The 71,760-nt window shown below is 41.7% G+C and overlaps 2 protein-coding genes and 1 long non-coding RNA gene across 7 annotated transcripts; 2 read left to right on the forward strand and 1 right to left on the reverse strand.

Moving 5' to 3' along the window:
* The first annotated feature begins 3,100 nt into the window (after window positions 1–3,100).
* POFUT2 (protein O-fucosyltransferase 2) lies at window positions 3,101–17,464 on the forward strand. 2 transcript variants are annotated; one of them, XM_079980766.1, is made up of 9 exons: window positions 3,101–3,225; window positions 8,720–8,970; window positions 9,968–10,112; window positions 11,517–11,624; window positions 12,816–12,882; window positions 13,894–14,019; window positions 15,113–15,293; window positions 16,065–16,188; window positions 16,980–17,464. In XM_079980766.1, exons 1-9 carry the CDS (start codon window positions 3,116–3,118, stop codon window positions 17,131–17,133), a joined length of 1,266 nt encoding a protein of 421 aa, XP_079836892.1. In that variant the 5' UTR covers window positions 3,101–3,115; the 3' UTR covers window positions 17,134–17,464. The 2 variants fall into 2 exon arrangements, with proteins under 2 accessions (XP_079836892.1, XP_079836891.1); XM_079980765.1 differs by lacking the exon at window positions 3,101–3,225 and adding an exon at window positions 7,443–7,612.
* On the forward strand, window positions 11,631–12,459 carry LOC307220257. Its single transcript, XR_013840793.1, has 2 exons — window positions 11,631–11,946; window positions 12,313–12,459. It is a non-coding gene; the product is annotated as an uncharacterized lncRNA (long non-coding RNA).
* Window positions 17,465–18,591: 1,127 nt separating the features above from the next.
* Window positions 18,592–60,204, reverse strand: ADARB1 (adenosine deaminase RNA specific B1). Of its 4 annotated transcripts, none has more exons than XM_079978374.1 (11): window positions 59,876–60,194; window positions 56,957–56,992; window positions 52,455–52,528; window positions 45,454–46,382; window positions 40,897–41,011; window positions 38,655–38,823; window positions 36,724–36,872; window positions 36,033–36,201; window positions 32,539–32,720; window positions 23,544–23,722; window positions 18,592–22,482 (listed from the first exon to the last, which is right to left on the reverse strand). In XM_079978374.1, the coding sequence occupies exons 3-11, from the start codon at window positions 52,480–52,482 to the stop codon at window positions 22,306–22,308; spliced, it is 2,097 nt and encodes a 698-aa protein (XP_079834500.1). In that variant the 5' UTR covers window positions 52,483–52,528; window positions 56,957–56,992; window positions 59,876–60,194; the 3' UTR covers window positions 18,592–22,305. The 4 variants fall into 4 exon arrangements, 3 of the variants coding, with proteins under 3 accessions (XP_079834500.1, XP_079834501.1, XP_079834502.1); XM_079978375.1 differs by having other exon boundaries at window positions 56,937–56,992; XM_079978376.1 differs by having other exon boundaries at window positions 36,724–36,869; window positions 59,876–60,193.
* Between the last annotated feature and the right edge of the window lie 11,556 nt (window positions 60,205–71,760).

Below are 71,760 nucleotides of genomic sequence, written 5' to 3' on the forward strand. Positions count from 1 at the left end.
GGGGACATGGACACGACTCAGAATGACAATATAGCACTCTATATTGTTATGGGTTGCTGCTGCAAAGCAGCTTTGCTTTGAGATACATTTGGGTGACTACAAGAAAAGGGTTGAATCCTATCTGATTAAAAAACACAACTTTGAATCACCATGTTCAATCCGAAAACCAAGATCTTTTACCCGTTACCATATTGTATCCTAATCTTGGCTTTCTTCTGATAGCTTTCCTCTTGGCTCATTTGTCTCCAACGACTACATTCTCTGCTTTTTAAATTTATGGTAGCAGAAGAACAATCCAGCATTCAAGGCTGGGTGATGCCGGGAGTGGGGGGAACTTCTGAGCATCAAGTTTGCAGTTATTTTGCAGGTAGTTGTGTCAGCCATAACCAGGGGCAATAAAATGAAAACCCATGAATGCAACATTCAGTTCCTTCTGCAGATTTTACCGTGTTTCTGCAGACTTGACAGTTTATTCTTCCCTCTTCTTTGGTTGTGCAAGTCTTTTCCAAAACGAGGGGTCCAATTTGCTTTTCGCCTTCTCTGGCAGAGGGGCTGTTGGAAACAAAATGGTGGGAGGAGAAGGAAGCATTATTTTGTCTTGTTTCAACACCAGATTGTGGCCCCTTCGGCTGGAGTGTTAGGCACTAAGCTTGGATCCTAGAACAATAGGCAAGTAGGATCCTAGAATGCAACAACTCATTGGCTTGCAGGAAAAGACCAATCAGGCTCCAAGAGGGAAGCAGAATCAGGCAATCAGATGGGACTCATTGTGTAAATAATGTATATAAAAGCCTGAGGTTTGGGGGGCAACTCAATCACTGTTTTACAAGCTGCAATAAAGAGCATGACATCATGATAGGACTATATTTCATGAAGGCTTTTCTTCCAGTGCCAGAAAATATGTTTCTTAAAACACCAGTGGGGTACGAGGCATTTGTAGCAAATCAGTATTCCCAGACTGACTCAGCTCAATGCACCTTCTAGACCCCTGGAGCCTCTGGGTTGAGTTGGAATGAAATCACTCCACTCCTGACGGGGAAGGAGAAGGCAGCTGGCCAGCCTGGTTGAGCTGGGAGATCACTACAGGGAAAGGTAGGAAAGGGTGACCAGTTTAGCGCAGCAGAAGAGCCCTCGGGATCTCCTCCTGCTAATCCCCTCTCGTGCTTCCCAAATGCAATCACACTGTGTTCAGCTAGCAAATGCTATGCAAGCTCTTCTGCAGATTAAACAGCCTGTTGATGGAGAAAGAGGAAAATGAATGAGACATCCTACTTTAATGTGACCAGAGAGCTGCGGCCTGCTTTCTCTTCATTTGTCCAAGGAGATACAAAGGGGCATACTGCTGAAGTTCAAAGGTGAGTCACCATTGCCTCTAAAAGCTGACCTGCAGGTGTTGTCGCCCACTAGCCATGTTCGGTGAGCCAAAAGAGGATCAATCAACTTCCTTGTTTTGCAGCCTGTTTGGGAATGAAGGAGCTCCCCATGGGCCACGAGGCAGAACTGATGGATTCCAGTCCACGTGGTGCATTGTAATTGGCACAGGCTTGCCTGGAAGGGAACCTTTGCATTTCCCAGGCACACCCACTCCTCTGCAATAAATGTGACCAACAGGCTGTTAGAGTGTGAAACTGCCCCCTGAGATATTGTCAAGGTTGGTCCTTTGGCAGCAGAGACGCCACTGCAGATTCAGACAAAACCATGTACCAGTGGCATAGCGTGGGGGGTGCAGGGGGTGCCAGCCGCACCGGGCGCAACATTTTGGGGGGCGCACTCGCAGCTCTCTGCCCCTACCTGGCTCACTCACTCTCTCTCACAGTGCTGGCTGTGCGAATCCGATCCGAGCTGCTGGGTCGCCGCCCACTGTGCGGAGCGCAGAGAGAGCGAGGGAGGGACTATCTGGGGGAGGGACAGTGCAGCAGCCGCCCAGCGCAGCGCTGAGCACGGGAGAGAACCACACCTGACCAGCCCAGGCAGCAGCAAGAAGAAGCTGGCAGCAGCGGCAGGTTAGGGGTTAGGGCGCAAATTACTTGCCTTGCCCCGGGTGCTGACAACCCACGCTACGCCGCTGCCATGTACAGTGGAACCTCGGCTGTCAAACTTTGTGACGTTTGCCCATTCATTTAGAGCCTGTATGTACAGGGGGGAAAGAAAGGGTTAAAAATGTAGACCAATAGGAAAGCTGGAGGCGGAGCCTACATGTGTATAAAAGGGCTTAGCCCGAGATTTGTTAGAGTTGTTGGTGGGCAGTTGGTTGGTCTTAGTGGGTTGGCTGGTTGGGAAAGGCAGTTGAAGAAGTGGTTGGCAGGCAGTTGGAAATACACTCTTCTTTATTAACTTGAGAACCTGGCTGAGACTGAAGTGATTTTACCAGGGAGGACCTGGTTGGTGTACGGGTCAATAGTCCCAATAGTCCCAACAAAATTGGCAGCAGCGGCGGGAGAAATAAATACGCCCGTGGTGGAATAAAAGAATACGCCCGTGGTGGGATAGATTTATATGCCCGTGGCAGGACTGATTTATACGCTCATGAAGGGGAAGTTGGATCTGGGAGTGAGGTTATTTTGGCTGAGGTATTGGACTTGTGGTTGGAGGAAGTGTCTGTGCAGGGCCAATGTGAAGACCCAGTGCAAGGCTTCAAGGCCAAAGTCCAACAGAAAGCCTAGCCAGAAAGAATAACTTGGGGGGGGGGGAATCTCTCAACTGACTCTATGACGCTGTCAGACCACAAGTGGTCACTATGCCAGTGAAAAAGTCAAGAAACCCTGTGAGGGAACCAACCTATGAAAGCTCCGAGGGAGAGGAAAATGGGAATCCGCAGGGAGAAGGGCAGAGTTTAGAGGAGATATCAGAAATTCCTTCTGAGGCAGTAGAGCCTAGACTCTCTTTAGAATTTGAAAAATGGAATTTGGAACAGGAATACAAATTTAAATTAGAGAAAAAATTAAGGCTGAATAAGAAAGAGATAAAATTAAAGCTGAACAAGAAAGAGATAAAATTAAGGCTGAACAAGAAAGGGAGCAGTACCGTCTGAGGGAAAAAGTGAAGCAATTTCAGTTAGAAATGCGGGAAATGGAATTGGCATCTGTGGAAAACCAAAATAATAATAATAGCACAAATGATCAAAGCCAGGTTAAGACAGACCTCAAGCGTTTTCCTGAATTCAAACACAAGGATAATCCGGAGGCTTTTATCGTCTCATTTGAAAGAGCATGCAAAGATTTCCAAGTAAAAGATGAGGAAAAAAATGATAATATTAAGGGCTAGAATTAGTGGAACCTTAGCTGAAATATATGTGCAAATGCCAGAAGACCAGTCTAGAAATTTTGACGTTTAAACAATTAATTTACACCCGATTTGGAACAACCTCAGAACAGTTAAGAAAGAAGTTCAGGAGTGTGACAAAAGTGTCCCAGGTTGCCAGGGAAACTGAGGTTTTAGCTAGGCCTGAGCCTGAGGAAAATTTTGAGGCACATGTGGTACAATGTTAGTTGATTAAACAGGATAGTTTCCTCTTGAGAAATGCTGGGGAAAACATCTGGGTTGATGATAAAAAGTATCTTGGGTTAAGAGACACCAGATCACAGATTACAATCTTCCATCCGGACATAATTTCCACCACTAAATTAATACCTGAGAAAACAATAAAATTAAAAGGAATTGCCAAAGAACCAGTGATCCTAAAAGTAGCTGAAGTGGATATTAACTTCCGTGATTGGTCTGGGAAGTGGCGGGTAGCCATTTCTGAGGAAGTTCCAGCAGCAGTTCTTATCGGCTGGGATCTCCTAGAGCATGTCAAGAGTGCATTTGTAGTTACTCGCTCAAAGGGGGGCCAAGAATCACCCACTACTGAGGAAACGGAAACAGTTGCCAGTGGAGGCACGGCTGGGAAACCTCTCTTGGAAGGTTTGGGCAGAGCAGAAACTGAAGCTGTTATAGTTCCTTTTAAAAACAGCCACAAAGCTAGTTTCGCTCAGGAGCAAAAAGGGGGTGTTGGGTTAAGCAGTTGTTTTGAGGCGGCTAAATCTGCCGCCCCTTTAACCCCTGAATGCCCAGAGAGAGTCTGTGAAGAAAACGGGCTGTTGTATAGGGAACTCCTTGCCACACCGTATAGAGGGGGAGGAGGAATCCGTAAACAGCTGGTAATCCCTCACACCTATAGAGAAAAGATTTTGCAACAAGCCCATAATAGCATTTTTGGTGCACACATGGGAATAACGCGCACTAAACGAAGGGTTGCGCTGAACTTCTACTGGCCAGGCATGGGGAAACAAATCAAGCTATATTGCCAGGCATGTGATATTTGCCAAAGACGAGGTACAGGGCAGGACAAGACAAAGGCCAAACGGTGTCTTTTACCTGTGATCTCTACCCCATTTCAAAGGTTGGGGCTTGACCTAGAAGGGCCATTGCCAAGAGCCACGAAACGGGGCAATAAATATATCCTGACCATTTTGCAACCCGCTATCCAGAAGCGATCCCATTAAAAAATATTGAAACTGAGACAGTAGCAGATGTGTTGATTAATTACATGAGTCGCCTGGGGTTTGCAAGTGAGTTGGTCACGGACCTAGGCACCTCATTTACATCCCGGCTCATGAAAAGATTGTGGGAAGCGTGTGGCATCACACATATAACTTCCACACCGTACCATCCAGAGACTAATGGATTGGTTGAGAAGTTTAACTGAACTTTGATCCGTATCCATTTAAACAAATAGTAAACAAATGCATTTTCAACTCCAGCTTTACCATGACTCAATTATATCGAATTAACAAAGTGTACTTGTTTGGTGGGATTACTCCTTATTTACTGTTGTGTTCTTCAAACTGTAAGTATGGCGATTCTTACAATGTGGAAATTCCCGTGTGCAAAATGTACATGAAGAAGTTAACAGGAGCCTTCAGCAACACCCTGTCCACCAGGAGGGCTTGCCAGGCCTCTGATGGTCTGTGTATCTGTCAAGTTTCTACTGCTATGGGGAAAGAATCACAAACATGCAGTGCCACATCACCTTGTATTTTTCACAGGGCTGCTATGCCAACTGCTATGTGGGTCTCTCCTTCTCCTATCTATCCTTAAAGAGCAGGTGGAGAACAGATTTCACAGGACTGTGTGCCTCAGAGGTAACAGATAGGAGAGTTGGAAAACCAATGAGCATTAGGGCTGCTCTATGACCTATTTTACACGATTATGAGAATGTATGTGGGAGCACATTGAAAACCAAAGTATTCATTATAAAATCATTAGTTTAGCTTGCTAGAGTTTCCCTGCCCATGCCAGATGAATGGCCCCAATGACAAGTCTGGAGCTCAATTCACTATTATGTTCAGTGCAAGACTACAGAGTTTCTGTGATTTACCTGGCATACCCTCAGCAAGGTCTGAACCAACCAGGTGTTCTGTGGGACTCCCAGTTTCACCACAGCTAGCAGGCTGTATGCCAAGTCATCACGCCACATGTATTTGGCTTCCTGCATCACACACTGACAGACCTGGCTAAACTGAGGGTGCTCAAACATCAACCGTCTCTCATAATGTTTCTGATCTTCCGAGAGCTTTTTTGTGAGCATCCGCGTAGTGGCAAGACAGTTACTGGCGTACTTTGGAGCATCTGGAAATTTTGAAGCAAGGTCTAGTACATCACTGGGAGATGTACATTTTGGAAGGTCCTGAAAGAATTGCCGGGGAGTGTTTTCTTCATCCTTTTCTTCTGCTGAACTTTTGACTTCCTTTGGGGATCCCAAGAAACCAGATGGAAGCTGGGTGGGTGCAACAGTCATTAGGTCAGGGCCTTGCACATGGTCATCTAAGAGAGCATCAGCAGTTTTCTGTTCATTTGCACTGGTACCGTCTGCATTAATGCTTAGGGTACCTTGAGAAAAAAAATCTAACAGAGGGAGATAAATTGAAATTGCAGAGCTTTGAAAAACTAAAAGACAAAGTGCGAGATTGGCTTCATTATTATCAAATAATGGAGGCATACAATTTGGACAAGAAAATTGGCTTCCAGGTGGAAAAATCAAAATTGGAAACAGAACTGTTAGATCCCAAAACTAAGATTCTGTCAAGAATGTATAACTTGCTGTTGAATTGGAAAACTCAGAATGAAATGGTGAAATCTGCTATGATAAAACGGGCACAAGATGTGGGACACAACATTATGCTGGCTGACTGGGAACAGTTATGGACCACAGGTATGAAGTTTACAGCATGTAATGCCTTAAGAGAGAATGTTATGAAAATGATCTACAGGTGGTACATGACACCAGTCAAGCTCGCAAAAATATAACATTTGCCTGATAATAAATGCTGGAAATGTAATGAGACTGAAGGTACATTCTTTCACCTTTGGTGGACGTGCCCAAAGATTAAGGCTTTCTGGGAGATGATATATAATGAAATGAAAAAGGTATTTAAATATACCCTTTTGAAGAAACCAGAGGCCTTTCTCCTGGGCATGGTCGGCCAATTGGTGCCAAAGAAGGATAGAACTTTCTTTATGTATGCAACAACAGCAGCAAGAATACTCACCGCGAAGTACTGGAAGACACAAGATCTACCCACCCGGGAAGAATGGCAGATGAAGGTCATGGACTATATGGAACTGGCGGAAATGACTGGCAGAATCCGAGACCAGGGAGAAGAGTCGGTGGAAGAAGATTGGAAGAATCTACAGAATCTACAGAAACATTGTAAAATTAAGGAATGTTAGAAGGATGTTGGAATGAAGTTATGTGGTTTTAGCAGTAATGTTACAAAGGAGTATGTGAAAATGGATTGTTAATAGGTGAAAATGTAAAGTTATAATATATTAAGATAAATTATTAAGATAAAAGCAAAAATGGAAAGGATTTGCTGAAATAACTAATTGAACTAGAATACAAAAAAGGGAGGTGCGAGGAGGTCAGGGAAACAAGTAAATGAAAGACAAGACATGGAAAGGTTGATTTGTTTTTCATTGTTTTTACTTTTCTGTATTTTGTATTTTTTGCTTCTTTTCCTTTTTTTTAATTCTTGTAACTTTTTTGAAACTTTAATAAATATTATTTTTTAAGAAAAGAGAGAGAAAACATCTAACAGATGGTTGCAGCCAGCAAGGAGACGCATCCGACAGGAGTCGCAGCAGGAGATGAGCTGGCCGGGAGGAGAACCGGGAGACGCGGGGGGAGATGGGTCGGTGGGCTGCCTCTCTGCCCCCTTGGCGGCCTGGGTCTCCCCCCTCCTTGAACCCCCAGCAAGCGCCCCGCCAGGACGGCGCCGCCTGCCTCGGGGAGCCGCTTTCTCCTGGCGACGCCCCCCGGCAGGCGGGTCTCTGGCAGGGAGCGACGGACGGCGGTCCGCGTTGGCCGGCATCGCCCGCGGGGGGAGAGCGAAGGCGGGAGCGGCTGAGCTCCGGGGCCGCCGCCTCCTCCTCCTCCGCCCCGCCCGGCCCGCGCCTCTCCGCCCCGCCCGGCGCGCATGGCGGCCCCGCGACTCCCCGGCCTCCCGCCGCCGCCGCTCCTCCTCCTGATCGCGCTGGCCGCCGCCCAGCCGCCCCACCAGGCCCCGGCCTTCCGCGCGGGACACGGCGCAGCCTCCTTGCCCGCCGCCGCCGCCGCCGCGCCCGGGAGACGGTGAGGAAAGGCGAGCGGGCGGGAAGGCCTGGCCAGGGCCGGAGGGCCCCGCCAGCCAGAGTCGGGATCCCTCGCAGGCGCCTCTCCGCCTCGCCCCGCTGGGCTCCCGCCGTCAGCTCGGCGTCCCGGGATAGCTTCTGGGATAGCTGCACAGCCTGCATTTGCTCCATAAGATGCACACACATTTCCCCTTATTTTTTAGGAGGGGAAAAGTGTGTCTTATAGAGCACAAAAATACAGTAAATAGACACCAACTTGGGTAGTCTGGGTAGATGCAGAGAGCGATTGGATGGAAAGTTTCCCTTTAGAATGGTTGTCTTCCTTCTGTTCTAAGAGTCCCTTCCCAGATGGTGAACAGAGCAATCCAAACTCTTGGAGGAGGCAGGTGCCTTGTTCATCCTGGCTTAGTGAAGAGACTCTGCCACCATGGAGGTCCCTGTTCTACCCACCCAACTTGGCCGGCATAAACCTATGAAGAAAGTGGGTGGGGGTTGGACATGAGTCAGCCAAGTTGCTGCTGCACCCTAAGCCAGTCCAACTACTGGCAGTGATGGAGGTTTTGGGGGGGGGGGACTGAATTAGAAGGAACAAAAGCTCATACCTAGAACTAACTTAGTTGGTCTTTAAGGTGCTACTGGAAGGAATTTTTTTTCTTTTATTTTGTTTTGACGATGGCAGACCAACACGGCTACCTACCTGTAACCTGAATTAGAAGGATTTGCATCAGAAAATTCAGTTTAAATTCAGAGTGTGATCTAATTTATCATGTTTATTTTACTAGTATTTAGTAAAACAAAGCTAAACACTTTAAAAACTCTCCAGGTTGCCTAATACTTATTTGAATGGGCATTTCCTTGTTTCCTGCTCTCCCACACCTTCTATTCCGGCCAGCACAAGCAGATGGGCTCCAGAGGTGGTTATGACTCCACTGTTGTATTTAGTCCCCACTGTTTTTCACCAGGGGAGAAGATTGTACCCCAAACTCTGTATCCTCCAAAAGCACAGCTGACTCTGTATCTGCCTTATTCAGAACTAGGAAATCACTGGAGATTACAAATCATGACTTTTCTTTAGCTTTTTCAAGTAACTTTATTTTGTTGTCTCCAGGTATCTTTTGTATGATGTAAACCCACCGGAAGGTTTCAACCTCCGCAGAGATGTCTATATAAGAGTTGCTTCTCTTATAAAAACTTTGTTGAAACATGAAGCTTGGGTATTGGTTCTGCCTCCCTGGGGGCGTCTCTATCATTGGCAGAGCCCTGACATTCATCAGATCCGAATTCCTTGGTTTGAATTCTTTGATGTTCCCAGCCTCAGCAAAAACATACCAGTTATTGAGTACGAAGAGTTTCTTGCAGGTAAAATATTACTATTAAATAATCAGTATTCTATGCAATCTTGAAGTAGTTTTGTGGTGGGCTTTTCTGCTTGCATTCAGTTAAATGAGGTGTTTGAAATTGATAACATTTCTAAAGCAGAACTCCAAATGAGGATATGTTGCCTTTCTCACCACCACTATCTCTCAGGGGGTAGAGGGATATCTACTATTATGAAGGCTAAAATATATTAGTAGGTACATGCTAGCTGTTGCACAATTGCATGTGTATGCCATTTAGCAAATATTAAATGAAACAATAATGTCTTATTTGGGCATGACCATAGTTGCTTGGAGAAACAGAAGATACAGATTTTTGTTAATGTGGCACCCATTTTTGCAGTTGGCATAATGGTGGCTTCTCCTCCGGTTGCATCCATGCAGTTTCCTTCCTGCTTCTGTCTTGCAGTCTCCTGTCTTATTGGAAGGGCTGCATCATACAGATGATGGAGCAGATTTGTAGGTAGGACTAGAAGCAATGGTTTAAATTACAAGGAAGGGGATTTAAGCTAAGCTAAACATCAGAAATAATTTTGTGATGGGATGAGTTGTGGGCAGTGAAACAGACTGCCTTGGAAGTCATGTTGTCTCTTTCGCTAGAGGTTTTTAAACACAGTCTGGATGGACACCTGTTGGGGATTGTGTCAGTGCACTTCTTGAACTGGCACAGGGTTGAGGTTCATGCCAACTTAATAAAATCAAAAGGTGCTTTTTATAGAAACATTTGAGATAACCTGTAGCTCTCTTCCGAATCTTCTCCGGATTATTTGTCTTTTTCTGAAGATGCAGTGACCAGATTCACAGGGCTCCAACTCAAACCCCCTTTCTGTTAACTGACATTCTGGTTTCTGTAGATAATTACTTTGGAAGTAACTGTATGCAGCTAGAGATAATGCTAATTGTGCCACTTGATATTTGCTGTATAAAATGAAATACATAAAGATGTTATACTCATGTGCTGATTTTTGTTCATTATTCAGAGTCAGGTGGACCCTTTATTGATCAGGTGTATGTTTTGCAAAGTTATGCTGAAGGATGGAAAGATGGGACTTGGGAGGAGAAAATAGATGAAAGGCCATGTATTGACCAACTAATGTATTCAACAGACAAACATAAATACTACAGGTAATCTTCTATAATAGTAGTTGCATTATAATTACAGCTGGCACCTAGAATGGAGATATTCTCTCCCCAAGTCCCTAAATGTCCCCCCTGAAAAAAACTTTCATTGGAATTTTTAACATTAAAACAGTTTTTCTTTTGTTCAATGAATATTTTATTACTGTTGCATCAGCATGCTCTTCCTAAATGAAAAATATTTATTTATTTTTAAAGATGGGTATCTTCCATTCTGTTTACAATAAAACACAGAATGGTTAACAGCACAGAAATTTAAATAGTCCAAAAACATAGCCAATGCTGCTATTGTTACATAGGTAAAGGGACCCCTGACCATTAGGCCCAGTTGTGGCCAACTCTGGGGTTGTGGTGCTCATCTCGCTTTATTGGCCAAGGGGGCCGGTGTACAGCTTCCAGGTCATGTGACCAGCATGACTAAGCCGCTTCTGGCGAACCAGAGCAGCACACGGAAATGCCGTTTACCTTCCCGCCGGAGCGGTACCTATTTATCTACTCACGCTGGTATGCTTTTGAACTGCTAGGTTGGCAGGAGCAGGGACCGAGCAGCGGGAGCTCACCCCGACATGGGGATTCGAACTGCCAATCTTCCGATCGGCAAGTCCTAGGCTCTGTGGTTTAACCCACAGCGCCACCTGAGTCCCTATATTGTTACATAAATTGTGACATATTGCTACCTATATCAATACTCTGGCCACATCAGCTGATTTTTTCTTACACTTTGGTGGGGATTGTTTAAGGATCAGTTAGCTAGTAACAAAACCACAGTTGGAGTAACTCATGGTTTCAGTTGTCTACACAAATGCAAAGAGTATGGGAATCAAGACAAATTGGAGCTTTTAATACGAAGTGGAAGTACTCAGAAACTTGTGAGGAAGTGGTTGTGTCCTGGGTTTCATGATACAGATGCAAGGGAAAGCTGAGTACATTCAGACATGCACTCTCAAGAAGGCCAATTTCAAAAAGTTTAAGGAACTAATGAGTGAAATTCCATGGTCAGAAATACCCAAAGAGAAGGGAGTCCAAGATGAATAGGAGTTTCTAAAATGAGAAATATTGAAGGCCCAAATGCAGACAGTTTCAACAAGAAAGAAAAGTGTGAGACATCTAAAGAAATTGGCGCAGCTGCATAAGGAGCTTACGGATGAGCTGGGATTTAAGAATGGTGTGTATAAGAAGTGGAAGAAAGGGAAAATCACAAAGGAGGAGTATACACGAGTAGCTAACAATTGCAGGGTGACAGGCAGGCTAAAACTCAGAATGAGCTCAGACTTGCAAGAGGATAAAAATAATAAAAAGATTTCTTTGACTGTGTTCAAATCAGCAAGATTGTTCTAATTTCTATCATATTGTATATGCCAATCTATTCATGATTTCCATCTTGTTTTATAGGGGATGGTTCTGGGGCTACGAAGAAACACGCGGCATGAATGTGGCTTGTTTATCTGTCCAGGGCTCTGCCTCTGTCATAGCTCCTCTCCTTTTGAACATCTCTGCTCGGTCAGACACAATCTATTATTTTCTATCTCATATGTTTCCATATTTGCTTTGCGTAGAGAAAGGCAAGCTTTAAACCCCCCCCCCTTTCACTCTTAACAAGTATGAAGGTTTGTGTTTTTTGTAATCTCACATTGAAACCTATTGCAGCACCACTAAGGCAGAGAAGGAGGAATCCATAAAAGCCCTCAGTTTGTAAATGATTCCCCTCCCCAAGAAATCTTGAACTGTGAAAATTTCCACTGAGGAAAATCCAAATCACCATATGCAAACTTTGGCTAATTTGGATAGGTTAATTTGCTTTTGAAAAAATATAATATCCTAGGTAAAGGTAAAGGTACCCCTGCCCGTTCGGGCCAGTCTTGCCAGACTCTAGGGTTGTGCGCTCATCTCACTCTAGAGGCCAGGAACCAGCGCTGTCCGCAGACACTTCCGGGTCACGTGGCCAGCGTGACAAGCTGCATCTGGCGAGCTAGCACAGCACACGGAACGCCATTTACCTTCCCGCTAGTAAGCGGTCCCTATTTATCTACTTGCACCCGGGGGTGCTTTCAAACTGCTAGGTTGGCAGGCGCTGGGACGGGAGCGCACCCCGCCGCGGGGATTCGAACCGCCGACCTTTCGATCGGCAAGTCCTAGGCGCTGAGGTTTTACCCACAGCGCCACCCGCGTCCCTCTAATAATATCCTAGAGTGAGAAATTAATGTAGCCTTTTATTTTACTTTCATTTGGTAAAGAAATGAAATGTTAACTGCTGAGCTCGTCTAATACTGTATTTACAATTAACATCCATGCATTCTTACCAATTAACTTATGAAACAGAAAATAAATAAATAGATAGATAGATAGATAGATAGATAGATAGATAGATAGATAGATAGAAAAACAAAGCACTGGAAAATTATCTGTTCCACATCGATGGTGCCCACCTGTCTTTAATTACAAGCCAGAAACAAGGTGTCCCCAAAGTACGTGATCAACATTTCCTCCACAGAATGCCAATTGTTGAGCTGTCAGGATTTAGGATTTTCTGGGTTAAGAAAGGTTTCTCAATTTTCACCCACCCCACCCCCCGAAAAAGAAATTGCAGTGTTCATTTTTGTGCATCCATGGACTTCTCTGATTCCTTAAACTACAAATTGATGTAAGCTATTTTGCAAGGGATTGTACACTTGATTTTATCATTTTTATTAGGTCAGTGATGCTAGACCGAGCTGAAAACCTTCTTCATGACCACTATGGTGGCAAAGATTATTGGAATGTAAGTATTTTCTAGCTGTCTTTCCCATATGATCCACTTATTTTTTGCCCCTTGGCAAACATCGTCTCAAGGCATTTTGTATGGCATAGGTACCATTAAGAAAAGAGGATATATGCAACCTGGCATTTTCTAGGCACTTCCACTTACTTCCAAATCCTTAAATGTAAACATTTACTGCAATTATTTTATAAATGATCCCAGAATATTATTTGAATTAAAGGTATGGTAATGCACCAAAATTCCGTTGAAGGAAGACCTATGCTGTTTTCTCCTATAATCACATTACACATTTTTAAAGTTAACTTGCAGTATATTACCTTCCTGTTATCCAATTGCAGTATGGCTTCCAATGAAATAAATAGGCCACAGTAGTCTGTATCAAATCATAGATTATCCTTACCTGACCATAACCATCCTTTAATAATCCAAGCTAATCCATAAAGTGTTCTCACACTTGGTGCTGCTAATGCATTGTCTTAGTTCTTTATACTTGTACAGTTTACCTGGATTTTTTCCGTCAGGGAGATCCTTAGGTATTTTGTTTTTTATATCCTGTCATATGAAGTAGTCTTGCCAGTTCTTGTTTTGAGGTCATATGCATATCCAGAACAACTAATCCTAATTTATTTAAATTGATTTTGGCAAGGCATTCTGAAGCTAAGAGAGCAAATTTAGCACAGCTTCTAAATCTTCACCTAGAATGAAGTATTTCAAATACTGCAGGATTAATATTTTAGGGTTTTGGTAGAGTGACTATCCCATCCTTTCAGTAATTAAATTTCAAACTGTATTACATAAAAACTGGATTACAGGGTGCTTCCGTAATATGCGTATAAAATCCATCCATTGAATTTTGCTTCTCCAGTAGTTAACTTGGTGTTGTTGAATACATCTGGTTTAATCTGTGTGGCGCTAAATAACATTGAGACTGTGCCTTTAAAGAATTTTTGTTTTAGATCTTGGAAGAACTTTAATCCTTTATCATTTTATTTTACTTATTTTTTGTGACAGACTCGTCGAAGTATGGTTTTTGCTAAGCATCTTCGTGTGGTGGGGGACATGTTTAGGACCAAGTTCTTAAATTCTACTGATGAGAAGGACAGGACACAGTATTCTGAGGACTGGACAAAGATGAAGGTAAAATAGGTTTGCCTGAATATTTAAACTTAGCTACAGTATTTTCTGTTTTAACTGCATTTCTGTTGGGAGTGACTGTATGAGGCTCATATAAAGGAATGGAGCCCATGTGTTTTCAAGTGTGATGAGATGTGCTATAGAAAGGGAACATTGGCTTTTCTGGGAATTCTGGTTCTCATCAGTGAATGGGGCCTCGACTGAGCCACTTACTCTGCCTTACTTGTAAGGAGCTGCTTCTTCCCTTCATGTGGAAAGAGCCCACTCCCTGTTCAGATTTAAAATAAAAAAATAAAAAAAATCAACTTTCCAGTCTGGTAAACAGTTAAAAATCCAAAGGAAGGAGGAGAAGGCAGTGGGTCAGCTGCTGGGAATTTCTCAAGAGGAGCAAGACAACCAGTCACCCGGTGCAGCATTTTCTGCTGCTTTCCAGACAAAAGCCCCCAAGTGGCTTGCAGGTGTTAAAAATACAGTAATCAGAATCAAAAGAGCTGATGGTATCACCTTTTTATTTAAGAAAGTGTCACCAAAAAGCCTATGACTCTGAAAATAGATGGTTGGTAGGCTGGACGCAGGTGGCGCTGTGGGTTAAAGCCTCAGCGCCTAGGGCTTGCCGATCGAAAGGTCGGCGGTTTGAATCCCTGCGGCGGGGTGCGCTCCCGCTGCTCGGTCCCAGCGCCTGCCAACCTAGCAGTTCGAAAGCACCTCCGGGTGCAAGTAGATAAATAGGGACCGCTTACCAGCGGGAAGGTAAACGGCGTTTCCGTGTGCGGCTCTGGCTCGCCAGATGCAGCTTTGTCACGCTGGCCACGTGACCCGGAAGTGTCTCCGGACAGCGCTGGCCCCTGGCCTCTTAAGTGAGATGGGCACACAACCCCAGAGTCTGTCAAGACTGGCCCGTACGGGCAGGGGTACCTTTACCTTTACTAGGCTGGACTTGGAGCTTTGCAAAGTTCTGCTAAGCATTGACCAATTAGCATCTTAGACTTCTTCCTTTAACAATGCTAGGGAACGTGTGTTTATCTGCACGATGTTTTCCCACTGAATCAATGCCATTTTATTTCAGTTTCAGCATGTACTGGTTCTTCTGTGCTAGGTAAAGCTGGGTACGGCCATAGGGGGGCCCTATCTTGGAGCCCACCTCAGGCGCAAAGACTTCATCTGGGGTCACAGAAATGACGTGCCTAGCATCCAGGGAGCGGTGGAGACCATCCGAAGCCTCTTGAAGTTGCATAAACTTCAGAGAGTCTTTGTAGCCACTGACGCCGTTGCGAAGGGTATGTAGCTTTTAAAAAAACAAAGCAAAACCCAATACTTTAATCTTTTGTTGTAAACTGAATCTATGCAGGCGCTGCAGCTGCTGTGCATATTTATTTGTTCTCCAGTACCTTGGACAATAGGGACGCGGGTGGTGCTGTGGTCTAAACCACTGAGCCTCTTGGGCTTGCCGATCAGAAGGTCAGCGGTTCGAATCCCCGTGACGGGGTGAGCTCCCGTTGCTCAGTTCCTGCTCCTGCCAACCTAGTAGTTTGAAAGCACGTCAAAGTGCAAGTAGATAAATAGGTACTGCTCCAGTGGGAAGATAAACGGCATTTCCCTGCGCTGCTCTGGTTCGCCAGAAGCAGCTTAGTCATGCTGGCCACATGACCCGGAAGCTGTATGCCGGCTCCCTCGGCCAATAAAGCGAGATGAGCACCGCAACCCCAGAGTCGGCCACGACTGGATCTAATGGTCAGGGGTCTCTTTACCTTTACCTTTACCTTTACCTTGGACAATATGTGGGAGGCTTTTGTAGGCCACTAGAAAGGGCTTTGTGAGCTGATGGCTTGCCCCTGAATTAAATGTTTTTACAGGACAGTGATCTACCGCAGTAGATCTTCAGCTCCGGACACCCTTAGACTCCCTTTTTTTACCTTGTGTGTCCATTTCTCTTTATTAAAAACATCAACACTTAAATAAGCAGGAAGAAAATGGTAGTTTTGCTTCTAGTGTGACCCCCTTTAGAGTGGGGACCAGCTGAAGGCCACTGACGTAGTGTCCCTTTTTAGAGACTGAAGAGTTGAAGAGACTTCTTCCAGAGATGGTGAGATTTGAACCTAATTGGGAGGAGCTGGAACTCTACAAAGATGGAGGAATAGCAATTATTGATCAGTGGATATGTGCACATGCCAGGTGACTATGGTTTGTGTGTTATTTTTGTTTTACTTTTCTATTAGAGCAGTCTTCATGCATACGAATGTGCTTACCCTAAGGAAGAGGCTTATGGCCAGCTTGTGAGGGCGATTTTCAGGAAGCGAGCATTGTGCCTCCCTAAGCTGGGCAGAAGCTTCTTAGGCTTTGGGAAGGAGGCACTGGCGGAACATTTAGGAGACGAGCCTAGTTGTCCCCCGATCCACTGACCGCGTGCCACTGATTGAGAGTTATGTTTTATATCAAGTTAGGCCAACTTCACTCTTACCGTGATATGCAAAAATAATTCATAGGAAAAAATTCAGATTGGCACCCATCTTTAAAATTTGCTTTATCAGAAGTGCCTTCTGCTGAGTGGAGCCACCGGCCCATCTAGGCCAGGACTGTCTTTTCCAGGTAGCGATATTTGTGTAACATTCTCAGCATTGCTGCCTGAGATTCTTTGACCTGCAGGTGCTCAGGGTTTAACTGCTAATTTCTGCGTATGTCTGTGTTTGACTCAGCAGGCATAGCATCTTAAATGGTTTACAGTGCAACTGTTTAAGCAACCAACTTCTCCCTAACTTTGTGAATTAGTGAACATGGCTGTTTCAGAGAGGAGAGTTTGACAATTGGTGCCAAGTGGAGGTTTCTTTGCATGAAGCTTGTACTCTTCTCACGGCCCCCTCTGGACACATCAATAGCTGGTGTCAGAATGCAGCCTAACAATCTGATTTCCATATCATGAATGTGCAGCAGAAGCTTCTCTTACTTTTTTCTGTACTCCTTCACAGGTATTTTATAGGTACCTCAGTCTCAACATTTTCCTTCCGCATTCATGAGGAAAGAGAGATTCTGGGTTTTGATCCCAAAACAACTTACAACAGATTTTGTGGCGATGAAGAGAGTACCTGTGAACAGCCAACTCACTGGAAAATTGTATATTAAAATATACTGGTCCGTGCAACTGTAGTCTTTAGGCTTATCAATGCAATTAAACAATCATTTTTGTAGAAATAAATTTATTTTGAATGTTGGTTTTTACTTTCTGGTGCTAAGCACATATGAATGGTGGAAGTCAGGTGCATTCAGCTCACTCAGTATTATCAATGACAGCTCTTCTGACAAGATACCAAAATGTCTCCCTTTTAATAATTGATCATATGATAATATTCTGGATACAGAACATCAGTTTGTATTATCTTCAAAGCAAAAGAGATATTTTCTGTTTGGCTTTCTATGTTTACAAGAAATAAAGGTTTCTTTGTTTTTATTTTGAGAGTTGTGTGCCTCTTGCCACTCTGTAAGAAGTCTTCACACTGTGGACTGGCAAGAAAATACATAGTTGTGTGGTTAGTCTGGGAACTGATCTACCATAGGTAAATCAAGGAGGTTATATGGATAATCCACCGTCAACTCTGCTTAATATTGTGTCTGCAAAGGGAATTAGGTTTATCACACCTCCAGACCCAATACTAATGCATAAATCTCTTGTGTTTATGCTTCTTGCCACAGCTAGAACTGTGAGTGGCTTCCCACTGGAAATCCGACTAGCCTCCTTCTCAAAAGTGTGGGGCATTGCACTGTCAGAACACCTGATACACAAACGGTTAATGGTTAATCAAAAATAGACCACATTTATTTGACTTGGTTTAAGTTTTTCTCCTGTTAACTCATCCACACAGCCCACTAAATCTCCTGCTCAACAGATAAAATATATGGAGCTTTTTCGATAATTAATTTGAATCACCTTTTTCTTTTTTGTGATCGATTGTATGTGGCATGCTCACTCAGTTGCCTCCCGGTTTTCTCCTTCCGTCTAATCTAATTTCATTTCATTTTTCTATTTTTATTTGTTACACTCATTATTCTTACTGCATTTTGCATGTGCTTATGTCAATCACCATTCTGTATGAAAAATGACCATAATAATAGTAGTAACAGTTTATAAAAAAGAAAAAAAAATACCTTATGCAGATTTATTAAGACTACTATTTTTCATGTATTGCTTTAACAAAGTTCTAGTTATGGGAACAGTACTGGTTACCATCAGGTTTCACCTGCTTTGAAGACCAAGGAATCCGTTACATTGTAAAGCAGAATGAAAGTATGTTTGAAAGCTCACTTATTTTGAATGCTCAAATCATGCAGAAACAGTGAGGTATTAAGCATCAAAACCTAAAATACTTTAAAAACCAATTTGTTGGTATTTTAGGTCCTTTATATTTAAAATGCAACAGCAGGCTCCAATTATAGTTGTGTTCATTTTATTTGTAAGCTTGCTTCATTTAGACATTTGGATAACTTTCGTACATCCCTTTCCCACCTCCCAAAAGGAATCCAGGGGTTTCTCCCCAATCAAGAGTTTGTGCTTCAACTGCAAAGACATGAAAAGAGTCTTTAGAATGGTAAGAGCTTCCTTTGAGGGAAGGCAAAGATTTATTTTTCAAAGCCTGGAGAACCGTTATCACATTGTAACAAAAAACAAAAATAAACCTCCATGGCAGTTATGTGGCAACATCATTAGCTAGGTATTTCAATAGTCCAGTTTTTGTTCTATGAGGAAAGGGGCTGTTTGAGGGAGAAAAGGAAGAGAAACTCATCCCCTCCTGTCCAGCATATGGAAGCATCCTTTTCAATGAGATGGTACAGAGTTGTTGCCCTGCTGATCACAGAAATGAACATAAAAACACATAAATGGGACTTGTGATTGCTGTCTATGTAAGAGTCTAGTTACAAGGAACTTTTCACCGCACATCCACTGAATTCTTTTCTTGACGGCAGAGGCGACGAACCCACAGACATCGCTATGTTGCTGGACTTCAGCTCCCACCATTATGGAATGGGCTGATGAGTGTTGTGAGTCTTAACAGTGTCCCAGGGTCCCTTCCCCTGCTTTACAGGTAGGTAACATTGTTGGCTGTACAGTGCAGCCATAGGAACAGGCCTATTCGGTCACAAACAAATAGGTTGCCCCAGTGAGAGATACCAGACGCCCAGGCAAAGAGTTGTCTCTAGGAAAGCTACTAATTGCATGGTCGTGAAATCAGCAGTTGGGCAGCTGTCGGCTCCAAATAGTCACATTATGTTCTTAATGCTCACGACCGTAGAGCGCTTTGAGGCACAGACATGGGTTGGAAGAGAAAAAGGAGCAAATCTGGCACACTTACAAATGAGTAAAGCAGCCCATAGGCTACCACTTCTTCCCTTTTTTCTTCCCCAAATAGGACAGAATTTACAAATCATTCACTTTCTGTTTTAAACTAACCAAAGTTTATGGTTATACCCATAATGGGGAAGTTGTGATTAATTTAAACACACTCTTTAACAAGCCAGAACCAAAAGCCACCGACTGATCTTGGCTTGTTTCAATAAACCATGGTTTAAACCAACTAGAATTTTCATAGGATGGACGTAACAATAGACTCTGGGTAGTTTAGGTAAGTGTGAAGGCTTGCAATCCCTTTGTCGTTGTGCTGGCGAGAGGAGGGCAGAGTGCATGAGGCTCAGGCTCACTTCTGCTCGCCCTGTGACTTGGTATTATGTTCCAAGCAAGCCACTTTGCTATTAGAAAAAACACGTAACACATTTGCTCTCAAGCTATAAAATGCAGCAAATTTGCTATACATTGTGCAATCTTCACACTTTGATTTCATTAAAACTGCTATAGTGAAAAACCTCTCAGCCAGCTCATAATTAGGGTTGCCAATCAGCCAGAAGAAAGCAACAGTGTGGACAATTTTATTTATTTTTGCTTTTGAGCCAGGTGTCAGAAAAGACAAGGACAAAGCTGCTATTTTCCTCCTTACCTGTGCTGGTTTGGTTTTTAATTTAATCTTGGCTCTGCCCCCAGACCTCTTGACTTGGGTCCACCCTAAAAAACTGCCTCATCAGCGGACTCACTCTGGATTCTATGTCATGTAACGGAGAGCTCTGTCCCCAGGCCCTGACCAGGTACCAGCCTTTTTTTAATTCAACACTTGGCAAGCCTATTCATACTCTTATTTTTCTTCACAGTTGTCTACAAATTGGCCTTGATCCTCTGAACTGGAATATGCTGCATTGGGACTATTCACGTGACCATTTTAAGCACGTGGATGTGTTGATTATGTTCTATATAATTCAGGCCACAGTACTGCAAGAAAATGCCTAGTAACAATTTAAAATGCCATATAAATTATTTTCCTTCACATAATAAAATTCTGATTTATTCTATTAAATTCTATATTAACTTATTGCTATCATGCCTTTTTCTCATAATATTTTTTAAGTGAACATATTATATATCTATTTCTTTTTAAAGGAAGAGGAATACCAATTACAGCATAGGGCTTTCTGGACATGCAAAGTAACTTCGTAAAGTTTTTGTAACACCACAATACTATGTAGATAGCAGTACCCAGACAATACCCAGAGGTGAGGAGCTAGCTACCGTGTCTACCTACTACATACAGTTGCACAAATATTTAAAAAATACTTTGAGCTGATGTGATACCTTCAATATGAACATCACATCATGTAGAGGCCAAGATATATGTGATATACATATAGTATTACAACTTTGATTTCTGGCACTGGTTTAGCAAAACATGTAACCATTACTTCGCTTTAAGCATATGGAAATTGTTGAATTTGCTAAACCTACAATACATGCTTTCTTGGAATGTAACTACTGAGATCAAGCCCAAATTTCTACCATGATTGTTATGAATTCCTTCTTATTTTTTTTGGAATAATATGTTAGCAATATTGCATGTTTACAATTAATGCTGAGGTATTAGTCCCACCACCTATTTCATTAAGTGCAACTTGGCTTGCTGCATCCTATCACAAATTATCAGAAAGACCTTCTGATACCTTGGCGATGGGCAGGAGAGACAGATTTGCTGGCTACAGCACCTGGACATTTGCAGCACCCTGCCTCTGGGACAACCCCTCCTGGCGCCAACTGGCTCTGAAGCACAGGCAGCGGAAGCAGCTGCCCGCCAGGGTCCTGCACTTTGGCTCAGCATAGGACCTAACTCTCTCAGCCAAGGACTACTGTCCTTGAGAGATCAGATCCACGCAACATGCTCATTAATGGGAGATGTCATCAATATATATGAACAACGTTTTCAATATTTATTCCTGTTATACTAGATCAAACAGATCATTTCAGAATAATTTGGGTTGGTACCCTTATATCGGTGTGTGTAAAAGAACACAACAGTTTCGCCGAAAATAAGTTAGGTTAAAAATTCCTTTGCCCTTAGTAGTGTTCGTGTGTGAACTGGTTTTTGGCAAGGCAGCGTATTTCCTCACAAATGAGTGTTTTGAAATTGCCACATCACTGGTAATATTACTGTTGTACTCCACTGAGTTCCTGTGAAACACAATCCGCCTATTTCTAAGCTGGTTTTCATACATCAAAGTAAAAAGGATTTGTTAGCTTACAAATATTTAGTTTCCAGTTTACAATGGTAAAAAAACAATAACTTCACAATGTGTGTAAATGGGAAGTGAAGACAAGTACTTTAAAAATGGAATAAAAAGTGGTATGTTAAAAACTGGGTCACACAATAATAAATACATAAATCAGAGAGACAAAGTTTTCAACAGCTGGTTTTTAAAGAGCAAGGAAGCAGGGAAAAATAGCTAGCCAACCTCCAGTCTGGTTTTGTGAGCTCAATTATTTAAAAAATAAAAATCTATAAGAAGCACATAAATAATCTGTCTCTTGGGCTCTAAAAGAACACAAAAACAAACCACTTAGTCAAAGTGTTGTGTAAAATCCTAGGTGGTTTACATTAATCATGCACCTGGTAACAATGCAGTAAAATAAAATTTAAATTATCCAGATGTATCACTTTGAATTGCATTGTGGGTTCCCCCACTCCCTGCAAACAATAGTTCCTTAGAAGGTAATGGAATTATTTTGTATTATTCTAGACTAGTTATTGTATTATCAGTTTTCCAAAGGTTTTAATACTTTAGCAAAAGAAAAAAATGGTTTCAAGTCAGCCTCTCCCCAACAAAAAAACACAATAAAAATCTAAAAGCTGCTGTTTCAGCTGTGTAGATGAAATGTTGACGTCAGGGTTTCCACCCTATCCCCTTTTCCAAGCAGAGGGCATCCATGGATCAGAGTACAAGGGAAAACTGATCTTGTTCTGTGGGCTTCTCCACCCAGGCGCCAAGTCCTGCCTTTGAAAATGCTTTGAACAAACACTCTTTGGCAGTTTGATATTCGGCAGCTGCTTGCTTCGTTTCGTGGTACATGTTTGGTTTACTGACATTTGAACGAAGATTGGAAGAAAGCTGGAGAGATTAGAAAGAAAGAGAATCCTATTACATATAGCAAATATTTTATCATTTCAATATATGATTTTTTAAACTGCGCAACTATAAAACAGTTGGCAAAATAATACCTAGGACATGTTTTGTTTTGTTTTCTCTTTATTTATGAATCAGAATCAAAATCCAAAGCTACGAACCAAACTTCCCATCTCTCCTCTGCCCCATTTTGTGGTTTTTTTAAAACTGTAATGCCTACTAACCAAGAAAAATTAATTGGATTTTAATCCCACCTATTCAGTTGGGAGAATTGGGTATATTTAGCCTGGAGAAGGGCTGTCACATGGAAGATGAAGCAAGCTTGCTTTCTGCTACTCTAGAGGGTAGGACCCAAACCAATGGATTCAAACTAACATTAGTAAGACCTTTCTGATGTAAGAACTGTTTGACAATGGAACAGACTATCTCAGGTGGTCAACTCCTTCCTTGGAGGTTTTTAAACAGAGGCTGGATGGGCCCCTCTCTGACATTCTTTAGCTGTGATGCAAGGGCCCTCTGGGTACCTTCTAACTCAACCATTCTATGGTTACAGAAAGCCAATGTATTCGGGCACAGTGGCCACCATTCCTGGAGGAACAGCAGCAAATATCCCTTCTTGGCTATGAGTTCTGGAAGATCTTCTCCTTGCCTGGCCTGGGATGGTAGGACCCTGAATGACCAGCTACAACAGCTGAGGCTGCTAAACAGACTCTTGGGCTGGGATGATGGGGGGGGGGGGTTTGAGATCTTGTAATCTTGTTGTGATTTATGTGGAAATTGTTCAGTTTGGTTGTGTATTTTAAAATATTTTATTTATTGTTTATGACTATTTTCATCGTAGGTATGCATTTTTCCATGTTCTAAGCCACCTTGAGCATTGTTTGAACTATGGAAAGGTGGCATACAAATAAATTTATGGGTGCATCAAACTTCTGATACATTCAGCTTTGATACAGCTTGCCCAGTAAATGATAGACTCAAAGCCCAAATGCTTATGCCCTGTTGATACAGATGTGGTGCTGAATTACCCATTTGCCAAAATATACCTTTGCATAAGCTCGCATCCAGCGACTGTACAGAGCATGCTTACAAAGACGGGACGCACGGCCCATTTCGTCCTTGCCTGTTGTAGCATTAATCACTTCAAGACCAGCATCTCCTATGGTCCAGTTTACACTGAAATTAGGTGCTTTTCCTGGTTGGCGGGCTTCAGCATTACTGATACCTGTAAGAAAGAAGAGGGGCTCTCAACAAGAAGAAATATTCACATACCTTTTATAGTTTCTCTTTCCAAAGAAAATGAGTGCAATGTAACATGCCAATCATGTTATGTCACACTCCTTTAAAACAATGGCTGAAAAACTGGAACACTCCTCTTTTGAGGTAGGACATAAAGCCATGAACATTCTGCTTCCATTACTGGAGAATGTGTGGTCAACATCATTAAGGCAGGTGTGTTATAAATGGAGAAATGTATGTTAGAATAACATAACATAACCTTATTAGGAGGAGCATTTGCATCACATTTTGGTTAATCTTTTTACAATTCAAATCTGAGTGCAGTTAAATAGCTGGATAAAGGAAAAATGACATTACTTAGTGGTAACTAACAGTCTCTAAAATAAAACTGCCCATATTGTACCTACGTTTGCAAAACAACCCTTTAAAAACCCCTTTCTGATGAAGTGGCAGCAGCTGGACACTCCATTAGAGCCAAGCACAAGCAAAACTATGTCAAGCTCAGCATCATTCGGATGCTTTTATGTCCCCTCTTTCTGAGATGTGGATATCCAGTCAGGTATCACAATTCCAGGAAGAGAAGGGAAGAAAGTGTGGATTAACTGATCTTATCTTATTAGCAAACTGCCATACTTCATTTCCCCCACATTTAGGGAAGAGCAAAAAGCAGCACTTCAGTCTTCAAGGGCAACTGGAAAGAGATCTCTATGGAAAAGAAATGGCAGCCCTGCCATTTCACCCCACAGAGCTCCAAGAAGAGAAACGTGGGTGGGTGGGTGGGGGGGAACCAAGGGAGCTTAAAGGCACTAAAGCATAAGAAACAGCCACACCACAAGGGGGGAAATGTGCGGGACCACTTTTATCAGTAGTGCTATGTTATGACAACAGAAATATACCAACAAGCAATGTAGCTATAAATTGCTCTAAGAATCTCTGGACTACATCGTTATAGTCAAGAAGCTGAATGATTTCCCAGTTTTAAAAAAATAACAACGCAAAAAAAGCCCTTAATGCATTTATAGAGGCTGAGAGAATCAAATGGTACAATAATGTTGTCTGAAATTCATAAAATTTATGTCATACAACCTCTGCCATTTCCTGGTTTCCTAGTTTTCAATATATATATATATATGTTCACATTCTTCATTAGAAGAATGTATTCACTGACAAGAAGTTTTTGCAAACCCCTTAAAGCAGAACTTTATCCTAGGTTAGTCAAGTCATTGGAAGTACAACCCCATACATGTCAACCGTGAAGCCAAACTGAGTTCAAAGGCACTTCCTCTCAAATAAGTGGATGCAGGATTTCATCCTCATTATCTCACAGAAATCAAGAAGCCGTTTGCAAAGTTTGGGTGTGCCAGGCCAGCCCACCCACAGCACGAGACACTGAGCCGGGGTGGGGGCACTTTACACTCGATTTTGATACAATATTTTCTCTTCATACTGAAGTATCTGCTTAACCGGTATCTTAACTGGAAAAGTAACTTTTTAAAATTAATGATGGAAGTTGTGATATTTCTTTCTGAAAAAAATGAAAGCATGCTATTTCCCTTTTAAAAACTGAGAGTCACATGCTAGTAGCCAAGCTCTGCAAATCAAAGCAGTGGATTGGGCAGGGGGGCATTTCGGGGGGGGGGAACGCTGTTTTACTTCAACTTTCAAGGTAACTGTTCCAACTTTTAAAAATGTATTATATAAAGGGTTCAGTATATACTGTTAAAATGTCCTTGAATGCAAAACATGGTCTAAGTTCTTTAGATTCCCACCTATCCCATCAGTTGCTCCACCACTGAAATTCTTCTCAGTGAGCCCTTTGAAGCACAAAGGACAACTGCACCCCAGAAGCTAGCCAGAGAAAGCAGGAAATATGATGATGGGACACCAAGATCTGTTTCAGAATATGTTTAAAGTATCTTTAACAGGTATGTCAGTCGGTTCTGAAAGCAGCCACCAGAGCAGCAGGAAAGTTATCCTCAACCCTCGAAAATGTTCCTAACCTCACTCTCTTTCTTTTCTTTTCTGGATAATTTAATTCAAAAAACATTTATTCAGAAGTTGCAATACAGTTGCAAAACATTTTCAATCCCTATATCCCCTCATTCTTTAAAGTGTCCCAAAGACCTTGTCCTCTTCCATGCAACTTGGCTCAGTCCACCCTGTGGTCCGTCCCCCCCCCCCCCCAGAAACATATTTGCCTAGAAGAGACTTTCTACTCCCAATCCATATATTCCCCTTCCTCTTCCCAAAGCGACGAGTGATTTTCGAGGGTTGGCTCTTTTTATGTGATATGTCATGCAGGCTAATGGGCTGCCATGCTAACTGAAGCCAAAGCAACATACAAAAGTGTCTGATGACAAGAAGGAAATACAACCAATGGCAGCTGGGTAGTTCTCTCCATCCATTTTAGTTGATTAGTGTTATAGAAATTGTGACTCAACTGTCAGACTGCTAAAAGACGTGAGTTGCTCAAGTATCTGCAATAGTAAGAGAAGCAACAGTGAGACCTAGGCATGCCACCCTATGGGTGGAAGGGAGGAGCAATTTCACCAAACTGCTCTTAAAGATAAAATTATCCAAAGCACTTTCGCAAGTATGGTCATCCGGAACAGCACGGCTTGAACTACCGTATTTTTCGCTCTATAGGACACACTTTTTCCCTCCTAAAAAGCAAGGGAAATTGTGTCTGCATCCTATGGAGCGAATGCTGGGGGAGGCAGGTGGGAAAAGCCCCCAAGAGCTGCACACAAGCTCCGTGTGCTCTTGCAGGCTTTTCCCCAGGAGGGAGAAGGGACTGACTGGCCGCGTCAATCCCTTCTCACTCCTCATAGAAAAGCCCGCAGGAGCCGTGTGCTCCTTAAAGGGTGTGTGGCTCCTGTGGGCTTTTGCAGGAGATGGGGGAATTCCCCCACCTCCTGCAAAAGCAGGGAGAAGGTCTGGGAGAAGCGCACAGGTTGTGCGCAGCCTGTCCGCTGCTCCCAGAGCTGGGGGGGGGGATCATATTTTTTTCCTTGATTTCCCCCTCTGAAAACTAGGTGCGCCCTATGGTCAGGTGCGCCCTATGGAGAGAAAAATACGGTATATTCTCCACTGGGAATGCCTATCTGTGATGGATAAAACCACCTTTCTGCTATCCCCAGGACATTATACGCTGGGCATTTGCTCAATTTGTATGGATTCACCAGAGTAATGTTAATGTACAACCTGATACCTGTTATGGGGGTGAGGGGATGTTATATTTGTTGTTCTATATAAAAAGCCAATATGAATTGTTTCTTTCAGAAAAGAAGGAAATGTTTGTATTAACTTTGTCTTGGAAAAATCCTCGATATTTATGAATGTATATTCCTGTGAAGTGCAGTCTAACAGATAGAGAACAGGGGTGGTTCTTAATTCCGATCATCTATTACTCGGTGATCTGAAGATCTTACATCTTATAATCAACAATATCACTTGGAAACCTATTTGGACACATGGATGTCATTTATTAATGTATGTGTTAAAACTAGGTTTGATGAGTTATAATTTTTGGTGGATTATTCTTATTGTTAATGGGTGCTGCTGCTGGTTTTTTGGTCTTTCCCCTTTTTCTTGTTCTTTTATTATATCTGCATTAAAAAAATCCACTAATAAAAATGAGGTGGGGTGGGGATTAGTTGCCCTGAATGGAAGAAAGGGGTGTGAATGTAAGAAGCGGAGGTAATAGACAACCATACAAAGAATAAGCCTGGGGTTACAGAGTTCTATCAAACCTTTAGATGAAGCAGCTCCTGTATTGATGGTTGTAATGCACAATGTAAGAAAGGAGAAATAATTTCACAAGAATCTGAAAATAAGGGAAGGGTACAGATTCAAGATAAAGGTGAATGAAGCTGGGTGTGGCTAAAAATCAAAAGGATGGAACTTGGTCCATTCAGTTCTCTGTATTTCCAAGCTTCACCTGGAAGCCCAAATCCTTGCTATCATAGGACAGTTGTATTTTGAGGGCAACCACCAGGGCTCGTTTTATATGGCCCTCCCTTGCCTGTGACATCTCAGGAGATTGGTTGCTTACTTCAAAACCTAACAACAGATAAAGCTCATTGGGAATATATGCTTCCCCAGGAAATATTTAAATTTAACTCCTCTTGGTTGGCACCCATTTTGGCTAAGCTATTCTCTCATATCAAGTGGACAGGCAACATTCCTGGTGGATGGTGATCTAATATTATTGTTCCTCTGTAAAAAGAAAAAAGAAAAAAAGTGAGAGATCTGATCTGAAAAATCATAGCCCAGTTAGTCTCTTGGATACTGGGTCAAAAGTCTATAGAAGGTTTTTGCTGAATAAGCTTCAAACCTGGGCTGAGCAAAATGCCATCTTAACTGAAGAACAGGCTGGGACCCAAAGGGAAGTGATACTTTGGGCAGAAGCTTGGCTGCAGGAGTTGCCAGAAGGGAAGGTATATAAAAACCAATAAAAGGAAAGCAGTAAGTTTACTTTATGAAAGTCGTAAGAATCGACAACCAGCTACTTTGACAGTGTTTGATGCAGAAAAGTTATGACAGGGTGGAAAGAAATTTTTTTTAATGGTGTTTTAAGTAAATTTGAAGTAGAAGAAAAAAATCAATGTTGAATAACAGCATGTTATCATAAAGCAAGTACAAAACTATTAATAAATGAAACAATGCAGAAGTAAGTCTAGTTAGAAAGAGGGACCAGTGAGGAATGTCTACTTTTCATCTACATTTTTTGTTGTTTTTGTTGGGAATTTTGGCTTAGCTATAAGAAATAAACCAGCAAGTAAAGGGAAAGTTAGATATGTCAAAAACTGAAAGTACTTAAGAGGGTGATTCAGGAAACAGGAAGGTATCATGATATACGATAAATAGATCCAAAACAGAATTTATTTGGTTTTGCTTAGAAGAGGACAAAGATACAGAATTTGTTTGAAAGTAAAGTGACATTAACACCCGTTTGATTTTATGGCATGTGGCTAACATCCAGTTTAGAGGATCTATATCCTCTCAGTTAATTTTGGTCTAGTTATAAAGATGGTTAAGAAGGCGTTTGTAATATAGAATAATTTAAATATCTCTTAGTTTGTAAGAATATCATTAGTGAATATGTGCATATTGCTGAAGTTGCTTTAACTTTTTCAAAATCAACACACGAAAAGAGAAACCAAATGGAAGTTCAGTTACAGTAAAAAAAGGTGGGGTGGAGAGATATACTAGTTATGCAAATGTGATGTTAGATTGATTTTAATGATAATTGACTGTACTTGAGAATCTAAGAGCAACAATTGGCACACATCCCTCCTGGATGGTACGTTTAAGGTAAGCAAGTCAAAGAAGTAGTACGTGTTCAAAATCATGAGTTGATTGAAAAAAGGAATACCATAAAATTTCCAATATACCAATATTTTCAATTCATAAATTGGGCACAAGATAAATGAAGAAAAAGAATAAGGGAATAAATGTTAATGCAAGGAAAGTGACCTCTAACATGTAGAATTTACTGATAAATGTAAACGAATGGAAGAACATGCATTGTGATGTTGATCTATTGATCTAAATACGGAAACAGCGAGATTATGGAGAAGAGTGTGTGTAAGACATTAAACATAAATGAATTGGAAAATTCAAATGAAATAATAGCCAGATGGTACATGAATTCATGAAGGATGAAACATACTTAGTTAGAAGGCAAAACGAAAAGCTGGAGATCTAAATATCACAAGACAGATATGATGCAAATTCAGTGCAAATATCCAGTTATTCATAGGTGCAGATGGTGGACACGTTTAAGGAAATAACAGGGACAGATTATCAGAATTCTATTGGGATTTATAAATGGAATTAGATCAGAAACAGAAAAAATGAATTTTTATTTATCAATAGCAAAAATCTTAGCAGCTCAACACTGGGGGTGGGGAGAATGTAGCAAAAGTAATAGAATGGGAAATTGTGTTGGACTCTATTCAATTGTTGTTGGTATCTGTCTCGGGAGACAATGAAAGCATGTGCCTTCGTGGATAAAGTCAAACCCGCCAGAGAGTTATAGCACCTGCTGTGGTTGCATTTAAATCCATGAAATGAACATACTGAAAGACAAATGGGGAAAAGGTAGAAAAAGGTGATCAAAAGCAGGAAAAGATGTTGGAATAGTTTTATTTTGATAAATTTCATTCTGTTTCTCATCCAGTATGTTTATGGATTTAAAGTCCAACAAAATTTCCTATTCCATGACATTTTGCTACTTTTACCTTTTTAGATACAACAGTAAGGACACAGTTTTAGGTACATTGAAGTATATTAAATTAATGAATAAGTAATATGAAACTGAAGTCTTTTTGATGCACTAATCAGATTTGGAGATTATTAATGTGTTTTTACTATTGATAAGGCTGCATCCTGTGGCTCTTGGGAGGACAACGGATACATCAGGTCCCCCCATCTCGCTCTGGCGTCATGTCGGACCTCCATCTGCTTTGCCAGAAAAACATTTGCAGCCATGCCAGCACCAGAGACACAGTCTTGGTAGGGCCAAGAAAAAGGGTGTGACACCCCTTGATATATTATAATTCAGTGGTTTCACATTTCAGTGCAAGAAGTTCAAGGCAATCCCCTGGGGAATGTACCGAGGCCAAAGATTTTTAGCACATTCTGTGTGTCAATTGGCTTATCTATGCCAGGATGTCTGTGTCGTCCAGCAACTGGTTTTTTTAATTACATAATTATCACTGCCTATATTTCATTTCCCTCTGAGCTCATTGCTTACAAACCTCACTTCCCCAAACGAAGTTACCTGTAACTCAGGATAACACTTCATACATTTGATGAAGTGGACTGCAGTCGATGAAAGCTTATGCCATGCGACATTTGTTAGTCCTTAAGGTGTCACAAGGCTGTTTGTTGTTTCTGATTTACTAAAGTAATGTGTATTCTTTATTAGACCTTCCTGTTTCAGTATTTGATATTGCACAGTAGATTGCCCCAAGTCTGCTGACAAATCATAGGATTTGGGGTTATTAACAACGAACAAAAAATGTTGGATTTGGAATAATTTTTCTGATAACAGCAAAAAAAAAAAGTATAGCTGAACTGCATCTTATGTGTACAGAATCACAGAATTGTAGAGTTGGGAGGGATCCTGAGGGTCATCCAGTCCAAGCCCCTGCAAGGCAGGAATCCATGTAGTTCCATGACTGCTTTCGGAGACATTTTTCTTTCCTACAGTGCAGCTGGTTTACAAGTGAGATGTATGCTTGTATTTTTTTTTACTATTCTTACATAACAGCCCTCTAACAGGCAGTATCTGAGATCACAAAGCAATCAAAAACATTAAAATACAGTATAAAACAATAAATATGATAGAAAATTGATTTAAAAATTAAAGCACAATTAAAATACACTTTAAAACTTAATATAAAGGTGAGAGGCCCAGTTTTACCCCACTCACATTGCTTTTACCATCTTCATAAAAAGAATACTGAAGCTTTTTCATAATACAACTGCTTTTACCATCAAGGGGGAAAAGAAAGAAGTACAGGAAACCCGCCATTCCTGCAGTTCAACATGTGCTCAACCATGCACATGCGCATTGTGTCAAACCCAGAAGTGACCCAAAAACGTCACAGAAAGGGGCAGAGTGGAATGGGGTGTTTGCATATATTTGAAACATCATTGGAATTTCACTTAAATGTGTGCTGCCTTGGAATGTAACCGCCACGTAAATGGGGGGTTGCCTGTAGCCACATCTTTTCCTCTGCAGTGGTAAAAGCAGCTGAGGCAGGAATGATTTTTCATCAAGAAGGCAGCACAAGGGTGAAGAAGCTCCTGTCCTATGGCAGTGTCTCTTTGAATTGCCACCTCAGTAGCTGAATTGCGGCTTTTTAAAGGACTCGTGCAGGAGCGGCAGGTGCGGTGGGGCAGCAACACACCAAGAAGGGAGGAGTGGCAAGGCTGGGACTGTGGGGCACATGGGCAGAATCAACCTGGCCCTCCTGCCAACCTTGCCACTGCCTGGGCCCACTCCTGCCCTATCCAGTAAAGCATCCAATATGGCACTGTTGAGAAGCAGGTGGAGAAATCTAAACCCTTAATAATATTGCTACATGTTTCCCTAATAAGGCACAGAAGTACATAGCCATAAGCAAGGACAGCACTGGGTGCTCCAAGTCGATGGCTTTTAACTATCTAATGGCCCCGAATTGTGGCCTAAGTCAAGAACCCTCATTACACGGATTCCAAGTCTTTCCTGAATGCCCTATTTATATTTGAGGTAGATCTCTCGTTAACAAAGGGCAATGAGTAAAAACAGGGGTGTGCAGACAAACTCAGCCATCAAGGTGCCCGTCTTCATACCTTTTCATGATTTGTGCAAAGGTCTGTAGAGGACTTTTACGCATGTCCAAATGAACACACTTAGAAACCCTCCCACAAGTGGGACCCTGTCTTATCTGACCTAGGAATGACCTCATCTTCAGACCTTTGCCCAATTGGTCCAACGGTCTGAAGGGGTTTTTGAAGCAGATTTAGTTGAATAGACTGCGAAACTCTCCCATGGACGGAAACCCAGTCTTATCTGGGAGAGTTTCTAACTGTGCTCAAATGAAAGCATTTTCAAACCCTCTCCAGACCTTTGCACTAGTGCAAAGACCTAAAGACCAACCTGCACGTTGGAGACATTGGGGTGGACCTTATGTATGTGCCCCTGACCCTGTTTTTACACATTGTGGGTTCAGGTGAATGCAATTTGCAAAATTTTGAAAATATACCAGAACTGGAAGAGCTGTTGTTTGCTTTTTATTACATACATACCACTGAGTAAAGGTCTGTTGAGTATATAGAGAGGGGGTAAATCTTCTATCTCTGCTATTCGCTGGTATACTGCTCTGGATAGATGGTCTCCATGGTACAAGCTCCCCAAGATAATGCTAGAGAAGTAAATTGGCTCAACAAAGAGGGTAAGTAATGCTCCTTGAATACCAAGCACGTTCCATCTAAAGGGAAACAAATGACACCATTTTGAATTAGGCCTGCAAACAAAACAAAAAAAATATAAGTGACTATAGGAGAGTGGGGCAGCAGATACCCTGCAAAAATGGTGGTGGCACCAGATGTGTCAGGGTGAGCTTCCTACCCTAGCTGTGCTTCACTGTGTCTAAGGGCAAGAGAATCTCTTTTGAAGCCTAGCGAAGGTAGCTGAGTGACAACCAACAGTGCTAAAGCATCATTCTGCAACTCACATAGAGCCCACAGGCTGTTCTAAGCCAAGGCTCAGAAAACAGCAGCACCCTCCCTTTGCCAGAAGAGGCAGAGGGAGGATTTGCTTCTACTTTTTAAAACACTAGCAGCAGATCTTTAAAATAATTAAAAACCAGTAGACCTCAATGGATAAGAAAAATAGCCATTTGGGAGATGCTGAAAGGTCATCACAGGTGAAAGAAATAGGTGATTCTAGCACAAGTGTTGTAAGGGCCCAATGTCCCCTTGGCTTTCCTGTTTAGAATATCTGCTGTTCTATTCATTTGAGTATCAGAGAGTAGGTTCAAATCCCCACTCGGTATTGTATTCCAACTGATGCACCATCATTTGCAGGAATCGCACTGGCCCAGCCCTGGGACTATAAATTGAGCCCATCACAACCACTTCCCTGTTTATATATCCTTTGACAAAAATAAAGCCCCCATCTTTCAGAACATTGTGATGTGCAAACCACATGCCACCCCACATCCCAGATTTCAATGTTCCCAGGGCCCTATACCATTCCCCCACTCCCATTGTATACAGTTCTGGGTGTTTTCCACCTTTCTGACACCCACCAGCTAAGCTTCCTGAATGAATACTACATTTGCATTACTCTTTTAGTCACCTTCCAGCTCAGTCCCTGCTCTACGGTCATGGCTAGACACCTCACATTTATATTTAACTCAAACATTTTAATGTTTCAATACAGTAAACAAAAACAAATAAACAATGCAAGCCACTGTCCCTCCAACATTTGTCCCCTGCATTTTGAGAAAAGACATTTGCTTTCATATAATATGGCATACACCCACTGAGTAGTTCTCTTTCTTTATTCTCTCTCACTGAAACTCCTTAACTCCCAAAGAAACTCAAACCAATAACACATCCGTCCTCCCCCCGCCCCATCTCCCTCTGCCTTCAGGTGACATTCCCACAGAGAGACCTACATGGAGAGGATATATCTCTTCTCCCAACATTTTAGCCTATCAATACTAAACCCAAGTGTTTTCAGTCACACCTTAATCCCAAATGTGAAAGATAACTGTAAACTCAGCATTGCCCAAGCAGTAAAGCTTATCTGAGTTTTATGCTCTTGTGAGCAACTGCACATCCATTTTCTATTTCACCATTTTGTCATGCCTAATCACACTTTCCCCCACTGATGAGCTTGAACCTGGGCAAAAATGGAGCAAGTCTGCAAACTTTCTGAATACAGCACCCAGGCCCCTCTGAAGCGGAAAGGGCAGGTACTCTTGCTCTGGACCTGGGAGGGCTAAGCTGGTTGGGGGTCTTTGCCAGGCTGCTTTTTAGTTTGAGTTAAGCACTAGATTACACTGCCTCTCAATATTAACTTCATCGTAGACAGAATACCTTCTTTATATTGGAAAAAAACCTTTAGAGAAGTTTCTTCTAGGCATATATAACTTAAACACATGAATACAAGTACTCAGAGGCTTAAAAGGGAATTTCAGTGCTGCACCAGGTTTATTTCCCTTGTCCTCTTAGTCCTTTTTCACTCCCCTCTATGTCCCACACTGCCCTCTGTGTTTTTTCTGTCCCTCTGTTCCCTACTGTGCATGAAGGACAAAATAAATGAGGGAGCTATAGGATGAGGTATGGTGCATAATTCACTGGCCAAGGTTCTCTGATTGATTTGTTTATCAGTCTCAGGGATTGCCAGGTGTAAAACAAGACAATTTTTCTCTAAATAATATAAAGCAGCACAATCATAACTATGTCTACTCAGATGTAAATCCCATGCACATCAATGGTGCTTACTCCCATGTAAGTGGGGTTAGGCTCCCACCCTTACTGTGCTAAATATCAGGAAAATCCAGCAAGCTTTGCTCTACAATCCTCTGCATCATTTTAATGCTTGTGGGGGTGGGGCAGGTTGCTAACATTCGTCATTCACACAACCAAGTGATTTGTGTTCTTGCTTCCAGAAACAAGGTGCCCCCCCCCCCACTCCAATAAAGCAAAATATTGCCCTTGCAAGAATATACCTAGTTGTTTGCTAAAATGGTCCTTTCCCAGTTGGATGCATGTGTAAAGCAACATATTTTTTTTGTTTTAGAAAAGTGATTCACACTAAAGCTTGCTAATGGCGAAAAGGTCATGAAAGCACATTAAGCCCGTCCTCATGTGCTGCACTGACTGGCCCAATTCAGGAGGCTGCTACCTGAAAAAACACCTCTTCTGGTGAGTGGACTGGACTTTAAGGGCATCTTCGCAGACTCTCCTCAGTGCCCCCTCCTGTTGAATTTGGAGAATGGCAACAAGGGGAACAGCAGTTTGCCTGCTTTACTAGACTTCGGAGACACATGTGAAAACTTTTCCTCAAAGTGTTTTTAGCTGCAGTTTTAAGAGTAGCTGCTTTCACAGTCGGAGCTTTTAATATTCTCAATGGGGATTTTCTATTCATTTAACCTTCTGTTTAAATTGGAATTTTGTTAATTAATGAAGTTTCAGTATTTGCATCTCGTAGTACTGTATGCTGTGCTTTAATTGTAAGTGACCTAGAAGTATCTTGTGTTAAGTAACATCTACATTTAACAAAGAACAACGATAAATAGTTAAGTAAGAAAAGGCATGACCTCAGCCCTTTGTTGCTATCTTGAGTTTGTTTGCTTGTGGGGGGGGGTCACACTTCTCCCCGATCCAGTTGTATTGAAAACTTGGACCTGTCAATCAATTTCATTTGGCAATTCTTACTTCTCTTCCTGGGGACATTTTTAACACAACTTCTCAGTCTGAAGCAGGAAATAGTCTCCATGTGTTGTCTCTTTTCCCTCTTTCTTTCCAACCACTCCATTTAATTTCCCCTCCCACCTAGCAGTCAGTTTTTTTTTCCTTTCAGACTTTCTGTGCCATTGAGTCTCCAGTTGCCTTGGGGGTTTTCCTCTTCCCTAGGGTGTTTTGGTTGTTTTTTTTTTTGCTTTTTGCTTTTTGCTTTAAGAGGTGCCAAGTAAGGTGTCTGATGGCATCCTGACCCCCATGGTGTCACTGTCCTGGGGACCCTCCATCTAGCAATATAGAAGTTGGACAGAGGAGAAATAGTTTACCTGGCTATCTTATCACTGCACGACATAGTAAGCAATCTTTCTCCCTGTAGGACTCCATCCCACGTCTGGATTGTAGTTGTAGATCTGACAGGGATTGTTCCTTCCCCGGATTCGATTTTCGTCCGTAGCTGCCCTCTTGCTTTCCGGTTTGGATGTCTGTCTCCCTGATCTAAGTGACAGAAGCAACCACTGTTCATGCAAGGAAAAACTATGCTTTCTAAGAAAATTCAGCCCTGTTTTCCATTACTCATTTGGGACGACAGCAGTTAGGAAAAAAGTGGTGTGAACTTTAAAAAAAACTTCTAGAGTGCCTCATTTATAGAAAATCACATCCAATACTTTTTTGCAAGGCTTATTTCACACTGTTCTACATGGTACAACCTTTTATTTATTTTAACAGAATATCCCATTTTCAAACTGAAATTTCCAATATGGCTTACAAGCAACAATAAAGCCATGATGAAATGATCCATAGATGCATAACAAATTAATTCCTCCACAATCTTTGTAATGTATGAAGTGGAACTGAAGTGTCAGCCCTCCTAGATAGTGTGGCTTTTATAATATGAAGAAAACTAAACAATTTAATTTTCAGTAAAAAGCCAGTCTAGATTTTCATAAACTACGAAAGCTATTTTCAATAAATTGTTTTCTCTCAAACATTCCCATTACTAGGTGAAACTTGTCCTACCTTCTTGTGCTGCTTCATGTGGTGAGAAAATCCGAGCATCGCCACAAGGAGAGGTGCTGATATAGAGATGAAACTGTACATTTTCTCTCAATTTAAACCCGCTTCGTTCTGATTTGATAAAAATAGATTTTTGCTGATCTTCCTTACTACTGAAACAAAGTGCAACAATGTTATTAAAAAGGTGTTTTGGTTTTTCTAATTACAACAAGCAAGAACCAAAGTTTACCATAACTTGATTTTAACTCTTATGGTGTAATACTCTAACTGAGTCTAGGACTGCTTTTTCTTACTTAGCTGAACATTTTGCTGAGCAAGTTCCACATACAGCAGAATGTGTCTCAGGAGTGAAGCTTCAAAGTAGGGTCCAAGCTCCTTTGTCTAACAACCTCAAGGAGCAACTTAATTTATCTAAGTTCTCCCTTTTCCATTCATTAAAAATTGTTGCAGAGAGAAATATAGGTATTACATAAAAGTGGGAAGATATACAGTTTAAGAGCACTGTTTTGTATCAATCAAGGTAAGTCCAATTTGCTCCAAACATGAAAATTTCATTTAAGCCAAGGTTATAAGTTTTGTATGGTTGTTGTTGTTTTGCTTTGTTTTGTCTTTTGCAAGGGCAATGGAATAAGATATCAAATATATACATCTGTTTCCATGTCTTATTGATCCATTTATAGTGGAAGCGTAATTAAATGAAGTCCCTAATTTGTCCAGAGGGATTAATCAGCAAAAGCTCAAATTTCCTGTGATTCACTTGGAAGATCTGAAACCTCACTATGTAGTAAATCAATTGCTGCAATGTTGGCATAGATATTGCAACAGTCAGGTATAAAACTGTTCACTGTCATATACTTTTCTGTTCAATATTACCTATCTTAATTCTTTTCATCATTGCATCCTGCCTAATGGCCTCTCCAAAAGGCTTTTTGAATAAGACCAAAGAGAACATTTCTGGGCCCTCCCCGAATCAGGAACTTTTTGGATCTTATACTATTGACATTAGCCTGAGCAGCTGGTTGGGCATAAAAGACCTAGATAGCCTGGAAGAAGTCAGGGCCAAACTGAATAACTCATAATAATTTTATGACAGTCTCCAAGACAAAAGGCTCTCTGTGCCAAGTGACAATTCTGTGAACAAAATATTTTTTTGTTTACAGTAATGAAGTATATTTAGAGATAAGAATATATTATCTGCAATCTGTTTATCTGAAATAAATTTTGATCATAACTGATACAAAAGCTACTTATTATTTTGAGCTTTGAGGCTATTAAGGATGTAAACATGTTACCTTCCGCATTCAGGAGGGAGGTTTGTTGACACATCTAAACTGGGGTGCCCTCCCTCCCTTGTTTGAGTACGACTGTTATTTTTCCTTCCCTCCAAATATAGGAAATCATCCCATTTTGCCTCTACATACTTTAAGGCCCCTAAATTAAAAAGCAGTTTCCAGGATGTAGCAGAGGGGGCCACTCAAAAGGAAACAGATATTTTAAAAATCAATATAAACATATAGATTTCACCCAGATGCACTTTATTTTATTTATTTGTTTGTTTCATATAAATTCTAAACCACTCAGAGGGGATTCCAGCTATTCTTCTGGTCACCAATTCTGACTTTTAACGTACACTTCAACATAAAACAAACCATAAAATAAAAGGACAGGATTGCACCAATGCAGGACAGTTTATGCCAAAGATGTAAAGAAATATTTATACTAATGCTAGTGTCATATCCATGTTCCAGAATAAGGCAACTAGCTATCCGTCTCTGCTGATATTAGGACCCCGGCATCACTTCTGTGAAGCTGCAGATCATCACAGAACCTCACAGGATCACATCCCAAGACTGTAATCCTAAGCACAATGTGATCAATGGAACTTTCTTCTATGCTTAAAACTGGGATGCAAGGGAATTGTTCTTTAAACTTACCATAAGAGCAGTTCAAGTTGTGTATAGAGAAATTTAAGCAAGCATCTACGTGCTATAATTTCTGCATGGCAATCGTTCAATGCAAGACCACGATCACTCATATATTCTCCATTAATGCATTTTGTTCCTGTAGAAACACTTATAACCTGAGCATCTTTCACATCAGTACCTGGGAAGACAAGTTTTAAAAGGGAAAGCATATAAAGATATTTTTAGAAGACTTGTTTGGTGAAATATGGTAGCCTTCTTGCATGTCTTCTTGAAGGTGTGGCTTGGGGGACAATACTGCATCAGATGACCTTCAGCTACATCCTAGTCGTATATATTCTGAAGGCATACTTGGGGTGGAAATGAAGTCACACTAATATCTGTTCATGAAACTTGGGTTGCCTTTAAAATTCTGGAACTACATAAAAATTCAGCAAAGTATTAAAAACTACAGAACCCCACATTTTGTGGTTTGAGTGTCAATTACTCAGTTTCGGGGTGGCACAAAATGCTGGGTTTGTAGCACAAAACGTTGGCATCAGTTTGGGGGGAATCCTGAATTTGGGGGTAACACATTAATGAAGCTCTTCTGGAACAGACATCTAGTCTTGCAGGTTCCTCTTCTTGGTTTGTCTGTGTCTCTCCCGCCCCCTGCCAACAAACGCCAAGAAGACTAGGTTGGGAGACTCTATCCACCCACAACGGCAATATTGCTCCATTTTCTATGTGCCACTTCATCCAAACACCAAACCCTCCTCCCCACTCATTTACCTGCTTTGTACAAAAATGAAACAGATTTAAACTGCTGCTGCCACATGAAGTTTGAGCTTAAAATTGGGATTCTATTTCAATCCACTAGAGATTTTAGATAACCATTAAAGCAAATGTTTTACTTTACTGGGACAGAAGATTCAATTCTAACAAAAAAAAATTCCTCCCTTCTCAACTTTAGTATGCTAGGAATCAATTTTTTAAAAGCTAAATTTTGATGCTGGGTACTGTTTGCAGAACACTAGAAACCATGGTGAGATTGGGTTTCTTGATAGAACCAATGCTTTCCAGAGACATTCTCTGAACACTCAATGCCCAGCCATATACGCCTGGCATCCTGTATAAAAGAAAGGATCAGACCCTCAACTGGAAATTCCAGCCTCCGGCCTACAGTTATTGGTTACTAAAAGGGAGAGAGATTTTTCTCCCTCTTGCATAACACTAGCATATGAGCTCATTCAACGCAGCTGAGGGTTCAACCACACTTCTGCTTGTCCTGTGCTGAGAAAGCACAGGGCTGAGCAGTTTTCTGCTTGATCTGCACTTTCTGAGTGTTTCCAGCCCTTGCCCCACTCCTTTCCCAGGCAAAACCTATTCATTAGTTTTAAATCAGAACTAATGGCAATCTGCAGAAAATCCAATTGCCCTTTGCTTCGATGGAGTGCTAAACCATGGTTTTCCCCAGAGGAAAGCAGGAGGGCAAAAGGAAGTGTGGAAGATCCAGGACAGACAAAAGGAACATAGTTAAAGTATCAAATTCACTACCATAAGATATTGTGATGGCCATCCATTTTTATGGCTTCCAAACAGCACGTGCACTACCTGCTGTAGTGTCTTGCTGCATTGTCCCAGTGAGAACCATGGCAGAGCGGCTGCCAAGTCTCATCAAGTCCAATGACCATTTCCCCTTCCTTCTGATCCATGTGGGTACAAATGATGCCACCAGACTCATGGAAGATGGAGCAAGTTTGTTTTCTGCTGCTCCAGAGTGTAGGATCCAAACCGACGAATTACAAGAAAGGAGACTCCAGCTCAACATTAGGAAGAGGCTGCAGAGCTTGCCTCACAAGAGGGAAATGAATTTTTATTAAAAATGAAAGCTATGTTTTTGGTACAAGTACACACTCCTAATATTTGCCGAGAGAGAACCTAAAAATGTCACTCCTCTGACAGCACGGCTTCTGTCAGTGAAATGGGAAGAGAACCCCATTTTCAATGCTTCCTCCTCCCACCTCTAAATCTGTTCTCCCACCATCTAGAAGCCTCAGCACTACCTGAGCAACACCTCTGGATACAACCTGTTACATTTAGAGACAAGTAGTCTGGACTAAATTTCCTAATCCTATTTTATGAATGAAGAGATCTCAATATTTTAAAGCAATAGAAACTATATATAAAATGTAAATATCCATTCACCTTTACCATTTTACAGAGGACAAAAGGCCAAATCAGTGGGGGAGGCATGTTTTTGGTTTGTTTTTACCTGTTGTCATGACTACTCCAGATAGCACTTTTCTGCGTGCATGGGGCGATGTAAAATTATCTGTCAAATCGCTGAATTTATCTACCACCAAGCGTGCAACAGCATCAGCTAAAACCTGCAAAAATCAGACAAATATATTGGATAATTCATCAAAACAGAGCTGCCTTTAAAACATTTCAAAATGGATTATGGTATTTTTATTTAATTAGTTTTTAAAGTTCTATACTGCTGTTCATCCAAGGATCACAGGGAATCTTTGTAATATTTACTAGAATTGATTGGTGCTGTTATTTCGAATTACTGCTGATTCAAAGTGTTGAAGAGTTTATATCCATGCCCTTCAGGCATCTCTACAAACTATGCTGTGTTTTATGGAAGCCCTTAGTGCTGATCATGGAACAGATAATTTTAAATTCAGGGAATGAGGCTGCATGCACAACATTCACAACATTCAATTTTTAACAAGGCTCTAGCCTTCATTATGAGATCTTCTGTAGAAAATTTGAGGTATCTAAGATGGTATTTCCATGGAATGCATCCACAATTGGCTTGTAAAGCATATTCAAAGGGTAAGAACTAATGGAATTCAAACCAGAAAGTTGTACCAAGTGGTGTTCCATTGAGGTTGGTCTTGAGTCCATTATCATTCATTACATTCATTAGTGACTTGAATGGAGTGAACAGTACCGCAACCAGATCTGCAGAGAATGCCAAATTTGGAGGGATTGCAAATACTTTGGTGGATCATGTAAGTTTATAATATATATATTTATAACTGAAAAGCCAAGCAGACTACAATAAAGCATAAACTGAACATATTAAATATAAATATATAGAAAAAGACACAGAGTCATAAAATGGTAACTCTTTGGCTAGACATTAAGACAGGCAATAAGGATTTTGAGATTAAAGTGAATTATAAACTGAGTACAAATCAAACGTATGCTTTGGGGGTGATAGTGCCAGTAAACTGTGGCTTGTATGTAGAATTATACAAATTTATGGGTGACATGCAACTGAGAAGAGTTCTCGCTGCTTGAGGAATAGGTTGGGGAAGGGTTTAGATCTAGGATCTCCTGTCTCATAATGTAATCTTACATTGCCTTAAGGATCCCTTGCATTATGTGAGAGCTGCATAAATATACCTTCTAAATATACCTGTTATAATAGGATTCAAATTTTATTTGCAGGAACTTTTAAGCCTCGTTAAAAGTGTTACAAAAAACACTCACTTTAAGAACTGGGCCATTGTCGGACTTCCCAACAATCTATGATTGATCTGGAATATTCTAAATTAACATTCTTGAAAGAATAAAAACAATTGGTATTAGTTATAGAAGTTTACAATGTGAAACGGGCGGGGAACCTTTTCTAGCTCGAGGGCCGCATTCCCTTCTGAGCCACTTTCCAGGGGCCAAATGCCGGTGGCAGGCCGGACAAGAGGCAAATGTGGGCAGAGGGATAAGTAAAAGTTTCACTTCCGTCCAGTAGGCTAGTTTTCACATGCTCACACGTCCCTCTCTATCCTCTAATCAGGCAAGCAAGTCCTCAGAGTTCCAATCAGGCAAACACACTCAAGCAGCATGTGCGGGAATGGTGGTGAGGGGTGTGGCCTGAGGAAAATGGGGGCGTGTCTGGAGAAGGGGCAGGACCTGGGCGGAATCTCCCAAGACCTGATGGAGGAGGCCTGCAGGGTTCCCCACCCCTGATATCAAAGGACTGTTACGGTATATTAAAGAAATTTGTTTTAAAGGCTGAGTACATTTTTAGGAAGGGACGCGGGTGATGCTGTGGGTTAAACCACAGAGCCTAGGACTTGCCGATCAGAAGGTTGGCGGTTCGAATCCCTGTGACGGGATGTGCTCCCATTGCTCGGTCCCTGCTCCTGCCAACCTAGCAGTTCGAAAGCACGTCAAAGTGCAGGTAGATAAATAGGTACCGCTCCGGCGGGAAGGTAATCGGCGTTTCCGTGTGCTGCTCTGGTTTGCCAGGCCACATGACCCGGAAGCTGTACGCCGGCTCCCTCGGCCAATAAAGCGAGATGAGCACTGCAACCCCAGAGTCGGCCACGACTGGACCTAATGGTCAGGGGTCCCTTTACCTTACATTTTTAGGGGGGGTGTTAAAACATAAGCATAAAGTGAGTGGAAAAGTTTCATGTAAATTCTCTCTGATTGTTTGGATTCCACTACCACTCACACTATCATTTACACAGCACTCTTAATTTATAGTCACAGCAGCCATACGTAGGCTATAGCATGGGCACAAAAAGTAGTGTGACAAATGGAATTAAGGTCACTTAACATACTACCGTGTATTTCCATGTATAAGATGACAATTTTCATGATAAATTGGGGGTCATCTTATACATGGGTTAATGCAGTAAGTAAGCAAGGGCTGGTGGAGCTGCGGCAGTAGCAGGGGACGGAGGCAAGGGGGCCGCTTGCCTGCTCTTCTCGGTTTAGGAAGAGTACATGGTGAGTCCTCAACAAACTTACAAAAGATGCTCAACAACTGTTTTTGCAATTTCTCCAAAAAAATCCCAGCTTTCTTAATTTTTAAATTTCTTAATTTGGGGCTCCCCAAAATACACGGAAAAATACAGTATTTACCAGGAAATCAATATGACCTATGTCCACTTTCATTCTTTTCAAACTGAATCAGGAGCTTTATAGGCTTCAAAGAGTTTGTATAAAAATACTCAACAGCTATTGCCTCTCCATATTCCCAAATCTGTGGCTAATGTATGCAGAAGGAAGGAGGAGACGACAATCGGAGGAGGCGGTGCCTGCAGACAGCTCCCATGGCAGCTGACTCCATGAGATCTAGAAGGGGGCATCAGAAGGTCACTTCCCACTGACCCATCTTGCAGGATCTTGTTCCCTAACCCCTGTAAGTTTGCCATTGTTCTTTCTACCTCCCCCGAATTCCAGTACTTAGTTGCTCTGACTGGTCATCCTGGTTGCTTATTTTCTCTCTCTCTTCATGTTGCCTATTTCTGACTTTCAGTTGCGATGTGTGGTTAATGGTGCTCAGGCAGTGATGTCTAATAACCTCAGGTACCACAGCATTGTGCAAGCTAGGTTTGGGAATCGGAGCAGTGTGGGGTTCACCACATGCTTCCTTTGAAGGCCTGCTTTGACAGCACAGGTGTATTGTGTTCAGCTAAGACAGATCTATGAGCAACACTGCACTGAACTGGAGGAATTAAAAATGCTACCTACCACAAGTTTCTTGATCCAGCAAGATGGTGGAGGCAATGCTCATAGTTTCATTGCTTCCAGGATCCCTAGTCTCCCCTCTACAAAGGCAAGGTAGCCATACAATGGGAAGATGAGTGGCACCACAGAAAGTATGAGCACTAATTTCTCTCATAAAATTGCATGTAGCACTGCATTCTATAAAAAATAGAGCAAAGTATACTACAGTATATGGACATTGTTAGAATGGGATCAAAACCTGCCCCCAAACATTGGAGTGTCAGGAATAGGGACAAATTTGTCTCCTGCAGAGACCATGGAATAAAATAAGGAGTGGTATCCAACTAAAAACTTCTGTTAGCGCAACGACTTTTGGCCATGCAATAAAACTTCCTCTCACTCTCCTCTCCCCACATATCCTCCTTAAATCTGTTCTGGGGGTTCCCTCAGTCCTTCAGAGCAGATGTAGGGAGGGAGCAGGAGGAGAGGAGTGGGAGGGAAGCTCCACTGAACAGGCAGAAGTCCTTGCACTCAGGGAAAAATATGGCTGGGCACTGCCCAAGGGTTGAACCATTAACAGGGTCCAGTGGGTGGGTGGCTTTTTTCAACTCCACCGTGAGCAGTTGGGGGAGCAATGTGCCTATGTGTGATTCTTTACCATCTTCCTCAGAAGAAAATGACAGTCTTTCACCTCGAGCGAGAACTTTAAAGGGGTGCCCTCAGGGTCTGTGTTGGAGTAAAGGCAAACACTATCTATTGAACAGACTTGTCTCTGATGGTAGAGTTCCCAGTTTATGGATGGGGCGAAGGGGGGCTGCTACTAATGTCAGAGGTACAGCGGTATACCAGTGTAGTTAGCCCTTAAAAGATGTTGTTGCCTAGGTAAGTCACACCAATCCTTGCCTCTGTATATCCAGTTCTGTGTAGCAGAACCTCCTTTTTGCAGAGCAGCACATTGCTATTATACAAGGCAAGGCAATGGTGGCTCATCAGCAAAACAGTCCTGCTGCATTGGAAATACGTCACCTTATAATGCCAGGGAAATGCAACAGTTCGCGACATTGCAATGATGTGCAGTTCATGTATACTGCATTCTGCTTCATCTGCTCATTCAGTCAAATCATACATTAGGTTAACTTAATTTCTCAGGAAGTATAAAATATTCTGCCCATTCACAGCATCAAACATAAGAGAATTAGCAGTCTAACTGGATATTTTGTACCCCTGCCAGAAATAACACACTGAAGGAACCCAAATACAACTATTTATGCACTGCTAAAACGAAAGGTTGTAACTTCAGTATTTTTTAATTAACTCATTAGCCCATTATAACACATAAAGGGAAATGTTTTCTCACCTGAGGCAGGTGTAACTGAAGTCCTTCACTAGGAATAGGTTGGTGAGATGGTGTTTGATCCAACTGCATGTTAAACAAGGATGCAAGAGCTGATTGAGCAGCCCGTGCTTTTGCAAGTTTTTTGTTTCTTCCAGATCCTTCAAATGTTTGGCCATCCACTGACACAGCCATTACAAAATTCTTAGCGTGACTTTCTCCACTTTCTGAGAGAAATTCATACTTTAAGCCTGGTCGAAGTTCATTCAGTATCATGACTGGATTCTTCCCACTTGTTGAGGGATATGGTGATGGAGCAGGGAGAGACGACTGTACAAGGCTACAGGCCGCAGAAGATGACAAATTATAGTCTGCACTGGAGCTAAAGGAACCATCTCCGTTGGAATCCAGATAAAAGGAAAGATCAGACTGGGCGGGGTTTTCAAAGCCATTGAAGAGGGTATCTGGGAAATCTGCCTGATCAGAGGTGAAGTCCGTATTTACGGAAAGAGTTCTTCCCATGGCGAGATGTGCTTCGGAAGCATTTGGAAACTGAACAAAGGACCTCAGGGCCTTCTCAGCTGCATGGAGCTTGGCTTTCTTTTTTGTAGGGCCGGAGCCTTCAAACAGCTGCCCATTAACCTCTACTGCCATCACAAAAATAGGGGCATGAACGGGTCCTGTTTGGGAGAGAAGCTTGTATTGCAAGCCAGGCTTGATTTCATTCAGCTGCATGAGAGCATTTTTGGGCAAGACCGGCCCTGGTGTTTTCTTCCTTTTCTTTGTGCGGAACTTGGCGTGGCCATTGCTTCCCTCTTCCAAGGGTCGTTTCCTGCTGCTAGCGCCACCGCCATTGGAGAGCTGGTTCCCCTCTCCGGCGCCTTGCAAACTCCCATCTTTAGATGAAATGTTGTCCATGTTGCGGTTCTCTTTAACATCAATGCTGCCTGAACCTGTGGTGCCCAGAAAGAGTAACTTACAATGCCTTCGTTGCAGGACCTTGTAAATGTAAAATTTACAGATTCCTTTATCTATCTTTGCAACTGGTTAAGTGATGTGTGCTCAAATATTAATATCTTTATTAGGTATATTAGGTGTAATAGGCAACTCAGAAACATACACTGAGTAAACATTCAGACATCTGATATTGGCATATGCTGATAAAAAGTTTTAATTCTGCACCAAAACACCTACTAGTATTTATATGTTAAATTACCCTCCCTAATTCTAAAAGAAAAAGAAATGAACCAGTAACTGGCAACATGTCATAACCCCAATTTACATTCATTTAATATCCAATTAACCTCAAACATCAGAATCCACAGGGCAATCACATAAGATTACCTATGCAGGTAGTATCAGGCACCTGCTCATCTGTATATTGAGGAACATGCCTCTTCCTTTGAAAAAAAAAGACTAACTCAATGCATCTTATTGAGAAAAGGAGAGTATACTATTTCTTGCCTGCAAACATTCAAGTTATTGACTTATACAGTAAAACCTGCTTTGTGCTTTATGTGGTAGTCATGTTATACAGGTCCTCCAGAGCAGCCAACTCCATAAGTAAGCTGAATGCAGGATTGCTGTTGAAACAAAGGGCTGGTTCACAGGTGACACTAAAGAATGAAGTTTCTAAACCAGAAACTTCAAATCACAGGTTAAAAACCAGGCTTGTTTAACTAATCCAGGCATAGGCAAACTCAGCCCTCCATATGTTTTGGGACTACAATTCCCATCATCCCTGACCACTGGTCCTGTTAGCTAGGGATCATGGGAGTTGTTGGCGAAAAACATCTGGAGGGCCAAGTTTGCCTATGCCTGAACTAATCAGAACTTGTTTTAAACTACAGTCTAAACCAGGATATTTCGAAAATAAATGCTACAAAGTCCTTCTGCCAGCCATGCAAGAGGAGAAGGAAGCTCAGATGCATTCCAATTTGTGCACCTAGGGCTAAAGTATGGTTTAGCATTATGTGCACCATAGCCCTGTCTGTGGTTAGCTGAGTAAGGGAAACTGAAAGTAAAGGCTCCCAAAGCCCATGCGCAGAGTGCTCCATGGTGAAACGTTACATCTGAATGCAGTGAATATGTGAAAGGCAAACTGGGTGAACATGTTCTCTAAAGACATTGAGGGAGCAAAAGCATGGCAGAAAGCCAAGTCCCTGGCACTGAGTGCTCACAGGCATTTGACACCTGCATGCGTGGAAGTCCCTTCACCTTGATTTTGAATGTGCAGCTGCCAGAGGGCAGACCAGACGACAGCGGCATGCTGGAGCAGGGCCAACCTCATGCGCTGGGTGGATGTTTGAGGGAGGTTATTGAAACACCCTTAAATTCATATCCCTGAATATACGGCGGGCATCTTTCTTATAAACCCACTATCATGTAGCAGGTAAACATATTCTAAGTAAATAGTATTTACCGTATTTTTTGCTCTATATGACTCACTTTTTCCCTCCTAAAAAGTAAGGGGAAATGTGTGTGTGTCTTATGGAGCGAATGCAGGCTGCGCAGCTATCCCAGAAGCCAGAACAGCAAGAGGGATTGCTGCTTTCGCTGTGCAGCGATCCCTCTTGCTGTTCTGGCTTCTGAGATTCAGAATATTTTTTTTCTTGTTTTCCTCCTCCAAAAACTAGGTGCGTCTTGCGGTCTGGTGCGTCTTATAGAGCGAAAAATACGGTACTTTATGACATTTACATTTCTAAACACAAATCCCAACGTATGCAGTGGAGTTCTCTGTTATAATCTCACTGTCATGTAATGTGCAAAGGTGTTCCAATTAGAGATTTTGTAGTGGACTTAAAGATAAGATAGATCTATCTATTTGTAACTTTCAGCATCCATCTGAAGGTACAAACCTGGGGGGATGGAACAGTAAAATAGGGTCTTTAAAAACCCCAGCCTCCACCCCAACCCCATAGACACAAAGGCGCTGTAGAAGGATGCAGACAGACATGTCTTTCATGTCACTGGTAGGAGAGGATACTTTTCTTTAGCTGAATTCTCCCACCTCATGATTGCTTCAGCAGTGGAGGGAGGCCTCCCTTCACCACCAAAGTTGGGCCCAAGCCCACTGCAATAATCAATTATTGGAATCCACCCCACCCCCCAGAAAACAAATTCTCATACCGTGTTCATCAGCAATTATGTGCTATTTCCTATTGGAACCCCCTACTGTTACAAACTGCTGCTCAGCCACAGTCACATATAAAGCTACTAAATAAATAAACAAGACACTACTTTGAAGCAGGTAGATGGAATATGTAAACTTCAAATTCTAAAAGACTAGAATTCCAACTGTCCTACTAACCAACTAGGCACCTTATCATAAATACAGGCAATCTTCATTTTGCGCGGGGCTACGTTCCAGATCCCCTTGCGTGTTGGCGGGGCCCGCGTAAAGCGTTCTGCCCCTGCCCCGTCCTCATTCCACCCTTTTAGTAATGTTTTAGTGACGTTCTAGGGTCACTTCCGGGTTGGGCTCCGTGCATGTGTGAGCGATTGCGTGTCAGTCGGGAGTTGCCTGTATTAAACATAAAACTTTTCAAGAGCTGTATATTCAGAATGTAAAAAAAAAAAAGGTTATTGGGGGCAGTAAACTTATTTGACTATATTAAAATACTTATCTGAACATTACATTAGATAGACATAATAATTTTAAACACTGATGCCTTGGTAGTAATACAGAAATTCAATTTTCTAAACACTTTGTTACAAATGGCAAGCTTCTTTAAATATGCCAAACATGAAGCAATACAATTAAACATAAAATAAATTCTACTTTGCCGAAGAACCCCACCCAATCTCAGATGCCTAAAACATATTCACACCATTGGGGAGGCATGACTGAGATTCAAAATTTGCTGCTCTGGAAAGTATATTTAAATTTGTGTTAAATCCTACAATTAAAAGCACACAGACACCACTTCACCCAGTTGACAAAGTTGATGGAACAGTTATTAAATTTTCATTTATAACATCCTCCAGCAAAAGCTCGATAAGTTACTCCTTTCGGTGCTCAAAATAACAGAAAATTAAAAGAGAGTGGATAGAAACATACAGGTTAAAAAGAGAAGAAATAAAAATAAAAATAGTGGCAAATAAAATGAAAGGAATCAATAGTTTTTCATATTTTTAAGAACTATTTCCTTTGAAACACGTTCTGTTATATCTTAAATTTTACCTCAAATAGAAAATTTTATGTGTACAGTTGTAGCCTTTTCAGAGCAGTTACATCTGCACAAAATGCTATTAAGCACACGGTTGATATTATTTGCAACATAGCAATAGCAGCAGATCAGACATGCAGATTTATTCCACGTTGATGGATGTATTTAAGACTGATGTGTAAGGTGATGATCCTAGAGACACACATTTGTGGGTAACCTCCCCCTTCAAGCATACATGATCGGAACCAGATTAACAAGCAATTCAGTTCCTTAGAGAAATTTATAAAATAGATTGTTCAAGATGCAGGCTTTTCGTTAACCAGTCTTGAAATGATGAAGACAGAACATTCACAAAAAGGGATAGGCCTTGAAAGAAGCTAAGGAACATAAATACCCAGCCTGTTGAAATATTTGCTCTTGAAAATCATTTTCCAATTAAGCATAAACTTCCATTTGAAAACTGTAAATTCAAACATGATAGGTTTCAGTTTTTTTAAGTCCACTGCTCCTTTTCTTTCTTATTAAGTACTGAGGCTTTCAAAAATGCTTAGCCGTACAATTTCTTTCCAAAAAGGAGCTTTTGTGAATTTTTGGCCATTTGATTTGCAACCAGGGCAAAATTAATTGCCAGAGCTCTAGTGTCAAATCACTAAAATGACAGCATAACTGTATGATGTTTTCAAACAGTTCATGTGGGTTTTTTGGGGTACACCCCACCCTACACACTTCCTCTTTCTTTATGAGTTATTGTTAGGGCCTTTAGATCCTTAAATAGAAGATAAGGGATTTGCAAAATGTGGTACTGAATTAATTAAATCAGGAGCAGTCTATGAAAATGTCATATAAATAAAGATAGTCATTTTAAAAACACAAAGTGTGGGAAATACTTTTGGTATTTCTCATTTCATCAACTCAAGAGCAATATGCATAACACACACATCATCCACAGTCCACATCATCCACAATCATACAAAGATGTGATTCCTTATGTATTCAATTACCAAGATGCAAAGAGCTATTGAGCAGCAATGCCTAGCAAGATTTTTTACTTTTATATTTAGAACAGTTAGCATTTAGTCATAGAATCGCAGAATTGTTCTCTTCACTTTGGTGTACCATGTGTACAAGGCACAGGCTGCAAACTCCCTGGGTTTGTAGAATTAATTGTGTGGTTCTTTGGATCTTCATCAGTATATTTTTGCTCTCTCTTGTATTGTACAGACAAATAAAATGCAAAAAGGGGCATTATCGCCCCAAGAGAATGACTCAGGCTGGAGATAGACAATAGGCTTTTTCAGAAAGTCAAAAATGGCATGGTGGAGGCAGGATTGCTATGGTATAAACAATTATGCTACATTTGTTGGTGGCAGAAAGAGGTATACAATTTCCGGAGAGATTGTCCTGTTAGACTCTTGCAGAAAAAACAATGAGTCTTGTGGCACCTTAAGGATCAACCAATTTACTATGGCATGACCTTTTGTGGAGGACAATCCACTTCATCAGATGAATGAAGTACATATATGATAAAATGCTGACACCAAATAGGGTAGCTCACTGGCAACAGGCACACATTCATGTTAATTGCCACTACCTGCTTGTCACCTAAGCCAGGGCTTGCGGGAGTCCTACTGACATATGGAGTCTACTCAGAAGTAGGGAACTCCCCTCCCAATCTCCCATCCACTTTAGCCCAGTAACACATCTCAAACATCAAAGCAACATGGGGGAACAGTACTTGAGTGTGTTCAGAAACCCGTACGGCCAACAAATCAAAAGGAGTATAATACACTATATGAGAATATTGGTCTATCAAAAACTGGGCAAACCATGTGTTAAACATGCTTTCCTTCTTTTTCACATATGCTCATCTCTATCAGCCTTCTCCAACCTGGAAGGCTGATATACACCAGAAGCAAGGGAGGTGCCTGACCTATGGTTGCATCTATGCCATACTTCCACAAGAAGGAAAATGCTAGCTAAAATGTTCCCAGAATAAAAAGAGACAAACAATCATGACATTAATCACAGCTGTTGAAAAGTGCTAGGGTCTTTAAAATGGCTAAAACCAGTCAAAAAACCAAAGGGGTATAAAAACCCACCTCGTGATCCCAAATGATACTGAAAATATGGTGTTACTGAAGTCTGGCTGGTTTCACAAAACCATTGCAGGTGCACATTTTAATTACATGCCCAGGCACTGAGCACAAATACTTTAGCACTTAGTAGTAAAGGCAGATAAGAAGGGATCATCAACCCTAATACTTTTGGCAGGAAATTCACATATACATCCATGAAAAATTGCTACCTTGTCTGCTGTGGTAGGTAAGCAGGAACCAAGTATCAATGCACATTACTCAGGAGCATGTATTCTAACGGTAGTGAAGATCTGCTATGACATCAGTCCTAGATATTCTAGAAACTGCATTTTAAAGTGAAAACTGACTTAGAGGAACGGAGGATGAAAGTTAGGAAAGTCAACAGTTAGGCTTACTCTCAGGAAATACAGTTAGGCTTACTCTCAGGAAACTGTGTCTAGGACTACCACCTTGGGCTTAACTTAGTAGGGCTTAGCTCTGAGTAAACATGCATACCGTTGGGCCTGCACACCCACTGAAGACAACAGCTCCTATGCACATGAAGAATTTAAAACTCATTAATTTCAGTAGTAATTCAGTATTCTTTTTCCAGGGCTGTGCAAATTATTATAACATAATTCTTTCCATAGAATAAAAGTAGGGAACTCCTCTGAATGTCAGGCGGGATTAGAAGCAAAAGGTGACTGACTTGAAAAAGGCAAGCACTAAGCAGCTGCAGAAACAGTAATGGGTTTAGCACTGTATAACATGAACATCTTACTCATATTCTCTTCATCATCTATGTCCATTGTGAAAAAGTTCTTCAGCCTCTAGACTGGTGTAGAGAGTTTCCTTCTGGAAGACAAAATGTGGAATCTTAGTTATCTGTATATTTTGAATGTTTCAGCTTGCGTGATTAAGATGTCTGAGAATTAGACCAAAGTAGCTAATTTTCCAATTTACCTCTGACCTGTTTTTATTCAGCTTGAAGAATTTATTATGTATCCCACACTTTGTTAAAAACAAGGTGTAGGGGTTTTTTTACATGAGATTTCCCCATTTTTATCCTAATAAAAGCTCTGACGTAGAAAATGATTGAGTGGGGATTTGAACTCAGAGACTTCTGGAGGAACATTATAACCATTAAGGAAGGGGCAGCTAACCATTTGCAGGCCAAGGCCACAATGAACCACAGCCAGCTTTCTGGAGGCTGAAGTGGGGGTGGCAAGAATGGCTGTTAGCTGCCTTCCAAAAGGGGATGCACTGGAACTGTTATATACAGTCACAGGTTAGCAACTCCTACACTATACCAAGCAGATTGCATGATCATCCCAGAGCTACACTGCGTTTCCTTGCTCCTGCTTTCCTAATTCTTTGTTGAGCCAGTGCCAGGGCCACTGCTGCCAAATGTGTGACTTTTGAATCTCTGAATCTACCGATCTTTATCTGATATTGAAAAATACATGCATTAAAGACAATTAGCAATATATCACATCCATACTGGGTACTTTCTTGTCATATGCGGCAAGATGCCAACTGTGCCTATCCTTGGTTGTTTAGAACAGTATTTTTATTGTATTTTCAATAAAGTGCAGCTAAAGAAAAACAGTCCATTCGCAGAGGTTATTACAAAGCATACATAGCTTGATACACAGAAGAGATAGGCTTAGAATCACGTAAAGGCATGGTAAGCCTAAGAGAAAAAAGAGAAACTATGCTTTGCTATGGTGCTATGAAATTGTTACTATTGTGGGAAATTTAATGCTGACAAATATAACTGTACATAGACTACTATTAACAAAGGGGTTAAGAACTATAAGGCCTTTATAGTCTTGAGCAGGCTGCAAGGCTCTGATTGGTTGAGAACCTTCTTCTCTCCAGGGGGAGAAATAAAAAGGTCAATTTGCCTTTTTCAAGTAGTAGACTCCCAGTCTGGAAGGACATGGGTGTCTGCTCTGCAGACACATAAAACATCCTCATGCAAATTTCTGTATTTTGCTTTAAGATGTAGTGTTCCTGTGTCTATATTTCACACTGCATTGAAAAAAGTAAATCTTTTTATGCTCAAGTAAAAGACTGGTCTGATTATTAGTGAAAAGTTGAGAGGCAGGGTGGCAAATCCCAGGTGCCCAGATAGGATTCCAAATAGGCTTAACAGCCTTATTCCCTGCTCTATTGCTGTGCAAACTATTAAACTCTACTGCAAAGGGCTTTAAAGAGAGAGTCGAGCCTCACAGATTTGAATGTAGGTCCATTCAAAGTTATCTAAGGATGTCCAGTGAAATGAGTGCTGCAGAGGTTTTTGATTGCTGACAAATTTTTACTACACTTAGTATCCTATGGACAGTCACTTATATGATGTCCCAGCATAAAGTCTACTTTATATGTTGCAAAGAAAATGATTTAATCTTGTTGCCAAGGGAGCAGATAAAACTTTTTCAGCCTGACTGACTACTGACCTAATTCTGCAGCCTCTCATTCAAACTGTGCTCAGAATCGTTTCTGCTTAAGAATAGCAACCCTGAGTGTCTAGGGGGCAACATGACTAAAACATTATTTATACAGTGGTGCCTCGCAAGACGAAATTAATCTGTTCCGTGAGGCTCTTCGTATAGCGGTTTTTTCGTCTTGCGAAGCAAGCCCACTGACAGCTTAGCGGATTAGTGCTATTAGCGGTTTAGCGGCTTTTAGCGGATCAGCTGATAAGCGGCTTAGGGCTTAGGAAAAGGGAGAAAAAAGGGGGGAAAACCCCGCAGGAACTCGCAAGACATTTTCGTCTTGCGAAGCAAGCCCATAGGGAAATTCGTTTTGCGAAGCGCCTCCAAAACGGAAAACCCTTTCGTCTAGCGGATTTTCCCTCTTGTGAGGCGTTCGTCTTGCGGGGCACCACTGTATTTACAATTGAAAGCTCTTCTGTAGCTTGCCCCTTACACTTACAAAATATGTTTTCTTATACTACCTATGCTAATTAAAGGTAAAGGTAAAGGGACCCCTGACCATTAGGTCCAGTTGTGGCCGACTCTGGGGTTGTGTCGCTCATCTTGCTTTATTGGCTGAGGGAGCTGGCGTACATCTTCCGGGTCATGTGGCCAGCATGACTAAGTCGCTTCTGGCGAACCAGAGCAGCGCACGGAAACGCCTTTTACCTTCCCGCCAGAGCGATACCTATTTATCTACTTGTACTTCGTGCTTTCAAACTGCTAGGTTGGCAGGAACCTATGCTAGTTAGTTGAGATAATTAGTTGAGGTAATTGCAGTTCCAGTGTCTAATTGCATCAAAAGTTATATTGTTGTTAAAATGATTGAATTGCTTACTGATTATGATTTCTGTTGCCTTTTCCATCTATGAGGTCACCACATTTTACATCCCAACATAACAGATTCATGATTCTTATTTATAGCTAACCATGAGCCTCAGCATGCCAAAGCAACCTTAAATGGATTTTAAAAACACCGTGCTAGATGATAAATGACAGCACTGAGCTCTATAAAGATATGTCAACCATTAAGTAAACAAAATATGCACAGTACTCTTTAAAAATTTATGGGTGGTATTCATTTACTTAGAGTAGACAAAATGAAATTAATGGGCCTAAATTAGTCATGTTCACTCATTTCAATGCATCTATTCTGAGTAAAACTTAGTTGAATGAAATCCTACGCCTATTTAAATAGAAATCACTAAAAAAAGCATTTTTATCAACATAAAAAAACATAATGTGTCTTTAAAGTAGGAGGAGGATTTCTCATGTATGTTTTGGTATAGATACCCCTTGAAGAGTCACAAAGCTATTTGGCATTGTTAAATATTAATAATATTTGCTACACCATTAAAGGTAAAGGTAAAGGTACCCCTGCCCGTACGGGCCAGTCTTGACAGACTCTGGGGTTGTGCGCCCAACTCACTTAAGAGGCCAGGGGCCAGCGCTGTCCGGAGACACTTCCGGGTCACGTGGCCAGCGTGACATCGCTGCTCTGGCGAGCCAGAGCCGCACACGGAAACGCCGTTTACCTTCCCGCTGGTAAGCGGTCCCTATTTTATCTACTTGCACCCGGAGGTGCTTTCGAACTGCTAGGTTGGCAGGCGCTGGGACCGAGCAGCGGGAGCGCACCCCGCCGCAGGGATTCGAACCGCCGACCTTTCGATCGGCAAGTCCTAGGCGCTGAGGCTTTAACCCACAGCGCCACACTATTACACAATAGTTAATGAACAATGGCATGACTGGCAGCTCATATTCTGCTATTTTATAAATCTCATTATTGTCATTTTCTCTCCATGCAAATCCAGCATGGAACACTTCCAGGAATGTCAGGGTCTTCTGGTTGACAGGCTACCTGATGACTACATGAGACTAGCATAGGATTCTGGAACTAAGGTTGGATGAACGTGTCAATTTCTGTTTCTCTTAGTTTCTAGTTTTTCCAATCTTAATTTCAGTTCTCCACATTTCCACAACAGTCTGCAATTTCTTTTTTTTTGGGGGGGGGGGCTTGATAAATTCCTCATGAAAATTCATCAGCATTTTAGTGTAGATTTAAGAAGACAAGAATAGCCAATGGCCCATCTAGTGCAGCATCCTGTTCTCACAGTGGACCATGAGATGCCTGTGGGAAACCAATGAGCAGAACATGAGCGCAAGAGCCCTCTCCACGTCCTCATTTCCAGCAACTGGTATTCAGAAGCACTGCTGCCTCCAACTGTGGAGGTAGAGAATAGCCATCCCACCTAGTAGCCATTGATAATCCTCTCCTCATGAATTTCTCTTAAAATACACATTTTTGCAAAGCAATTTTCCCTAATACAATGTGTTTCGGTATATTATTTTCACTAATATATGCACAAGTTACCCTAATATATACATTTTGTACACATTGCTTGGCTGGAGAGCTACACTGAAAAATTCAGAGAAGTGCCCTTTTCAAAGCTGGGCTGAGTTTTGGTTTGTTTTTTGTTTCAGAAAGTGTGGATTTTGTAAGTTTGCCTTTAAATGTAAACTGAATCCAATTTATTCCCAATCCCTGTTTGTAGGTGTGATTCCTCAAAATGGTTGCTTGGTGAGACCAGAATCCATGTATACATGATAAGTTATTCTGCCTACTGACAGGGACACATAACATAATAAAACAACACAAGACTAACCCTAGAAACTGTCAGTAATGATGCCAAATCTGGTTTCCAAACCTATCTACCAGGAGTGCAAACTCACTGCTGGGAAAGGAGAAACTACTGTAGAATCTTACCATCATTTAAAGAAGTTCTTACCTGTCCTAATGGTTGCTTACCTTCTCTGAGTATAAATGCCCACACAGGTCTTCAACCTAGGAAGAAATACAATACTTTTAGAATCTAAAGAAGAATGCAACACAAGTTGAATGAAGGAAAGAGGAACAGTCAAGTTTGTGTGATTATATAGGGTTGCCATACATCTGGACATATCTGGAATACTGCAACCGCAAGCAGTGTCTGGTTGGAAATTGGCGGAAAATCTGGACATATGGCAGCCCATGTCGGCAGTGTTGGTTTTGCCAACAACTTTGGCCAAAAAAAGCAACAAAAAAAAACTCAACAACTTTTCTGTCCGGATTTTCACTTTCTGAAATATGGCAACCCTAGATTATTTTCATGATAATGCATTACTTAAGTATTTAGTCTTTAGAAGCAGGTATTTGGTAGCATGACAGGCATGGCGGGGGGGGGGGAAGAGTTCTATGATCTCTAGTCTGTTGCTGCTGGATAATGGAAGAGCGGTTCTTTTATTACAGAAACTGTGTCCCAACACCACAATTTGTAGCTTGCCCTGCATTAGACTAAAAAGGAGGCCATGCATCCTATTTAATGAAGACTCAGGTGCATCATCTTCCCTCCTCTTGTGGAACCCACAGCTCAGATCTCACAGACATGACAAACCTGAGTTGTACCACTTCATTCTTACATCATTGAATACAGTGGTACCTCAGGTTACATACGCTTCAGGTTACATACGCTTCAGGTTACAGACTCCGCTAACCCAGAAATAGTGATTCAGGTTAAGAACTTTGCTTCAGGATGAGAACAGAAATCGTGCGGCGGCGGCGGCGGCAGCAGCAGCAGGAGGCCCCATTAGCTAAAGTGGTGCTTTAGGTTAAGAACAGTTTCAGGTTAAGTACAGACCTCCGGAACAAATTAAGTACTTAACCCGAGGTACCACTGTATGCTTCCATACACAAATATTTCCTGCATACAGAAAGCTACCATAGCAGAGAAAAGACTCAGGTAGCACACTTTTTCCTGGTATACTAGCTTTGTATCCAAGATTATCATAGTACCTTCAATATATTTTTATTAGGACCCATCAAAATACCACAAAACTGTGAGCAAATTCCAGTTTTCCAGGACTCTTTATCAAGCCATATGTTGAACAAAGAAACTGGGTGGGTAGAGGGAGAGAACGTATGTGGTTTTTATTCCCAAATCAGCAGTTCTTAAGTTGGGGTGTCAACAGTGTCATGTAAACATAACTGGATTTTATTTTAAAAACAGAAAACATTCACTGCAGTCATAGAATCATAGAGCTGGAAGGGACCCGAAGGGTCATTTAGCCTGACCCCCTGCACTGCAAATATTAGAAGTTGAAATTATACATATGCACAGACTTTCCCCCTATATCTGGGGTGTTCTGTATAATCTGTAGGTGCACAGTATCCTTGGGCTGCCAGAGACCAACTTGCACAGTCAACAAAACTGCACCAGCATAAGGCCTTGACCCATGTTGGTGGCAGCTTACTTGCTTTTCTTCAGTCTGGGCCTTACTAGGTGGTGGGGAGGGGAAGAGGCTGGCCTCTGAAGACGTGAGCTGTGTGCCGCATGTTCTGAGCTAGTTTCCCTCACTAATTCCCAATAAAACTTTTAAACAGTAAGGCTAGTTACTCCTTTGCAGCTTAAACAAGCACAAAGGGGAAAGCGGAATCAGCTCAGCTTGAATGACATACCGTACTGGCCCGAATATAAGACGCACCCCCAAATAAGCTGCACCTTTAAAATTGAAGGGGGGGGGAGACAATACCCGGGCTGCTTGGAGGGGGGGGAGCCGCACCGCTTTGCTGGTAGCCTTCCCCTCCTCCCCCCACAGTTCTGGGGGAGGCTTGGGAGCGGTGAGCAGGCTGTGCACCGTTGCCCCGCGTTCCTGGGCTGCTCTTGGGGAGGGAAGCTGCCGGCAAAGTGTTGCGCACCCCCCCACCGAAAGCAGCCTGGGAGCATGGGGCAACAGCGTGCAGCCTGCCAATTGCCTCCAAGCCTCCCCAGAGCCATTGGGGGAAAGGGAAGGTCGCAAATATAAGTCGCACTTTAACTTTTCGCTGTCAGAATTTGGAGAAAAAGTGACGCTTTTATTCAAGCCAATACGGGATTACCTGTAAGGGGAAATGGAAGAATAAAGAAAACAAAACATATGCAACCAATTACGCATCTCTCCATCTTTGTTTTTGTCTCTCAGTAGAATACTATCCAATACAAATTACCATCCCATCCCCCCAAAAAGCGAAACCAAGAGCAAGCTTGTTTGTGCAGATTGAGAACCCTGTGGGCCTGCCTGCTTCTCCATTAACTTTATCACCCATTTTTCCGAGAAGAGAGACAGACACCTTCTGTCTCTCTTCTCAGAAATATGGGTGATAAAGTTAATGGAGAAGCAGGCAGGCCCACAGGGTTTCCAGAGGAGCAGCCATGTTAGATTGTCGCAACAAAAAAGGAGGAGGATCTTTTGTTATAGCAGAAGCTTTTGTGGACTAGAATCCACCGTAAGATGCATGAAGTTGTCCGCAGCTGGCAAAGGAGCTTACATTTGTCTCTACAGTGAGGTGTGTACCTAACATGCCAATTCATGCACCTAATGAAATAGACAGTCCACAAAAGTTTATGCCATAATAAATTTGTTAGTTTTAAAGATGCCACCTGACTCCTTATTTTGTTCATTCTGCTCTCCTCTACAAAGCCCCTGGTTCTACTGCTTAAAATAAAGGTTTGGGGGTTTTTTTAAGCATCATAAAAAGTACAGTCATACCTTGGCTCTCAAATGGAATCCGTTCTGGAAGTCCATTCAACTTCCAAAAACGTTCGAAAACCAAGGAGCAGCTTCTGATTGGCTGCAGGAGCTTCCTGCACTCAATCAGAAGCCCTATCAGACGTTCGGGTTCCAAATAACATTTGCAAATGGCAACACTCACTTTGCAGTTTGCGGTGTTCAGGAGCCAAAACGTTCAAGTCACAAGGTGTTTGACAAACAAGGTATCACTGGACTGTAAAGGGAAACAAAAGGGGCGGTTCAAATATATATCATTTGTAGCCAGAAGATGGTGCTGCTCTTGCAGTAAAAATCACCCACGTGATTCAGACCTGTCAAATAATAGAGCACTGTACTACATTGGTAGAAATGGGGAATGTAAATGCCTTACGGGTCAACAAGACCGCCTTTACACTTGTGTGTAAAATTCTAATAGTCATCTTAATTAACTACTAGAAACAAAAGAAATAGCCAAATCCAAATCTTCTTTAACCCAAATCCATCAATTATACAAAAACATAAATCACTCAGAGCATGATTTAAAACAGCACAACCAACCTTACACATTACATAGTACAATTACACAGCAGCATATTACAAAGAAGTGAAATGCTACATTTATAACTTAACTCAAACCCCATGTTATCTGGCTTTATTCCCTCCCCACTTCCATGGTCCTGAATTTTTGCTGGGCCAATTCCATTTTTTAATAGAACTATGACAAGGAAGCTGGCAGGATCAAATACGTCAGCAGAAAGACCAGCAGGTCCACTTCCTCCCCAACCCCTATAATAGTTTCAGTGGTGTACAGAGCTCAAAAACTAGCCACAGTTCAAGAAAAGAGACAGCTCTGTGCGTGCAAAGGAATGCATACTTGGAGCAGTGTATTTTTGTGATTAACCATGTGTCAATCATCACAATTTTATATTAAGGAGGGATTTAAAAATACAAATACAGTTCTGAAAGGACACAAAACCCTAGAGAAATACCTTGAATGCTTTCACACAAAACTGTGAATGAGTTTGAGGGAGGCCCTTGCCCATCATCCATCTCTGGTTGCCCTTCTCCTTCCTCCCACCATTCCATCCTTGCTCTCCAAAGATAACATTACTTTGCTCACCCTTAAGGCTGGTAAAATGAGGAAACACCTATCTGCCACCAACACACAGTGTACCTGAACCCATGGTTCTAGATTAGAAAGCAGCAAAGCATGCTTTCCATGCTTCTTCTCAGTGCAGCTAGCAAAACAAAAACAGATCTGTTCTAAGACTGGCATAACAGCAGCATGACAGTTTCCATGTGCCTCTTTCTCTGCCTCCCTTTTGACTTAAACAAGCTGCAGCACTTAAGATAAAAAGGGGAAACACAATGAGCAGTCAAAAAGGCAGCATCTAGATATCCTTCCCTCCCACCCTTTGCTCTGCAATTCAAGTGCTCCTCCAGCTGCACACCAAAGGGATTTCCCCCACATTTAAGATTCAGAGATTATATTGCTATCCTGAGCTGCCGCCCACAAACTAAAAAACAACAAATAATAGGAAACCAATTTTAATAACATTTTTATATGTCAAAAACAGAAGCAGTCAACTGGTGGCTCATCAGCTTTATCTGATCCCCAAGCAATTTTATCTGGTCCCTGATGTTCCTACTATACAGGGCCAGCAAAAAGCATTTTATGGCTTGAAGCAAAGGATCAAATAGTGCTTCCTTTCTGCCCCATACCCTGCCAAAACAGCCCCACACACATTTTGACCTGATAAAGCTCTTCCTAACAGGTAGATGCAGAATGTGCACTCTGGAAATCCACCAAAACCCATTTCCTTATTATTAAAATCTGATGTCTCTACTGAGCTGAGCTCCTAGCCCTAGAAGCAGGCCAAAGTGTGAAAAAAGGGATACTTGAGCAACCTAAGACTCTCCCCTGGTGGATCATAACACAATGTCCAACTAGTCCTGTGCCAATCATGCAAAATGCGAGTGCAAATTACGTCCCACCCAGGCAGAAGCAGCCAAACTCCAAACTCCTGGTTCCCACCATCCCACCCTATGGAGAGAGCCATGGTGGTTCCTTGAGTGGGTGTGCGCTGGCATCACTGTGTATATTGTGATGCAGAAGGCTGTTCTGGATATATACCCTGATATCACTGGATGCCTCTGTGTCTGTATGGCAAACGGGTGCCATTGCTGATGGTCCCTGATTGGCAGCCTGTGGCAGAGATGAAGATGCACCTCTTTGCCCTGGCCTTTGAAGAAATATATATATATATTTGGCCTCTGAAGGAATAGTGACCCTATTCTTATGGTTGTAAATTGTTTTAACTCATTTTAATATTATATTTTCATATTGCTGTAATCCCACCTTTAGACTTTATGATGAAGTAAGGATTAAAAATCCTATTATTGTGTTACTAATAATAATTCAATTGGACACCATGTCACCATTTTGTTAAGTGCATGTGTTTTAAAGTATTTCCCCCCTCCTATCTCAAGCTAAGCTGACATAGGATCAGGAAGGTTTGCTGCTAACATATAGGTAGTGCACCTGCAAAAAGTTCAGGATTCCTCAGCCCCAATACATAAAGATAATGTTCAGGAGCAAAAACACATTCTGAGTTGAAGACAGCTATTTTTCAAAGGCTATGTTACAAATATTTGTTGCATCTTGTTGCTTTATTTTTCCACTGAGATTACTGAATCATTACTGGATAGTTTATTGAAAGAAAATTCACAAATGAGAGTTTGAAAGATATTTTAACAGTGCAGTTCTAAACATATGTACTGAAAAGTAAGTGCCACTCATTTCAAAAAGGCTTACTCCCAAGTAAATGAACACAGCCTAACCACTTAAAATGCATTAAAACATAAACTTGATAGTCTTTACTCATTTTTCCAGGCTTCACCCTTTGCATGAAATAAGCTTTCTATCTGGGCCATGCACCCAAAATTTTGACCAATAAAATTATAAAACAACAGGCATTGCCCCATCTAATTTCTATTTCTTTTCATAGGATTCAGGTAATGCAGCAGAAATAATGTCTCACTGGACTCAAATACCATGTTGGTGCATTGCCACTTCTCTGTGGTTTATATATCTAATAAATTTGTTCCACGGTCAAACAGCTCTTATTGTTAGAAAGTTCTTCCTAATGTTTAGTCTGAATCTCCTTTCTTATAACCTGAAGCCATTGGTTCGGGTCCTACCCTCCAGAGAAGCAGAAAACAATCTTGCTTCAGCTTCCATGTGATTGCGCTTGAGATGTTGGAAGATGGCTCTTATATCTCCTCTCAGTCTCCTCTTTTTCGGGCTAAACATACCCAGTTCCTTCTACTATTTCTCATAAGGCTTGGTTTCCAGAATCTTTACCATCTTGGTCACCCTCCTCTGCATGTCAATATCCTTCTTAAAATGTCTCTTTTTTTATTTCTGTCCTCCCATATTGACAAAACTTGTCTTGAGGGGAGGGAATATAAATGCATATGTCCTCAATATGCATTTGTCATCTTCCACGCCATGACTTTCACTCAGCTGAACACTATGCCGGTGGCTTCTGATCTAACTTGTTTGGAGAAACCAAAATTTACAAATTGCAGCATCTAACAAATGAGCAATCCTGCCCACCTGTAAAATTTGGCAGGGATGGGGAAATAAGAATCTGGTCTGCACCTGAAAAGTTTCTCCACCCGATTTAAATACTCACCTGGCATCCATAGGCAACACAGAACTCTGTGCAGAGTAAGCAGGCTGCCAGCAGAGCAATGGGTCACTCTATCTCTCCTCTGTGTTCATTATAGAACTGAATAAATGTTAGCTAAAGTATGGTGTACTTTGAATGATACACAAAGTTTTTCATTTGTCTCTTATGTAAATGAAGCAATCACTTCTTGCTGTACTGTTGCAGTAAGAAAGCAAGGAATTTTGAGTTTTCAAAGGTTCTCCACCCCATTCCCCCCACCTACTGTAAGTATGTTTACATCTTACTAGGTCTGAACTTTCAAACTTCATTTAATGCTTAATTTTTTTCCTTTGAGAAAAGAAGAAAAGGCAGAAGCTACAATCACCAAACAGGAAGTAGCTTAGGTCCCTCTAGAATCTCCAGCCTGCAGATGACCTTCTGCAGGCAACAGATAATAAACAATGTATTATATTTTAACAGCTTATGAATAAACGGATATTGTATTTCCTTAAATGATAAAAAATAGGAAAGGAAGAAGGTGACGAAGTAAGAGACTTGGATATCTCAAAACATTTAAAAGAATTCAGGCCACATTCACACCATGACACACTTCTCCTCCAAATAATTCTGGGAGTTGTGTTTTGTTAAGGGTGATGAGAGTTGTTAGGAAGCCCCTATAATTCCCACAGTGGTTTAACGATCAATCCTTCTTCACAGGGAACTCAAAGTGTAACTCTGTGAGGGAAATAGGGGCCTCCTAACAACTTAGTGTGGGACGCGGGTAGCACTGTGGTCTAAACCACCGAGCTTTGGGCCGGCCGATCAGAAGGCCGGCAGTTCAAATCCCCACGATAGGGTGAACTCCTGTTGCTTAGTCCCAGCTCCTGCCAACCTACCAGTTCAAAAGCACATCAAAGTGCAAGTAGATAAATAGGTACCGCTCCGGCGGGAAGGTAAACGGTGTTTCCGTGCGCTGCTCTGGTTCGCCATGCTGGCCACATGACCCGGAAAAACTGTCTGCGGACAAACGTTGGCTCCCTCAGCCAGTAAAGCGAGATGAGCACAGCAACCTCAGAGTCGTTCGCGACTGGACTTAACTGTCAGGGGTCCTTTACCTTTACCAACTTAGCAACAAACTTGTTCCCAAAGTTCCCAAAATCTGCAGTGGAAGCCGTGTTAAGTTTATTTTAAGTTTAAGTTTAAGTTTAAGCACTTTAAATGTATAGTGTGAATGTGGCTGCATGGTTCCTTGTTTGTCAGAGAAGAGAAACGGGCCTGACAAGCAGAATTGCAAAGTCTCACCTATATTTGATGCAACTCAGTATCCCACACTGGTACAGACACCGGGCTACAACCACAAACATCTCAAAACCAGAAACTCCAGAGCTTGTTCTAACAACAAAAATAGAATCCCGTGGCACCTTAAAGACTAAAGAAGTCTTGTGGCAGAGCCCTGTTCATCAGATGAATCCTCCAATTGTAACACAAAATTCCTTACAGTCAAATCTGGAGCCACCTCTTTCTGACCACAGCACTTAGTCAGGAGCACAAACCATAGCGCAGGAAACAGAATGGTGGTACAGTTTGTTTGCATGACAAAAGCATGTAGACTATCATTCCAAAAACACTTAGCAAACAATGAAAATAACCTGCTAGGTACATGCCTAAGGACTGGTTCTTGTATTATGAATACAAAGCAAAAACCATTCAAGTTGTTTGAAGAGAGAGTATTCAGGTTTTTTACCAACACAAGACCAAACGATGGCACAAGTAAAATTTTAGATGTCAAGGCTAGACTGATTTTTCCACAAATAGGCCATAATTATAAACTGATACATATTTTGTAAGTGCATCCAAACCAATGATGATCCATACAAATGCATAATTCCCTGAAGGCGACTATTCCATAATTTTACATCTTTAAGAGCACATTCATATGCCCTAGATACAACAGCTGGGTAGCTTTAGGGTTTACTAAAGTCCCCCTACACTGCCATACTATGAGACACATCTGCCAGTCCCAGCCCTGATGTTATGTCATGAGAATCAAGTATATCCCTACCACAAAGTGGTAGTGTGGGTATGCCAGAGGGAAGAGCAGATTTACAACAAATCCCATGCTCTCGTAGACCTCACTCCCAACTCCTGTACTGCAACAGAAGAGGTGATGCTCCTTAAATTTCAAACTCCATGTATGCCAGGATCCCTGTTGCCTCCAACCCAGAGTGGTGGTGGTGGTTGTTAATTGAATTTATACGCACTCTGGAGGTCTCAGAGAAGCTCACAGAACAAAATCAGAACACAAAATATATAATCAAAATAAAAACAACAATTGGTTGCTACTATGCAAGGCATACTCTGTGCAGCACATTGTGGTGCAGAGTAATGATATCATGGTGCTGTTTCCGCATCAGCAGGCATTAGATTGGCTCCTTTCACACCTGGCTGACATGGGGATATCCCTGGCATACCAATCTCTGATTGGTGGGAGTTGACAGTGTTTCCATGAGCACACCAGGTGTGGGGATCAGGGTTGTTCTGCTCTATTTTTTTGTGCTGATAGTGCACAGAATCCTGATTAAGTTATATTGGCATACATTGACTGTCAGATTGCCACAATTATAGGATTGTCAGGTAATAGTGAGAAATCTTCCCAACCTAATGCTTTCTATACCCTGCTTTCTTCAAGATAATTATCTAAAGACTCAGAAAAACACAACAGAAGGCATCCAGTACGAAGCCTAGTGCTGCAATTAGAAAAGAAAAAAGGAAGGAGACATACAAATTATCCACCTATAAATAAACAAGAAATTCAAGATGATTCTGTGCAAAATCAGTATAGCTAAAATAACTTGCATTGCCTTCTGCTGTAAGAAAAGAAGTAAGACCAGAATGGAGGCAACAGCATAGGCTTTTACATAAATTGCCATTCTGCAGTTTGAGTTTGAACTGCCTAGCATTCATATATTTCACCAAGTGATCTTATAGTGATCCAAAGGAATAATCACAGATCCACAAAAACAGGCATCCAAGGTACAAACTCGAAGAGATCTTCATGGTATTTACATGGGATGCCAACCAAACCGCCATCAAATCACAGAACAAGGCTGTGGGCACAGCTGAACAGTGGCAAAAAGAGGGTTGTTGAAGGGCTGAGTAAAGGCCAATGGGCCCAAGGTTTCGCCAGCCCTGCTTCAGATGGTGCGCAAAACCAAGCTCCATGCCTGTAATCTAATGACTGAAAATACAGTAGCAACAGATAGAAATACTATATCTAGTCAGATATGACCGCAGTACATTTTAATTATTCAATAACCAGTTTTCTGTTGCTCTTGAAAGTAGTGCAAATGAAAAACCTTACTATAAATTATCTTTGGTTGATCATTTATTTGCCAAGTTTGATTAAAAAGGCAGGATTCAGTAATTTAGATCCACCTGCCCTGCAAAATGGTGTTGCCATCAGCATTTGCCAAACGTAATAATGCCTTACAGCAACACTGTCTTTTGTACTAGTAAGAGGTCATTTGAAAATCAATTCATTCAATTACTTTTCTGTTCCATTTTGAACAGCATTACTTGTTTCATAATCGTAATGGTTTTATCTGTTTTTATATTTGTTTATAAGTGTATATTCTACTGTAACCTGCCCTCGGACTTTATGGTGAAGGACAGGTAAGAAATTATTACAAATAAATACTCACTAGCAGCCATTTACCACCATGAATTTGAGCTAAGGCTCAATTGTTTGCTCAATTTATATCAAACGAAATGGGAAGGGAGAGAGTGACACTGTGCAGCAAAACAGGACTACATCGCAGTCTCCCATGCCTATCTTAGGCTAAAGTCCTAACCCACTTAGCTGAGAATATGCTCCAATGAACTTAGTAGGACTTAGTTCTGAACAGACATGGTTAGCGGTGAACTGTTAGTAATGGAAAATAAATCCTAAATTTGTGCAAATTCATTTTCAACCCCATGAACTATACTGCAAAATATGGCATTCCTGGATTACATTTAAAAGTATAACACTTAAAATAAATTTATTTTATTAGTTTGCAGCATTAAGAACATAATACACACATAAAACATCCCCCCCAATCCAGAAGATGAAATTTAGATAATATATCCAAAATAATTTTCAAGTAATTAGTTCAAGTAATAGTTCCTATCCCTGACAACCATTTCTATAGGATTAAGTACAAGCAGGTCTTCCTATCCGAACACAATGTGTTATCAGGAAATTGTTTGTTAGGCAACCGTTCTCACAAGGAGACTGATGATTTCCATTGATTCCTATGGGAAGATTTCCAATGAGTTCCCGACCACATAACTTTTATCCCAAACTGATGAAAAAACAAGGGAAATCCTCTGAAAGCTTGCAAAAGGAAACAAGGGGGGGGGGGGAGAATGCTTTCTTATTTGTCTGATCTCCCTATTCCACCTGCCATGGTTTCTGGCCAAATGGCTGTTGCTAACCAGTAACACAAAAGAGCAAGGCTTCTTTAAAGCTGCTTATTTGTTTACAGTACTGCACGCAGGTCCAGCTGTTTGGATATCTGAATGTACAGTGTGTACAGTGAGGATTGGGTACTATTTCCTCATGTTTGGATAAGTCATTTTTTTGTATAACAAGTGTTTGAATAGAGGGACCGATCCTTTTGTTGTACTATGCAGGTGTACTCCTCCCAGCAGTCATTCCTCCTCTGGTCACTGCTGTGAGTACCAAACCTGACTGATTGACTCCGATGCTGTAGTTGTCGTCGTAGGGTTAACGTCGCCTGGCTCCATAGGGTTGGCATCGCCTGGCTACGACCTCATCAGCCGAAAAGGACTCTTCACGCTGCTCAATAAGAAAGGATGCCCACCTAAGCGCCACAAGATTATTGTGTCCTTCCATGAGATGCGCAGCACCGCCCAGTATGATGACTCATGCTCAGATGCCTTCCCGATAAAGGATGGTGTGAAGCAGGGCTGTGATCTTGCCCAAACTCTCTTTAGCATATTCTTCTCCCTGGTGCTCTCACATGCCTTCAACTCAACTGAAGACGGTGTGTACATCCATTCAAGGAGTGACAGGGGTCTGTCCAAACTGGCATATGTCCACACCAAGACAAAAGTGTCTTATTCCAAGAGATGTTGTTTGCAGATGACGTGGCCTTGACAGTGCACTCCAAGGAAGCTCTATGGTGTCTCAGAAACTATTCTGCACAATCCTGCATGGAGTTCAGCGTTACCAACGTCCTGGGTCAGGATGTCGCCAGCATGCCATGCATCAGCACTAGTGACCACATGCTTGAGGTGGTAGATGATTTTGTCTACCTGAGCTCCATCATAACCAGCAACCTCTCCATCGACACTGAGCTGGACAAGCATACTGGCAAGGCAGTATCCCAGGGTCTGGGATAGGGTGACATTAACGACCAATGCAAAAATAAAGATCTACCAGGCTTGCATATTGAACACACTGCTTTATGGTAGTAAGACTAGTAATGACACCTCAATGCCTTCTACAGGTGATGTGTCAGGAAGATTTTGGGCATCACATGGCAGGACAGAGTGTCAAACAAAGATATGTTTTCCCAAGCTCACATTCCCAGCATGTTTGCACTCCTGTGTCAGCAACGTCTACACTGACTTGGTCATGTCCCAGAATGGAAGATGGCAGGATCCCCAAGGTCATGCTCTACAGAGAGCGGGCTTCAAGCTCCAGACCCAATGGCAGACAAGCTCTATGTTACATAGATGTCGGCAAACATGACATGAAGGCTGGCAACATTAACCCTGCCATGTGGGATGCCCTTGCAGATGACCACAAGCACCTGGTGACAATCAGTCAGGATGTGTATCCACACTAGAGGACAGAGGAGGAATGACTGCTGGCAGGAGCACAAAAAGAAGAAATGCCATGGTGCATCTTCAGCAGCACAACCAGGTGCCTTCATCTGACCCAGCTGCAACCAAACATGTCTCTCTCGTATCAGTCTGTACAGCCACAGCTCTCCAACAGTTCAACTTTACATCTGAAGGTGCACAATGTTGCATTTGCAGACATCTTTTTAACACAGAGTTGGTCTACCAATGGGTCTGATGCCTGAAGCCAGATCCCCATAGAGCATGTCTAAAAGTTCTGACTACTTTGTTAGATGGGAATGCCAGTTTCTCTGTATTGTAAATAGCAGATCAACCAATGGCTACTGATGAATCAGTTTCTAATGAGGACAGTGTCATACTTCTTTTCTGCTTTGATAAGGAACATTAGGTTCCTTTGGAATGACTCTTTGGCTTCACTTTCTGTTGGAACATCAAAGCAAGCATGTACATCATCAATAGAAGGGCCCCAACATCCTGAAAAAAGCACTTGAGAAAATGAGGCTACACTCCTATGCCTATTTTTCTGCAAGAAAGTACCAATGAATGTAACTGGCTGCATTTCTAAACAAACATGCAGAAGATTAAATTGAACTGGACTTACAACGCTAATCCTGCAAACCATGGTTATGAACACAAGCTGTGAACATCCATTAGGTTTTGTAATGTAAAGTAACTTTTGGTGATGAGGGTTCAAACTGTTTACTATGTGCTTTCCGTGATGCTAGCTGCTTTCTGTCTCAGGCCCATCTATGCTGGTTTGGTCCACAGAATGGAAAATGGCAGGCTCCCCAAGGACGTGCTTTACGGAGAGCTGACTTCAAGCTCCAGACCCAATGGCAGACTAACTCTGTGTTACAAAGATATCAAAAAACGTGACATAAAGGCTGGCAGCATTAACCCTGCCATGTGGGAAACACTTGCAGATGACCACAAGCACCTGAGATAATCAGTCAGGTTGTGTATCCACACCACAAACCGGAGGAAGAATGACCACTGGCAGGAGCGCAGAGAGAAGAAACACCATGGCACACCTGCATCAACACAACTGGACACCTTCATCTGTCCCAGCTGCAACAAAACATGTCTCTCCCATATCAGACTGTATAGCCACAGCTCTCCAACAGTTTGACTTCACCCCTGAAGGTGCAGTCTTCCACTGCTTCCCAAGTTAGACAAATGCCAACTAGGGAAGAAGAAAAAAACAGGTGCTTTGAGCACATCTATGTGGTGGGAAAATGGCATACAATATATTTATTTATTTAAAAAAATTATATACTGCTATCTCATAAAGATATATCACAACAGTTTGCAACAATATAACAAAACCAAACAATAATATTATAAAAAAGTTAAAAACATGTTAAAAGCAAAAATAAATTAAAACAAACATCAATAGAGCACTGCGGGGGGTATACTCTTAATTGCCTGCATAGGCCTGGTGGAATAGGAAGGGTTTTAGCAGGTGCTTAGAAGTTGGTACAGAATCATAGAACTGTAGAGTTGGAAGGGTTCCCAAGGGTCATCTAGTCCAACCACCTGCAATGCAGAAAGGCTCCCGCTAAATCTCTATTGGCAGGGTGCTCCACAGGAGTGGACCTATTACACTAAAGGTTTAGTTTTTCACTGTTGTCATATCAGCCTCACAAACTCAAGGAACACACAAATATACTCCTGCAGATAATCTTGGTGTTCGAGCTAGAATAGAAGGATTCAGGTGAACCTTGATGTATCCTGGATCAAAGTTGCTTAGGGCTTTGAAAATCAATAAAATAATGGTGAACCTGGCTCAGCAGCAGATAGGCAGCCAGTGTAGCTGTTTTAATAATGGTGTCTTATGTTCTCAACCAGAAGCTCCCACCAGTATTCTTGCCACAGCATTCTGCACAAGCAGTTGCTTCCTAACCAGAACCAAGGGTAGCCCCACATAGAATGCATTGTAGTAATCCATCCCCAAAGTTACTCGTGCATGGAACAGTGGTCAGGTTATCCCTGCCCAGGAATGGTTGTAGTTGGCGAACCAGATGAAACTGCTAAAAGGCACTTGTAGCTACAGAGGCCTCTGGTGACAAAGATGTATCCCAGAGTACACCCAAACTACACAGATTGCTCTGAAGAGATTGCTCCTTCAGAAGGAGTGCAGCTCCCATCCAGAACAGGCAATTTGCCAATTTCCCAGACATGGGAACCACCCACCCAAAGGGCTCCATCGTCCCAGGATTCAAACTCCCTCTCCCCACTTCATCTCTTGCCAGGCTTTGCCTGCAACGTATCACGACACTGGCTCCTAGAACCAACTTCTCCTTAAAACCGGCTTGACTCAGTAAATGCAGCACTGAACCATGGATTATTATTTATGAGTCATTTTTCTTTTAATTGAAATACTAAAATGATGTATAATTAATGAAGGAAAGTTTTGTCGTTTATTTCAACCCAACTAATTAAAACAACATAAACAAATTAGGAAAATTAGGAAAATTATTGAGAATGTGATATAAAAGTAAAA

This window comes from Podarcis cretensis, assembly GCF_951804945.1.
Source record: "Podarcis cretensis genome assembly, chromosome: 1".
NCBI lineage: Eukaryota > Metazoa > Chordata > Lepidosauria > Squamata > Lacertidae > Podarcis > Podarcis cretensis.

Excerpts from the sequence above, each read along its gene's own strand:
- POFUT2 (XM_079980765.1), top strand. The coding sequence starts at position 7,458 with ATGGCGGCCCCGCGACTCCCCGGCCTCCCGCCGCCGCCGCTCCTCCTC. Across the intron at positions 12,883-13,893 it reads GTGGCAAAGATTATTGGAAT|ACTCGTCGAAGTATGGTTTT; the intron begins GTAAGTATTTTC and ends TTTTTGTGACAG. Across the intron at positions 15,294-16,064 it reads CACTGACGCCGTTGCGAAGG|AGACTGAAGAGTTGAAGAGA; the intron begins GTATGTAGCTTT and ends GTCCCTTTTTAG.
- ADARB1 (XM_079978374.1), bottom strand. The coding sequence starts at position 52,482 with ATGGACATAGATGATGAAGAGAATATGA. Across the intron at positions 46,383-52,454 it reads AGATGATGAAGAGAATATGA|GTTCAGGCAGCATTGATGTT; the intron begins GTAAGATGTTCA and ends TGGGCACCACAG. Across the intron at positions 41,012-45,453 it reads TTCAGTTACACCTGCCTCAG|GTTTTAGCTGATGCTGTTGC; the intron begins GTGAGAAAACAT and ends TGATTTTTGCAG.